The sequence below is a fragment of the Carassius auratus genome, unplaced genomic scaffold, assembly GCF_003368295.1.
Source record: "Carassius auratus strain Wakin unplaced genomic scaffold, ASM336829v1 scaf_tig00216038, whole genome shotgun sequence".
Classification (NCBI taxonomy): domain Eukaryota; kingdom Metazoa; phylum Chordata; class Actinopteri; order Cypriniformes; family Cyprinidae; genus Carassius; species Carassius auratus.
The window spans coordinates 72103-144191 of NW_020528373.1; the positions used below are offsets into that span (position 1 = coordinate 72103).

The 72089-nt window shown below is 39.1% G+C and overlaps 1 protein-coding gene across 1 annotated transcript; it reads left to right on the plus strand.

Annotated features, from left to right (window-relative positions):
* Positions 1 to 9384: 9384 nt before the first annotated feature.
* Positions 9385 to 59738, plus strand: LOC113096931 (neurexin-3b-like; the record flags this gene model as incomplete). The annotated part of the gene is made up of 7 exons (XM_026262142.1): positions 9385 to 9410; positions 10890 to 10999; positions 15721 to 16022; positions 29353 to 29376; positions 30562 to 30723; positions 57316 to 57754; positions 59355 to 59738. Coding segments are annotated over exons 1-7 (1447 nt in total), but the record flags the coding sequence as incomplete, so codon positions are not given.
* Positions 59739 to 72089: the final 12351 nt, after the last annotated feature.

A 72089-nucleotide genomic window follows, 5' to 3' on the forward strand; every position in this document is an offset into this window, starting at 1 on the left:
TTGTAGGCTACTCTCACAGGAAACAATCCTTTGTAAAATGTGCTACACACATCTGAATATTTGGGTTGAACTGTTCCAGAACAGTGTTGTAAATACAACTTAACTAGATTTCTAGTCGTGTCCACTTTTGGAAGGTCAAACAAAGTAGATTTGCTTTCACAATGAAACACATGATCTCCACGACATGGTGCTGGCGGCAACAGCAAGAATAAAAGTTACATCTTCTTTCTTTGCATGAACATTTGCACTGCGTTATGCTAGTTTTCCCACATTGTGACATAGACATGTGGGATGTGTTAGAATGAGCCATTTTAGGTAGGCGTGGTTGACTCTTAACTCTTATAAAGAATATCTCTTTGGATTTGAGACTTTAGTCTTTGCAACTTTACAGATCTTCTTCATGCACCAAGGGCATGCAGCAATCCAAAGAGAAAGTAAAAACTGAAATTGCATCATATGACCCCTTTAGATAACTTTTGCCGTGTTTCTTTTTTGAAGGCTGCCCCCTCTGTAGGTCTTATTTGTTGGCCACATACGTCACTGAGGCAGTCTTCCTTCAGAAAAGCCATACTCCCCGTGAGACATAAATTAACATAACTGATAATTCCTATTAATGAGACAGCCTTGATGATGTACAACAAGTACGACCTCAGGAAATACTTTGAAATGAGGCATTGCATTTCTGCCATTTAAGCTATAGGTCATCCACTGATTTCTCTAAAAAGCACCTCAAACACCCCAGCAGGGTGATGGCCAATGGCATTATCTTTGGACGAAATTGTTTTTTTTGTTTTTTTTTCTAACCACACCTTACTAAAAACATTGCTTCTAGTGATGCTGGCCACACAGAATTTTGTATTGGAAGACAATTTCAATGATTAAATGTTTCAAAATGCTTCTGGGACAACATATATAGAACACTTAGGTCAATACAAAAGTCTTGTAGGGTCCTTTTTTTATTCTTCTACATCTCCTGCACAGTATTGTTCAATTCTGTGTACTCTTCTAAATTTAGAAACCTGGCTGAGAGAGAGAGTAAAGCCCCACAATGCAGGGCTCTTCTGCCTTTACAGAGCCCGGAGGTCACATCGCCCTTTTCAGAAACATGGGGCAATTACAGCCCACTCCTTATCTGCCATTTGCCCCCTGGAAACCAGAGGAAGGAGTCACGTGTGAACAGCATGCCAGTACTCCAGCACACTGACCTTAGAACAGCTTTGCGTGTGTGCCTCCATATACATCAAATCATTGGTGCAATCGTTTGTGCATGTGAAATTAATATTATATGCTAATATTTCTGTGCAGAAATCACAAACACTGCACTTTGACTCTGTATATGCACAATGCAAGCAACAAAAATAGCAATCATATTTAAGTAGATCTATAAATAATACACAGTCAGTTGCCTAATATTGGTCATGTAGCACATAATGTATATTATATTAAATATTATGAAAATTTAATGTTTTTGGTGTCAGAGGCAAATAGAATGACAAATAGAATGACAGTGACAAGACAGGATACACAATATACACTTATACAATATACAAAGTAGTCAATAGATGCCAAATCTGTGTACATGTGTATTATGCACAAATCTGATCAAATGTAAAAAGATGTATGTGTGTAAATTAAATTAATGTATAGATGGTGTTGTGAATTACACGTTTATTTGCCAAGTTAACTGTTTATGAGATGGATTGCCCGAGGGAAGAAACTGTTCTTATGCCTGGCGGTTGTGGTGTTCAGTGCTCTGTAGCGTCAACCAGATGGCAGAGGATGCAGAGGATGGATTCAATGACTGCAGAGTATATAAGTATCAGCTAGGCATGTGCCCGAATAAGAATACGGTATTCAGAAAGGTAATGACGTGTACTAACGCACCCCTTAAGGGAATAAATACGATATGTATAAGATGCTTTCTCTCACAATTATGTCGTTGGGTAATTATCCTGTATATAAATTGTGGGCATCAGGAAACCGCTATCAATATGCAGGACATTGAAATCACTTATGAATGAGCCTTTGCTTTTTGATTTCACGATCACACATAGCCTACTTTACTATGGAGTGTCATTACTTACCATCCATTTCGAAAGATTAGATAAATCATTTGCCATCAACCTCTGCCATCTCTCCTTACCTCTCTCTGTTTGTGTTAAGTGAAATTGTATATACTAACCATGTCCATTTAGAGGCACGGTAGAATATATTATACATTTTCTGTGCCTTTATGAATACGGATTCCATATTCAGGCTCATCCCTAGTATCAGCAGCTCCTGTGGCAGGCTGAAATACAGCCTCTGGTGGGTGTTCTTGACAATGGAATCTATGTGGAACTCCCACTTCAGGTCCTGAGAGATGGTGGTGCCCAGAAACTTGATTGACTCCACTGTTGTTACAGTGCTGTCTATGATGGTGAGTGAGGAAAGAGCAGAGGGGTTCCTACTGAAGTCCACTGTCATCTCCACTGTTCAGCTCTAGGTTGTTAGAACTGCACCAGACAGCCGGCTCTTTAACTCTCTCTCTGTAAGCCGACTCGTCTCTGTCCTGGATGAGGCCAATAAGTGTGGTGTCATCTGCGAACTTCAGGAGCTTGACAGAGGGGTCTTTAGAGGTGCAGTCAGTCATTGGTGTACAGTGGGAAGAACAATGGGGAGAGCACACATCCCTGAGGGCTGCCTGTGCTGATGGTGCGGGTGCTGGATGAGAATTTTCCTAGACTTACTAGCTGCTGCCTGTCTGTCAGGAAGCTGGTCATCCACTGACAGATAAGCTGAGTTCATTTGGACAGGAGGAGGTTTGGGATGATAGTGTTGAAGGCCGAGCTGAAGTCCACAAAAAGGATCCTCACATAAGTCCATAGTCTGTCCAGACGTTCTAGTATATAATGCAGTCACACATTGACTGCATCATCCACAGATATGTTTGCCTGGTAAGCTTACTGCATGGGATCCAGCAAGGGTCCAGTGATGTCCTTCGTGTGGACCAGTCTTTCAAATGACTTCATGAACACATATGTTTAAGCCACAGATTTAAACATAGGTTCAAAACCACAGGTTTGGGTTTCTTTGGGACGGGGATGATAGTGGAGCATTTAAAACAGGAAAGGACTTTGCACAGCTCCAGTGATCTGTTGAATATCTATGTGAAGATGGGGGCCAGCTGGTCAGCACAGGTTTTTAGACATGCTGTTGTAACACTGCCTGGGCCCGGTTCTTTCTTTCTTTTCTGTTTCCGGAAGACCTCACACACACTTTTTCATAGACCTGAATTGCAGGAGGTGGAGAGTGTGTTGCTGAACGTGTTATTAGTTCTATGGAGAGAAGGTCAGAATGGGTGTGGTTTGTGATATAGATGAATAATTTTTTTTTGTTTTACTTTTTTTAGTTCCTCTTAGCCACTCTGAGTGTTTTTTTGGCTTGTTCAAACAAGGCTATGTTCCCATTCCTGTAGGCATCTTCATTGACCTGACGGAACTGTCTGAGTTTTGCAGTGAACCACAGTTTGTCGTTGTTGTAAGTAAAATGAGTCCTGGCAGCTATGCACATATGCTTACAGAAACTGACGTATGATGTTATAGAGCTCGATCAGATCAGTGGCAACAGCTTCAAAACACTTCAATCAGTGCAGTAGAAGCAGGCATATAAATCCTGCTCTGCTTCATTAGGCTATATTTTTATAGTCCTTATTACAGGTGTAGCTGATTTCAGTTTCTGTCTGTAACTCGGTATAAGATGAAACAGACAGTGACAGATTAACCTTGGGGCAAAAACAACAACAACAACAACAAAAAACACCTAGAAGTGTGGTGTGTACTGCCGAATGTTCAGAAGTTCATCCCTGGTAAAACGTATTTTGTTCGAAAAACAACATAGGAAAAACTAACAAAAACATTAAAACAAATGGAGAGCTCCTCACCAGGGCAGCCATAAACAGCATCATCTTAAACTTTTCTGAGGTCGACAGATACAGTATATCCAATATCAGTCAATACCAATAAATCCAAAAAATCTCTAATAATAGATGGTAGATAGCAAATATGGTAATATATATTGTGCATCTTGCAAAATTCAAAAAAAAAAAAAAAAAGTGACGTTTAAAATGTATCCAGTAAACAAACATATGCTGTAGTAGCCGTGCTGGTATAGAGTGATATCAAATGTCTACTTGATATTTTGTTTATACGACAGTTCAGTGGCTTAAGTGTGTCAATAGTTAAATATTAACCGAGCGTCTTAAAAACCCTTTTGTTTGTGGAACTTCTTCCTTCAAGTATCAGGTTGTCAGTTTAAAAAATGAGCCCAAGCCTCCATTACTAGTTTGAAAACATCATTTTAGAACTAGTATCGAAGAAACGTTGAGTTGCTTCATTGATTTTTATTTATATGAATTAAAAACTCTTTGTATTATGAGAGTTGAGTATTATGAGAGAGTGATGGACTGAGCGAGTGTGATTACCTGCAGTTCAGTCTTCTATTAACTGTTTGGGGATTTCCCATCTTAACACTAGTGTGACGAGTGGGGCGGGGCCGAGAGCCATGGGAATGGAGCGAGGCCGGTGGAGTGATTGGAAATAAGCGTTCCGTTCCCATGGCTCTTGGCCCCGCCCCACTTGTCACAACTGGTCAGTGCATTTCTTCTTAAAGGAACACTCCGACTTTTTGGGACTTTAGCTTATTCACAGTATCCCCCAGAGTTAGATAAGTCCATACATACCTTTTTCATTTCTGTGCGTTCTGTAAGTGTTATTTGACGCACCCACCGCTAGCCTAGCTTAGCACAAAGACTGGATTTAAATGGATACTGTTAGCATAGTAATCCCAATAAGTGACAAAATAATGCAAACATTTTCCTATTTATATGTTGTGATCTGTATAGTCACAGCGTGTACAAATAACAAGGCTATATGAGACAGAGACCATTTTTAATCGTATACATACTGGGAACTATATTCTCACTAGGCGTAGGAGCACAGCTAACGTTACTTGGGTGGAGTGGCTACTTGGGCGGAGTGATTAGCGGAGCACACGAGGCACCTTGTTGATGGTTCCGTAAACAAAACAAGTGACTAGCTAGACGTGACTTGTGATCATGGCTGACTTTGAGGAATTGTCCGACTCAGAAAAATTTTACTGTGTATCAAACCAAGATCCAGAACCATATAGTTTTGAGCCAGAATACACAGACGAGGAGTTACAAACTTTGGAAGCTGTAAGACAAGATGTCGAAGGGAGAATCAGAACGAACACAGACTGGTGCTGTAAATGTGGAACATGCCAACCTATGCCGACAGAACCGAGTCCCTTTTTTGCAATGAATGGGACCGGGTATTGCCATCACTGTCAAGGCTTGATGACAATCAAAATATTTGCGTCACTACCACGGAAGGTTTCTCTGCCCTAATACACCCGGAAGTTGTCTCTTTTTTCCCCATTATGACAAGATCAACTGGAAGAAACGGCCCATGCTGAGTGAACCTAATGGTCAGCAGTCCACCAAGTAAGTGATTTTGTTATAATGATCACGAGGCGTGTGTTCATGAGAACACAATAATAACAATAAAGGGGATACACGGAGCCCCTATTCACGTAATAGTGTCACTACTAAGGTTATATTACATTAGCATGGCACTGTTACAGTATGGCTAATGTTAGTCATCTCAAAACATAACGGAACACTTACCGCAGCAACAGGTGATCCAATTTGTCCTGTCTTTATTATCGATGAGATGGCTGTATCCTTTAGCACACGTTTCATGGTTCGTGTGGCAACTTGCATTTTTTCAAAATAGTCATCCACAGTAAAATGTTCAGAGCAAACAAAATACTTTGTGATGGTGTTTACAGGTGTGTTTGGATCTATTTTCAGAGCAAGTAGCCATCGATTCATGAGGTCAGCGTTTTGGGTTGGAATTCTATGAAACATCATAGTATTACCTGGTCTCCCCTGTTTATTGTCGCAGCTCTTTACAATACAGCAAACACCCATGATTGTACACTATAAATGTACTATCTAGTAATTGCTGACTCTATTACTCCAACTCTGAGCGAACTCTCTGCTCATCACCATGGCACGTCTCAGGTGCTGCGCTAATCACTCCGCCCAAGTAGCCACTCCACCCAAGTAACGTTAGCTGTGCTCCTACGCCTAGTGAGAATATAGTTCCCAGTATTTATACGATTAAAAATGGTCTCGGTCTCATATAGCCTTGTTATTTTTACACGCTGTGACTATACAGATCACAACATGTAATTAGGAAAATGTTTGCATTATTTTGTCACTTATTGGAATTAATATGCTAACAGTATCCATTTACATCCAGTCTTTGTGCTAAGCTAGGCTAGCGGTGGGTGCCTCAAATAACACTTACAGAACGCACAGAAATGAAAAAGGTATGTATGGACTTATCTAACTCTGGGGGATACTGTGAATAAGCTAAAGTCCCAAAAAGTCGGAGTGTTCCTTTAAAAGGTGTTGTTGAAAGTAAAAAAAAAAATGTCCTTGTTTACAACCTTGTTTCAGTCCATTTCAATATAAAACTATTTGCCTCTGACTGACTATAGAGACATAAGACCCAGCAGCAAATTCCAAAAGAATTTGCTGAGATAAAGAGGAAATTAAAACTGCATTCCATGACGCAACAGCAGTAGTATTTGTTAAATTATAGTGGGTTTGATCTTCCCCACGACACCAGGGGACAAGAAAGAACTGCTGTAATCTTAAATGATTGTTGTTTTATCCTGGTGCAACTCACAGATCCATTTTTGCTGGTTTTATGTTTTACTAGAAAATAATGCTGCAACCTGTGGATAGATTTCAAACCAATGGCAAATTTGTTGTAATGTCAAAAACATATGCTAGAATTAGTGACTGTGATGTATCCACACTGCGCATTAGCTAAGATATGGGGATTTGGTCACAGATTTAAAACAAAAAAAAAAGTGTGACAAGCTTCTGTGTTTGGCTTTAACTGCGTCCTTGTCAGTGGATGGAAGGGATTGGATGGAAAGAGACAGGACAAAAACAAAGAGACTGCTGGGATAGACAGCGCTCATGTCTCTGCCTAGCTGCTGACAGCAGAGATAATTTCCAATAAGGCAGTGTGCAGTTTTAGATGAGTGATTGGCTCTCAGTACTGTCAGTCATGCTCCAGGGAGCTCTGCTTCACCATCAAGGCTAGTAGTGGGAGGGGTGCGGGGTTGGTGAGGGATGTCTGGGGTCAGAGACAGAGAGAAGCTGTAGATATGGTTTGGTCTGATGCAGTGGCATTAGATAGACTTCTAAATTGAGTAAGAAAAGTCCCCTCTCTACATAATCCAGTGTAATTTCATGTTAGTTTGTTGTTTACATGGTTTCCGGTATAATGTGGAAGAGCCTTCAACATGTTAAACAATTAATACATGTCTTCGACCTGTGTACAAATACCATAAGATATTTTCTTAGCATCTGAGCAATGAAGGCTTGCATTTGCGGGTCATCCAGGCCTACTATAACTAGAGGCAATGAGCCAAATGACATTATCAAGAGCAGCGACACTGTAACAGTTTACATAAGATGCATTCTTGCATTCAAAAGCAGCTAAAGGAGCACAGCAGAGCTGAACAAAGCATGTGTGAAAAAAAATAAAAGACTCATCTGATGGATGCAATAAACTACTGAAGATGCTGTGCACATATATTTCAGTAAAGTCCTTCTTACATGGAATCACTACATTCTGTATATTTTAGGGATGTGATGATCCGACTGGACTCATGGTGATATCTGCGTAAAACAATTTGCAGTTCACATTAGAGCTGTGAAATTAATCTTTTAAAGATTGCGATCTCGATTCAAACATTCACACGATCTTACTCCTAAATTACAACAATTCAGCTATGTCTATTACGACTGTTTCACATCGTGAGTGTCAGTGTAGCATGAGAAGCATGTTTTGTTGCTGCCCATGTTAATGAATAATTCATGCTGCTGCTGATCCAGAAAAGATCAACACAAACCGTCTTGTCAACCAGACATCATTATTTCTGTGTTATAGATAATAGTCATTTAATCATTCACTCAGCAGATTCCAATTGTAAAACAGGTCTTTATGAAATGAGGCACTGACTCATTTTCTTTGTCTTTGAAACTTGATTTAATTTCATTTTTTTTTTTCTTTTCAAATAAATAGATTTTCTAAAGACTTATTCAATTAACATTTTGTCAGAACCACTAGTAAATTGTTATTTGGTTTAGATTTCTAATCTTGCTTTCTTCAGAATCAATAGAGAATCGTGATTTCCAATTTATTTATAACACACATGATTCTCAAATTATCCAGAATCGTGCAACTTATTTACATGTTGTTTATCTCTACATATAATTCATTAAAATAGAAGTTTAATTTAATTTCATGAAGCAAAAGTTGGTTTCAAAATTCACCTACAGTCTCGTTTTGTCTCATTGGATAAGTTCCTCATCGCACCCCTATTATATTTGATTTGGTTTTGCTTGGAGCTTTCCTTATATAGATTGTAAAATGTTATGTAGTTTTGTTTTATTGTTAATTGGTTTCATTTATTGGTTAAATATCTGTAATGTATAGCACTCATACATTCCTACGAAATACATTTGCCAGGTGGACATGATGCAGCTTATGCAGGTTAAGCTCAGTAAATGTGAACAAAAAATCTCTTATTGTTTTCTTAAGCTACTTTTATGTGCTTAATAATGTTATTTGTTTTAGTGATTTTCATTTGGGGGCTTTTAAGCAAATAATTAATAGATTTATTCACAAATAATATATTTTTGTGGACTCCAATGCTGGTAGAATTTTAATTTGACTTCAAAAAGTGTGCTAATATCATGAGATCACTTGATCTTATGTAATATTTTACATTGGCACTAAGTGAGCAGGCTATGATTTGGACTGAACATGGTAAATTATGTAAAAGTCACCACAGATAATTTTTCACATTATTTACTGCTACAACACATTCATGTTTCACCACTTTACAACTTAGACAATCTCGTTTGAGGTTTGGTCATTATTGTTAACGGACTGTAAATCTTAAACGCAGAGCTTGAACATCACTACATGGCACCTAGCACTGCCTTTTTTAATGGAATTTCAAGTGAACTGAAAATCACCCTCATGTTGTTCCAAGTAGTTTTTCTTTCATAGAGAGAAAAAAAAAAAAAAAAAAACCTTCCAAACTGTGCTTGTTGCTTATTTTCCATTAAATTACAATGAATGGGGGCTGAGTTTTCAAGCTTCAAAAAGAGAGGAAACAGCCAACAAAGTATCATAAAATGGAAATTTCACACTGAAATTGGTCCTTTTATGTAACTATGCATTGCTGCTTTCCTCAAGCAAGTTATCATGGTTTGATTCCAATGGAAATATGAACCGAGAAAATGTGGATGTGATGTAAGTCATTTTGGATAAAAGCATCTGCCAGATATGGTATTGGTGCAAAATAATAATTTAATAGAATTCTGATTATTAACTAGATTTGAAACTTGGTTTTTAAATAGATTACTATATACATTATGAAATATAACAACCTGAGCTAACTTTAACAAAGAACAGTTCTTACTTTTTTATGTAAAAAAATAAAAATAATAATAATAATAAACAACAACAAATGTACTGTACTGCTCACTGTTAATTAATGATAATACATAAATAGGATATTATCATAATGGGTTACCAAATAATGATATATACATATTTCTTTTCTAGCTATACATTGTTTCCCAGCCTTACTAGAGTGTGTAATTTTCAAATACAGACACCTAAGGCCCCGTTATAATGTATTCTCATACTAACTGGAACCCTCCACACATGAGTGCGTTGTCATCAGAGATGCTACCAGTTTGTTTACGGTTGAATTTAACACAACAAATCACAGCAGAATCATTGCTTCCTGCTTCTACACATCTTGTTTTCCACTAAGGCTGCATTCACTGGCAGGTTGGTGTACGGTCACCCTTGAGACCTGCCCACTCGCATTCGCAGCACACCATTTCTGCACACGACTGATTCTAAGCTCGCTCTTTCTGGTCCTGATTCATCAGTAAGTAGGAGGCTTCCTGAATCGCTTCCCACTCTTAAGTCATGCTCCGGCATTGTCATGCAGAAATTAGCCTTCTATTTTTAGCCTGATATCTGCAGTGCTTGTGTTAGAGGATGCTGGATGCAGTTTGGAGGCACAGTGGGGCACGTTACACCGCTGGCTGCTGCCACTGCGGATTCTTCACGCCACATTACCAAAGCCAGTAGCGGGCCTGCTTCCTAGATGACTAAATCTGTAGCAGCATTAACGGTGCGAAAACAACCTTCCGACAAGACTAAAAACATCCAGACAAAGAGCACATAGTGTTTACAGCTTCAAACAGTGACTTCTTTTAGACAGAACATAAGTCTTGTATAGATTGACGGTATTTGCGTCTGTTGAAGCCACAAGATTTGAACTAATAAGCATGTTTAAAGAACTACACAAACCATAATTCTAAAGATCCACCAATCAGATTATATGTCGGGGTTACCGTTGAAACAGTCTACCCACTCCCAAAAAGCGTTAAAAATGACATAAAGAGAAAAAAGTCTCGTTACAGTCTCAAACTATGTACGTACAGTATTAAGCTACATTTTTGTGCCTAATATTTTAGTGAAATACCTCTGGAACTAAGGCTGTTAAAAGGGATCACTGATATACTTTATAAGGACACATTTGTGTCAAGAGAGTGGCGGGATCACAACAAGAAGAAGGGAGTGTGGGATTGGGAAATGTTGCATGCCAGATTTAAACTTTCATTAGTCACAGGAGCACCACATCTTAAAAAGCAGGTGTGCTTTCTACGTGAATCAGAAACACAAGCAGATCATTTGACCTTATTTTTCCAGGGCTTTTCAGGGTGAAAGAGCTCTCCCTGGTGGCAGCAGGGTCATCCCTGTACAAGCAATGGCTTTGCTGCTGCAAAGCCAAATGTCAGAGCTGACGGGATCAGGGACATGTAAATGAGGTAGCTAATTGCCTCCCCTGGATTTTGAAATCAAAGCTCAGTACACAGAGCTGCAAACGGAGCAGTGGAGAAAATTAAACTCAATCAATGTAAAGTGAACAGAATGCAAAGCAAGCACTGTTTCTTTCTCTTCCAGTTTAGCAGATCATTATTCCATTTCAAAACTGCAGAAATGTGTTTTTCTGGCCCATGAGGAAATTCAACATTGATTTATGCATGCTTGCTGGTTCAAAAAACACATGATTTTTTACATAATTTATATTATTACAATACCTATCTCCACATCATGGAACAAATGGCTTGATAATTTCTGGGTTTGATGAAGGCCCACCTTCCAAAAAACGAAATGTGATATGATCGGTTAGCTATCCCTGTGTGTTGTGATTAGCAAACAGCTTAGACGATGTTTCATTAGGCTTACTGCCCTTGCCAAAGCAACAAGTTCCTCTGTCTGTTCCGGATGAAAATGCCCACACTCCATGTATGGGAACACTGTAGTCTCATAGTTAATGTGTGAATTCTGCAGATTACATCATTGTCCAGGATTGTATAATGTCAGTAATGTATTGTAACAAAAAATTTCATAATTGTAACAAACATATTTACATACATAATTATTCAGGTGCATATGTTATAACTAGCAAACCCTGAGGCTACAGCAGCACTTCTTCTTCGTCGTCTTGTCTGATGCACCCAACCAAACATTCTAACCATGACCTCGCCCCTCCCCACCCCCCAACCATTCCATTTCCATAGGTGGGAATTATTTTAATGATATTCTAATGGGCCACTTTGTGATGATAATAATAATAATAATAATAATGATGATGATGATGATGATGATGATGATGATGATGATGATGATGATGATAATAATAATAATAATAATAATAATAATAATTTTAATAATCATTTATAACAATTATTATTTTTTATAATTATTATTATCATACATTGTGTTTATATTTCGCTTTTCTTATACCCAAAGCACTACAACAAGTACAGAACAAAAGTAAATACGTAAAAAAAGAAAAGAAAAACAGAACACAAAACCAGGAAAACAAACGCTGTAGTCAAAACTAAATGAGCCATTTGTTGCAGGACATATCTCCCTTTGGAGTGGACTTTGAGATTTGTAAGTTTGAAGATCTTTTTAATGCTCAAACATACACAGTACAGGTTGACTAAAATTAAAATAGTGAAAAGGCATAATAGATACTAAATGCATTGCAGCTGAATGCATGAACGCACAAAGGGGAAACTACATTTTTTGCAAATTTAAACAGGTTACACAGTACCTAAAATTGTTTGTTAAAAATTACCACCGCTTCAGCTGGATGCGGACATGTCTCAGTGGAAATAACTTGTGTTACTGCTCTCTGAGTAAGTGACATTGGATCAGGCCCTCTGTAGATCACCCTGATAAAGCTGGGCTGAGATGTAACTGTGATACAGCATTGCTGGAGATACTCTGTCCCTCCTGGAGACCCTGTGAGATCAAATGAGATCAGACGTTAAGAAAGACTGCTGTGGAAAAACAACAAGTTACTACTACCTGTGTTGACCCATCAAAGCTATGGAGAAAGCTAACATCAAGTGTGGCCCTTATGAGAATATTCATGGTATTTCTTTTAGCAGCTTTGAATGCAGACTAATCAAATACGAGAGGATTCATTTCCCTCAACACCTCTGAATCAATGAGTTATATCTTTTAATATTTATTTTATACAATCTTGCTTTTCCAGCATGCAGTTATAATTTAGTAAAAGTAATATTGTGTTTCACATATATTGAAAATCCATATACATACAATATATGTTGCTGAAGCACATGCATATTGCTATAGTTTCTAAAATATTATATTTATATGCTTAATTCATTCATTCATTCATTCATTCATTCATTCATTCATTCATCTGTCATTTATTGTTCCTATTATTCTTAATGTAGTTTGCACCTTTGGTTCATGGACCTAACCAATTGACACTTTGACTGATTAATTTATTTTAGAACTCCTGACCCACAAAAAGGTCTGCCTATTCTGATAAATAAATACACAAACAAATTAACAAGTAGACATGGATACTCTTTGAATGGAGAATGATACCTTGGTTTTCTCATCAGACCATTTTAATTGGAACAGTCATGTTTATTAACCATAATAACCAAATTTCACTAGTATATTAATTTTTTCCCTTTGGGTAACAGGAAATTAAGTTGTGATAGCTGTGTTTACTGTTGACGTGTATGTTTTCACAAAGCTATTTAAATTCATAACCTAGGAAGGTTTTTTTTCTTTTTTTTATGACTCAGTAGGTAGGCTAGTAAACTGCTAATTGAAACTAATTATGCAAATAACCATGTCTGTTTAATGCCATAAGTGCTTGTGGTTGTGAAATGAATGGTAATTTGCGTTGCCTTTGTGAAACAGGTGAATTTATAATGCACATTTATCTGCATTACAGATAATCTTGTGAAAGCTTACATTCCCCAATTTGAAAATAATTTTATAATTATTTAATTATAAATGTGCACCACTATGGTACTAAATGGAATTGCTGATTAACGCTGCAATCCAAATTGTATAAATCTCTGAATGGCACTTTGAGAACAATCATGGCTGCCATACTGAAGGGTTGTTCCAAACTAAAGCCACTTCAAATGGCCCTTTGGAATGTAGGATTTCAAAGAGTATAACTAATTGACATTTAGCTCTAGTGATTCTTTGCTCAGATTTAACTGCATGGCAATGGCACCTCGTTAATTAGCTTAGCAAGATGATGAAAAAGTGCATTCAAAGGAATAGTTTTTTGGTCTCCTACACCCTTCATCATAAGGGCAATAGGATGTGCCCTTCATGATGAAATGATCAATAATTACCTCTTGTAATACACTGATTGGACAAACAGATTGCCCGCCCCAAACTCACACCATTGGTTGAGCTTATGCTGCCTTGTTGAGATGGGCAATATGACGATATAAAAGTCTATCGTTTGATATTATGCTCTATCGTTTATTTCGTAGTGCCACAAAATACATTGTTTATGGCAATACTTGTTCATAATTTGAATGACGGCAGTCTTATATGCCTTACACGTGGATATTAGGCAGAATCGTGAATAACACCATGCGTGTGCTGACATCACGTTGCAGTGCACATGCTCATGAAACTTAATGTTTGCATGCATTTTTAAGCACTACAGTTTAAAACCACTTATTTTAGGCCGTTGAAACACAAACAACAGATACAGGTGCTGTCTCTCAGCTGCTAATAGTGCTCGTGAGCATTGTTGCCACTTTCTTGGCTTTGATTGATTGCATAAAGTTATATGTCAAAATGCCCGGCTTCGCAAGTATCCTCATAAACACAGTCATTTAGGTCTTAAGGGAATGTAAACTGTTGTGAGAGAAAGCGCATATTTAACAATTTAGTGGATCCGGACTTCGGTCTTAAAGGGAAAGCTGTCCAATATTCATCCTGTCTGCTAACCTAGCTCTATATATATATAGAGCTAAACTCTGCAGGACAGTGACCCTCCAGGAGCGGGACAAGACCCCTCTGTCATTTGATGTAACAGCAGAAACTGGAAACACCACAAGCATCATGAAACTGCACTGGTCATTCACTATGAGACACAAAAGATACAGACTCCAATTATTATTATTTTTTAATTTGGTGGTAAATAATCACAGTAGTCCATATTGTAATTTGAATTCATTAACTGCATAACCTTGTTTTTTTTTTGTTTTTTTTTAATTAAAATTGTAGATTTTGAATTAATGATTGAATTCTCTCTGCGTTTTCCACATAATGGAAACCGTAGAGCCCTAGGTTGTACAGTACAATTTTTTTTTTTTTCACAGGTAAAAGGGTATTTTTAATAAAACATTTTATAATTGATCCTTGAGCTTGATTTGATTACCCAGGCCTTAATTGTATAATTTCTTATAAGCTTATTTCCCCTGTCTTCTCTTTTTCTTTATGTAATTTCTTTTACCATTTTTGCCCTTTCTCTCTGTCTCTATCTCAATCCCTCAAACCCCATCTTACTTCTCTCCTATCTTCCCATCCTGTTTTCACTTGTTCTCTCTCCAACCCCTTACTTTCTGTCCCTGCAATTTTCTCAGAGGGGAGCTGACAGTGAGTTCTGATACATCTTCTGGCAAGCCAAAATTCTAGGGGAAGAGAACAGTTAGCATGAAAGAAACAAGCTCTCACAGATTAATGAAGACATTTACCATTGTTCTTCTTTTACTGCAGGGTAATTTGCAAATAGCAATGTCACACTAAATGTTGGATACGGAAATAAGCTTTCTCTGCCAAGAGGCAATGGGATTCAACTTCCAGAAATGTTGTTTCTTAAGAAGTTGCATCATACACATCAGTGCAGCATTCTCTGATTCCACATTCAGACAGTGGAATTGAAAGGTCTGCGAATTTGTGGTCTGCTACTTCCCCTCAGTGCTCTAACAAAGCTCCCACAATCCCAATTTGTCTGCAACTAGCTCAGAAAGTCATTTCAGGGAAATCTTGGTTTTAATACTGACAGAAATTTATGTATCTGTCGCCTGTGTATTATGATTTTAATGTTCATTGTTCAATCTCCAGAAAACACAACAACATGAATGTTAATTTTTACAGATGTGTACAAGTACAGTTATGGAATCGATGCAACATTATAATTTTTTTTTTTTTTCTTGATTGTTTACAGCACGCGAGGACAATGTGGCAACATTCCGGGGTTCGGAATACTTCTGCTATGACTTGTCTCAGAATCCTATCCAGAGTAGCAGTGATGAGATCACTCTGTCCTTCAAAACTTGGCAACGGAATGGTCTCATTCTCCACACGGGCAAGTCGGCTGACTATGTTAACCTAGCGCTGAAGGACGGTGCTGTTTCATTGGTCATCAACCTGGGCTCAGGAGCCTTCGAGGCGATTGTTGAGCCTGTCAATGGAAAGTTCAATGACAACGCCTGGCATGACATCAAAGTGACGCGCAACCTGAGACAGGTAATTTCTAGACAATGGCCTCTCTTAAGACAACTCACAGCTAGTTCTACTTTAAATATGTTATATCTGGTTTATAATAAGATAATTATTTTTGGGACTGTCATTATTTAATTAAAACTGAGTTTAGTTACACTGTAATTTAACTAGTTTCCTAATAATGAAAGCGTATGTTCTTATGTCCTCCTGTATTTTCAAATCTTGAAGATTTTTATCTTTGTTACTTGACATGATTTAATACTCAAGGGCTTCAAAGAACTTAAAGCTTGACCTCAAATCCTTTCAGTCTATGCTCCAAAGCTCTACAAGTCTCAGAGAACTTCCAAGGTTTTAGCAAATCACCTTGCTATTTTTTTTTTTTTTTTTTTTTTGACACCAGTTGACATTTGGTCTACATTCTCCTTCAGCTTATGCATTTAAGCAAGGCACATAGAAGTTGACTAAGCCAGCAGTTTTTTTTATGATCAAATAGCTTTTCAATGAATCCTAAATACAGTTCTTTACTGAAGAGACTCATTTATAAAGATCCACATAATCATTTTAAATTAGCACACAATTCCAATATACTCTTTACTGTATGCATGAATACTTGTTCTTAAATCAATTCTGCTTTACTGCAAACACACACACACACACACACACACACATATTATATATATATATATATATATATATATATATATATATATATATTAGAGGTGGGCCATTATCGTCGTTAACGTGCTGCGTTAATGTGAGACTCTTATCGGGCGATAAAAAAAAATATCGCCGTTAATCTATTCTCAAAGTTGGGTTGGGAGCTGGGTCTATACTAAGCAAGCTATGATGACTTTCACCTTGATATTTTATATACATAAACAGAACTGCTTGCGTCTTGCGAAAGAACATCGTAGCCGGAACTACTTCTCTCTGTTTATGTCTATGAAGAATCACAAAGGTACTGGGTTACTCCCCGCTGTACCCCCAAAGCAATATAAAATAGTCAGAATATAAACACTTATTATAGGTGCACCCTAGTGATTCAGGACAAGCTAAAAACACGGTTTGGAAAATGGATTCATGGTGTACTCACTTATTATATAAATTTTTCTTCATTTTGAACACAAACAAAGTTACGGACCGCAGCTCTGATTGGTTGTTTCTTACCGGGAACGGATGACTTTCTGCAAATGGCAATAGGACCACTGGGAGGAGCCAGAGGAGCTCGATTTTTTCACAGATTATCTGTCTCATATTCTACTGTCAGGACATAATGACAGGTTTAACAAATATGTAAAATATATATTTTTACAAAAGTTACCTACTACAGCTTTAAGTGAAAGTAAACAGTTGAAGAAAAAAATGGGATTTGTATTATATTGGATACGTTCATCGTCTCTTAAAGTGACGGAGACTAATTTAGCTACTGGCTGCTAGCAATATATAGCAAAACTGTAATAATATGAGAAATGTTGAAGGTGTCTGAATAAATGTAGGATTGATTGTATATTTCATTTTTACATTGAAGACTACCCAGTGCTATTTTACATTTAATTATTTGGTTTCTGTACCTTGACATCTACAAACTTGAAAAAAAAAAAAAACTTAAACATTGTGTAAATAGCACAAATAAATAAAAATAAACGAACATACAAATTAAACAATTTCAAACAGGGCCCACTGGTACAACCTTCACCGGGGCCCCGCTGACCCCAGCTACGGCCCTGCTCACACATAATTCGTCTGCAGTGCGTATGCAATCCGTGTGCATTACGTATGTGGTGCAGCATGGACTCGATGTGCAAAAAATATGCAACACATACGCACTGCAGACGGAGTGAAACAGGCGTAAGGTTGTTTGCACCTTTTGCAATGTGGAATTAGTTTATACCTTCTTCAAGCACTTTGTGATGCATTTTGGAAACAGGAGATGAGCCCCTTTTCTAATGCACCATGTAGCTTGATAAACCCCTTCTCAAAGACTTACTGTTTGTCAATTTGATTTGGGTAACACGCATATTCTGAATGCCTTCGGCAGAATTCGAATGAGCCATTTTAATCTAGATTAATCTAGATTAATTTCAAGATCACAGTGAGATTAATCTAGATTAAAAAAATAATAATCTATGCCCACCTCTAATATTATATATATATATATATATATATATATATATATATATATATATATATATATATATATATATATATATATATATATATATATATATATACACACACACACACACTGTGCAGAAGAACAGTAATTCATATATACACTCACCTAAAGGATTATCAGGAACACCATACTAATACTGTGTTTGACCCCCTTTCACATTCAGAACTGCCTTAATGCTAGGTGGCATTGACTCAACAAGGTGCTGAAAGCCTTCTTTAGAAATGATGGCCCATATTGATAGGACAGCATCTTGCGGTTGATGGAGATTTGTGGGATGCACATCCAGTGCACGAAGCTCCAGTTCCACCACATCCCAAAGATGCTCTATTGGGTTGAGATCTGGTGACTGTGGGGGCTATTTAGTACAGTGAACTCATTGTCATGTTCAAGAAACCAATTTTAAATGATTCAAGCTTTGTGACATGGTCCATTATCCTGCTGGAATTAGCCATCAGAGGATGGGTACATGGTGGTAATAAAGGGATGGACATAGTCAAAAACAATGCTCAGGTAGGCCATGTCATTTAAACGATGGTCAATTAGCACTAAGGGGCCTAAAGTGTGCCAATAAAACATCCCCCACAACATTACATCACCACCAGCAGCCTGCACAGTGGTAACAAGGCATGATGGATCCATGTTCTCATTCTGTTAAGGCAAAATTCTGACTGAAAATTCTGAGCTTGTGCAAATTGTAGGCTCTTTTTCCTATTTTTAGTGGAGATGAGTGGTACCCTGTGGGGTCTTCTGCTGTTGTAGCCCTTCCGCCTCAAGGTTGTGCATGTTGTAGCTTCACAAATGCTTTGCTGCATACCTCGGATGTAACGAGTGGTTATTTCAGTCAAAGTTTCTCTTTTATCAGCTTGAATCAGTCGGCCCATTCTCCTCTGACCTCTAGCATCAACAAGGCATTTTAGCCCGCAGGACTGCCGCATATTGGATGTTTTTCCCTTTTCACACCAGTCTTTGTAAACCCTAGAAATGGTTGTTTGTGAAAATCCCAGTAACTGAGCAGATTGTGGAATACTATTACCGGCCTGTCTGGCACCAACAACCATGCCACGGTCAAAATTAAATCACCTTTCTTTCCCATTCTGACATTCAGTTTGAAGTTCAGGAGATTGCCTTGACCAGGACCACACCCCTAAATGCATTGAAGCAACTGCCATGTGATTGGTTGATTAGATAATGGCATTAATGAGAAATTTAACAGGTGTTCCTAATAATCCTTTAGGTGAGTGTATAATACCATCAGAAGTATTTATATGGTGAGATGTACGACAATAAAAAGCATTAAAGTCTAAAAAAAAAAAAAAAAAACAGTTACAGCCTAATTTTTTGGTTAACCCAAAAATGAAAATGATGTAATTAATAACTCACCCTCATGTCGTCCAAACCAGTAAGACCTCCATTTATCTTCAGAACACAGTTTAAGATATTTTAGATTTACTCCGAGAGCTCTCAGTCCCTCCAGTGAAACTGTGTGTACGGTATACTGTCCATGTCCAGAAAGGTAACAATAAACATCATCAAAGTAGTCCATGTGACATCAGAGAGTCAGTTAGAATATTTTGAAGCATTGAAAATACATTTTGGTCCAAAAATAGCAAAAATTAAGACTTTATTCAGCATTGTCTTCTCTTCCGTGTCTGTTGTGAGAGAGTTCAAAACAAAGCATGTTTGTCATATCCGGTTCGCGAACGAATCATTCGATGTAACCGGATCTTTTTGAACCTGTTCACCAAATCGAACAGAATCGTTTTAAATGGTTCGCGTCTCCAATATGCATTAATCCTCAAATTACTTAAGCTGTTAACTTTTTTAATGTGGCTGACACTACCTCTGCGTTCAAACAAACCAATATTCTGGAGTAATTAATTTACTCAAACAGTACACTGACTGAACTGCTGTGAAGAGAGAACTGAAGATGAACACCGAGCCGAGCCAGATAATGACACAGTGCCCAGTATGCATATAATAATACTAAAATTATTACACTCAACAATTTTACAACATTTTAAATTTGAATGAAATCTATAGAATTTAAGATGATATTGGTTAGTATGTGGGTTTTCTGACTGGGACGTGTCCCGTATGAACATTGCATATGGTCACCCTATCTAAATGAGGCCCAAAGGGTTCTCTTGTTCATTAAAGGAACACTCCGACTTTTTGGGACTTTAGCTTATTCACAGTATCCCCCAGAGTTAGATAAGTCCATACATACCTTTTTCATTTCTGTGCGTTCTGTAAGTGTTATTTGACGCACCCACCGCTAGCCTAGCTTAGCACAAAGACTGGATGTAAATGGATACTGTTAGCATAGTAATCCCAATAAGTGACAAAATAATGCAAACATTTTCCTATTTACATGTTGTGATCTGTATAGTCACAGCGTGTACAAATAACAAGGCTATATGAGACACAGCTCACTGTAATGGTGTGGATATTTAAGCCAGTGGAGCACAGACATTCTGGTTGTGGCGTCACTAAATAGTGGAGCCTTAGCCAATTAATATAATTTGGTTAATTTGGTTTTTTTAATTAATTTATTTATCAATTTGTTTATTTTAAAGATTCCAAGTACTCTATTATACTGCAAGTAATTAAATAGGGCAGTTTATGAACGTGTCTATATTGTAATAAATTAACAGTTTTTATTGTAAATGAAATCTGTTACACAGTTTGAATATGCTGCTAATGATATGTCACTGTGCAGTTATGACAACATTTACATATTCTTTCCTTCATGACTATAAAAATGAATTAAATGAATTAAAATGTACTAAATGTATCTACATATTTCACAAAAGTATTTTTACAAGTATAAACTGAAATATAAAAAATAACATTATGATTAGAAATGTTCCCTTATCAAAAGCTACTCTCGATGCTGCACTCAATAATGCTAATGAGAACATTCTTTGTTCGACCGGTTGTAAAGCACCACACCAAGAATTGGCTTAAATAACCTCGGTAGTTGGCGTCACATATTACAGGCACCTAAAGGTTATAAATAGACGTGACACAGAAACACCCTAAGGTTTCTTTGTCTTCAAGGACCGCATTTTGTGTGTGTTTGTGTGTGTGTTAGAATAAGCAAGTAAGAAAATAAACAGAATGAAAAAAAGGGGGTAAAATAAATAAAACACTGCATTGCAGTAAAAAAAAAAAAAAAAAAAAAAAAAAAAATATATATATATATATATATATATATATATATATATATAATTTTTTTTTTTTTTTTTTTTTTTCTAATTTAAAGAGCCGTAGTCTCTCTTCCTTGTACCTGACTGCCTGTGATGCATTACAGTCCTCCAACAAGAAAGTTATTCATGTTATTCCTCTCGTTATTCCAAGTCCAAGCTGAATCCACTCATTATTTCAGCTTCAAAAGTCCACTTGATGTCACGGTGAAGGATAACAAATGCTACTGTGCACATGTACATTCTGACTCGAGTTAATTCGCATAATAACTTAGACTGTTTGCCCTTTTCAACTATAATAACGAACGCTCATGCAATGCCATGGCCGCTGACATTATTTATTTACTATCATCTGATCTCTGTCTGTGCTCTCTGCTCTGCATCGAGTCTGAATCTGAACCACTAAAACTTTAAGATTAAACGGTTCATTTATAATATTATAAAAATGGGACAAAATGTAAAACGCGGTTTGGCAGTCTAAGTGTCCCTCACTGGTTGCCATAGAAACATGGAATGCGCTTGAGACTGCACATGCGTGCTAGCTGTATCAACCTAAAAGACGCTTTAACGGAATTTGAGTGTAATAGAAAACATTCACGTGACAGTTCACCTCAGATTGTGTTGCTGATTTGAAATATATTAAATATGAGTGTGTCAAGTCTGCAAGCATTAATACCGAGCGTGCACCTGTATATTAACTCTGAGTGTGCGAGCAAGAGAGAGAGAGAGAGAGATCACTTTTTTTGGCTCACTCTTTTCTTTTCCTAATTTTACAAGTTGCAAGTTACAAAACACACAAGCAGTCTTTGATCACGGCCGGATGTTCTCCGAGTCCGATGACTCCGATCGCACGGGTATTACACACAATGTGTTAAACAGACCCGGGACCCGAGGTAATAGATTCGGACCCGACCCGGACCCGGCTGATGATTTAAAATATAGACCCGAACCCGTACGGGTCCTGGGTCGGGTCCGGGGTCGACGGGTCTCGGGTGCACTGTGAAGACCTCTAATGTGTGACTCCGTATCAGAGGCCCATCTCGGAGGATGATCCTCACATATTCTGTTTTGAGTATTTGGGCGAAGAGCACGCTGCCCTCTGGCTCGAGGGAGAATGCGAGCACTGTGATCTGTTATCTATAAAAGTGCTTTGCACACAGCTCACGTTTTTCAAAATTTACGAGCCAGCAGATTCTCCCTCGTTAAAATCCTGGGGGTCGCATGTCGAACTGGCTGAGGCAAGTGGGATGACTCCGCCCCTTTTCTCGTGCTCTCGCCAGATCATGAAGTCCTTGTGTATGTTTCTCAAGCATGCCCAGGCACATCTTCTGAATGACCCGAGGAGACTTCATCTCTTGCTTCTGTGGAAATGGATAGTGCCACCTCAGAGCAGTCCTCCCGCAATGATAGAACATATGAGGAACGGTGGTAACTCGTGCAGTAGATTGCCTAAAGCTAGACTGGCCTCAGGAGCAAGAGACTCCAAAACACTCAAAATTAGACGACAGATTTCTGTCGGGTGGCCAATGGGAGGGACCTCAGCGACAGTCTCTCCCCCTTTTCGGTGATCTCCACGATGAGCTGGTACGGTTCAATTTATTCAACTACCATTGATGCAAAGGCACGGGGCTATATGATGATGCCCCAGGTGGAAGAGACGCTTGCGGGCTATCTCTCCCCTCGGACTTCATCGACCCTTAAAAAACCTACGCTCCCCACCAGGCTGTGCAGAATGACATCTTCGTTGGTCGGGAAAGCTTTTCAGGCTGCGGGTCAGTCTGGTGCACACCATGGCGGTTCTGCAAGAATACCAGGCTGACCTTTTAAAAGACTTAAGCACAGGCGGGTCCATCGATGAAGAGTCACAGATCTGTCTCTGTGTGCGACTAAGCAGATGGCCGTGCCATCAGCCGTTCTATGGCTGCTATGGTCTCCACAGAGAGACATCTGTGGCTGAACCTCACGGGCATGAGGGAGAGGGATCAAGCTTTCTTTCTTGATGCCCCTCTTTCACCTTCTGGCCTTTTTGGTGATGCTGTCAACACTGTCGCCACTAGGTTTCGGAAGGCGAAACGCTATGAGATGCGTTTGTGAGGTTCCTCCCCAGCTGTGCTCAAGCGTCAGGACCGTCGGCCACCCAGTCCTGACCAAGTTCGGTTTCTCTGAGGCGAGAAGCCCAGAAGGAGAGTGTGGCAAGTCGTCGTCCCCAACCAAGGTCTTTACAGGGGATCTGTATCTGGGGCTCTAGTTGCCCTGGTCTCTGCTGTCTTTCAGGGCTGTAGAAGTCCTTTCTAGGTGCTGAACCACCATCTGGTCTGGATACGTACTGGATCTGGGCGACTGCAGTGACCCTCTGATCGGGATACAGACTGGATCTGGTGGCTACGGTGACCTTGTAATAAGAGATAAATAGACAAATATTAGGGTATATGCCATTCTTCTAATGATGTAGCAAGTTCATCGGGTGTTATGGGAAGTGTTCCCGGTTCCGGCTTACCTAATTAATGCAGCCTAAAAATCCTTTAATGGATTTGGATATTAGAAGCATACTAGTTTGTTATGTGTAAGCCAGGTGATGGGTCTTGCAAGAGTGTGTCTGCCTCCCGAACAATGTTAGGTATGTTATTCCAGAGTTTAGGTGCCAAATAGGAAAAAGATCTGCTGCCTGCAGTTGATTTTGAAATTCTTGGTATTGTCCAATTGCCTGAGTTTTGAGAATGCAGCGGCCGTGGAGAATTATAATGTAACAAGAGCTCATTCAAATACTGAGGTGCTAAACCATTCAGGGCTTTATAAGTAATAAGCAATATTTTTTACATCTATTCGATGTTTGATAGGGAGCCATTGCAGTGTTGACAGGACCGGGCTAATATGGTCGAACTTCCTGGTTCTAGTAAGAACTATTGCTGCTGCATTTTGGAGTAGCTGTAGTTTGTTTACTAAGTATGCAGCTTAGCAAACACCCAATAAAGCATTACAATAATCTAACCTTGAGGTCATAAATGCATGGATTAACATCTCTGCATTTGACATTGAGAGCATAGGCCATAACTTTGGATATATTTTTTGAGATGGAAAAATGCCGTTTTACAAATGCTCAAAACATGGCTTTCTAAGGAAAGATTGCTATCAAATATCACACCTAGGTTCCTAACTGATGACAAAGAATTGACAGAGCAGCCATCAAGTCTTAGACAGTGTTCTAAGTTATTACATACAGTTATTTTGGTCATATAATTAACACGTGTGTTTTTTTGTTTTTTTTTCAGAATTTAGCAGTAAGAAATTACTCATCATCCAGTTTTTTTAAATCGGCTATGCATTCCATTAGTTTTTCAAATTGGTGTGTTTCACCGGGCTGAAATCCTGACAGATACCATTTTTCTCTAAGAAGGAATATAATTGAGAGGATCCTACATTTTCTAATATATTGGACAGAAAAGGGAGATTCGAGATTGGTCTATAATTAACTAGTTCTTTGGGATCAAGTTGTGATTTTTTGATTAGAGGCTTAATAACAGCTAGTTTGAAGGTTTTGGGGAAATATCCTAATGATAATGAGGAATTAATAATTGTTAGAAGAGGATCTATGACTTCTGGAAGCACCTCTTTTAGGAGCTTAGATGTAATAGGGTCTAAAATACATGTTGTTGGTTTAGATGATTTAAATTTTTTATACAATTCCTTCTATCCTATAGTAGAGAATGAGTGGAACTGTTCCTCAGGGGATCTATAGTCCACTGTATGATGTGACACTAGCTGATGGCTGAATTGTTACAATTTTATCTCTAATAGTATCGTTGGGAAATGTCAACACTTGTTGATGCTTTATTTTTCATTAATTTACCCACTATATTGAATAAATACCTGGGGTTATGTTTGTTTTCTTCTACAAGAGAAGAAAAGTAGTCAGATCTAGCAGTTTTTAATGCTTTTCTGTAGGATATGTTACTTTCCCGCTGAGCAACACGAAATACTTGTAGTTTTGTTTTCCTCCAGCTGCACTCCATTTTCTGGGCTGCTCTCTTTAAGGTGCGAGTATGCTCATTATACCATGGTGTCAGACTGTTTTCTTTAACCTTCATTAAGCGTAAAGGAGAAACTGTATTTATTTATGCTAGAAAAGAGAGAGTCCATAGTTTTTGTTACATCATCAAGTTTTTTCTGAGGTTTTGGATATGCTAAGGAATTTGGATACATCAGGAAGACTACTTACAAAGCAGTCTTTTGTGGTAGAAGTGAAGGTTCTACCATACACATAACAAGAAGTTGTCACAATGCTGGAGTCTCGAGATCCAAGTGTGAGGGCAAAACTTATTTATTTGCATAATTCAGCAAGAATGAGAAATTTAGGAAGACGATGGCATAACTCCAGATGAATCACGTCCAGACCACTCAAGCTGCAGTAACTCAAACCCAGCGCAGGAATCCCAGGTGGGCGAGGAATAAGGTCCAGATAGCTCAAGCTGCAGTAACTCAAACCCACCGCAGGAATCCCAAGTCATAGACCACGTCCATCGGGAGGCCATGCAAGCGATAAATGTGATCTATGACAGCACCTGCTGTTTCTCTGGCAGAAGTTTTTTTGGGCAGAGGAATAAAAAATGAGTTGCCTTTGAGAACCGATTGAACAAGTTAGCGCAGCAGGTTCTGCTTTGGGCACAGGACAAGTTCCTGTCCCTCAGGACAATTTACATTCCTGGGCATATGAATTTGGCAGCAGATTTGCTGTCGAGACAAGCTGTGACACACAGGGAATTGAAACTCCACCCCGAAGTAGTGAGTCAAATCTGGGAAAGATTTTACGAAGCAGAGGTGGACCTCTTTGCTACACAGGAGACGGCACCTCTACTTCTCTCTGACTCATCCAGCTCCCCTGGGTCTGAATGCGATGCCCCATGCATGGCATAAGTCTTTATGCCTTTCCTCTGATTGCTCTGCTGCCTGGAGTCCTAGCCAAGGTCCGTCGACAGGGGTCTCACCTCTTACTGATAGCACCCTGTTGGCCGACCAGAGTCTGGTTCTCAGATCTAATATCCCTCCTCGACGGCTCGTCATGGGCGATTCCGATCAGAAGAGATCTTCTCTCTAAGGCGCAGGGGACAGTATTTCATTCCGGCCCTGGCTCTGGAACCTTCACGTCTGAGGGGGACCAACTAAGAGATGTATGTTGGCCTTTCAGGAAATGTAATAGAAACTATTCTAAGTGCTAGAACTCCCTCCACAAAAAGAGCTTATGCCCTCAGAAGGCTGGTACATGACACACCATGTAGACCCAGCGCACTGCCGAATTGTTTCATTACTGGAATTCCTGAAAGATAAATTGTCCTCATGCACAGGCCCTAGTACTCTCAGAACTTACTTGGCCAACATTTAGGCTTGCCAAGCTTTGATTGACAGGGTTTCTGTGGGAAAGCATCCTCTAATAGCACGCTTCATTTGTGGGGCTAAGTGGTTGAGGCCACCCACTAGAGCTACGGTCCCTACATGGGATTTAGCCATAGTGCTCAAGGGTTGGCTGGCACTAGAATCAGGCATTAGAATCAGAGCATGACAGGCTTCTGACTCTAAAGATGTTTTTTCGTATGGCCATTAGCTCTCTTAAGAGAATTGGGGATTTACAGGCTCTGTCAGTCCTGCCATCCTGCTTAGATTTTGCCCCTGGCTGAGTCAAAGTTATTTTGCATCCTCACCATAATTATCTTCCAAAAGTTCCTTTCTCGACCATACATCCGGTCATTCTCAAAGCCTTCTGTCCACAAGTGTTGTGCGGCAGGCTGGTTCTCTCCACACACATTTGACAAATTCTATAGCTTGGATGTCCATGCTACTCTGGGCTTGCATGTCCTTGACTCAACATCCCAGAGTCATGTCTGAGACCTCTTTGATGTTTGTGCGCACACACTACACAACCCTGGGGGTCCAGACACTTACAGTGTGGCGGCGTTGGTATTCTCGTACCCATTAGCGCTATTGTGCGCAGCATCGAGAGTAGCTTTTGGTGAGGGAACGTCTTGGGTTACTTGACTGTAACCCTGTTCCCTGAAAAAGCGGGAATAATACGCTGTGCCTCAATGCCAAACTGTAAACGTTTCCGGAACGTCCTTTCAGACAAATATTAACCTGAGGTTGTTTCCTTGTCAAGTCTATTTATAACCTTCATGTGAGTGTAATATGTGACGTCACCTACCTAGGTTATTTAAGCCAATTCTTGGCATGTTTGACACATGTGCTTCACAACTGGTCAAACAAAGAATTATCTCATTAGTGCTATTGAGCGCAGCATCTCGTTCACACTTTTTCAGAGAACAGGGTTACAGACAAGTAACCCAAGAAGTTTTTTAAACAATTTCAAAAGTACACAAATTTTATTTGTTTTGAAGTTATCATAACAAAGAGATTTGAGGGAGCAGCCACTCTTCCCAATCCTTTTGTGGACTAAAATGTATTTGCAACATTCATATTAATAAACTGATATTCTGATATCTCTATTTTGATATCTCTACTTCAGATACTGTAGTTCCATTTTTAGCAAACAACAATATAACTATATATTTTCAAAACTGATAGCTAGCTAGTTTGGATACACATTTTTTACTTCACATACCATCTTAGAAAGGTAACAGTTATGATGTAATGGTCACAAACTACATGATGCAATTGCATGCAAGACTGAAAGTGCAGAGTTGTACTTTTAAGATGGTAAATTTAATGACACAACTGAAGAGGATCTGGACTACTGAATCTGAGTCTTTTACCCAGACAGCAAGCAGTCTCGGCCCAGGTCTGGCCCACATCTGGCCCACATGGATTTCATGTGGGCCAGATGTGGGCCGGATCTGGGCCAACACTATGTTGTTGTCTGGGTATCATGTTAGACATATAGCAAGTAAAGCTATGTTCACACTACAGGACTTTACATTTTGGCAGATTGCTGTGCTGTTCAGACTACATGACTTGATTGTCTGTCTTGAAGTCATTGTTGGTAAGTTCGCATCACGACGTAAATGATCCGTGACATGGAGTCACACGCAACATGAGCTGAAAACAACTCTGTCACCCAATGATTTTACCCTGTCCCCAAAACATGTTTTGTCCTGAAAACACATGTGAGAAGTTGAACCGGAATGACACGAAACAACAAGTGTAACAGGAGTTGTTTATTTTAAAATTAACATTGGGAAGAAATTAGTGCTGCAAGCTGTTTGTGTACTGAAAAATTTGCTACATTTTTTGTGTCCAAACTTGTCTTAAAGCAGTGTTGCTACTGCTGTTTTTCTTTCGCTGACCTCAACCCATGCCTTGCTCTCTCGTTGGTTTTAGCTCATCTTGACACCTGACACAACGTGATGTTGAGTTGCCCGACTAGTCCAGATATTTAGCATGCTAAATATGCCGCTTTGATGCGTCGTTGAGTTGTTCACATATAAAGACTGCCGAATGTTGATCACCTGCTGATTTTTCCCCAATCAAAGCCTGTCCTGTTGTTGAGCTTGTTAACGTTTAAAAGTTAGGCTTAAAATCCAGTAGTGTGAACTTGGCATTAAGGACAGCACACCATCAGCATACAAGTTAAAACACTACCGCTAAAATCTAAAGCTATTCAACAATCTTTCTCACTAATTGTCTAGTCAACTGTAGGATGACTAGTTAAATAGGCAACTGTCGTGAACCATCTCTATTGGTTATGTGTGTACTGTAAATAATGCCTATGCCCTCATTAAACTGTATGCTTCCTCTTTAATATCCTTTCCTTCCCGTTTTTCACATCTTGGGAGGAAACAGTTCTTGGAACTAACACTATTCATTCATGGGACCATTTTTATTACTAACCTGTTTCTAACAAAACTAATGTACTAACACCCTGAAGTTTCATCATTAATTTCTTTCTCTTTTAATTTCATCCATTTATTAACAACCGTTCTGTTCACTATTGTTTTGATTTCCTTTCTTCCCCCCTTCTTCCCGAAAGCACTCAGGCATTGGACACGCTATGGTAAACAAACTACATTGTCTGGTAGATATCATTCTTATTGTCCTTTTTTGGTTTGCCGTGTGTCCCCCTTCCTTTCTTTCTTTTTCTTTGAGTTTCATTCTAGACACTCTTATCAAAAAATGAGGAAATGGGTTTGTATTACAAGGAATTTTCACATTTCCACCCTTTACCCTCCTCTCAAACCTCCCTCCTTTCTTTTACATTTTTTTTTTTTTCGTCTTTTGGTTTATCGGACTGGCTTTTACGTCCTCACGTTACTGTTACATAGAGATTCACATCCTCACTGGGACTCTCACAGGAACAAGTAAAGTGTTTTTTTTTTTTTCCCCACACCAAGCCTCCACATTTTTTGCAAGGACTGTCGGCAATAACTGACAGAGGATTTCCAAGAATGTCCACAAGGAAAATGTTCACCTTGCAGAGCCTCCCAGAAATAAACAAACACACAAGACAAACTTAAGAACTCTGGGAACTCTGGCAGTTGATACCTCCACACCACTCATGGCATGTCCTCATCTCCAACATCTCATTCCGCCTCATATATCCCTGCCACTAACACTATATTCGATTTATCACTCCACTTCCCCCCAAATTTCTTGTGTGTGTCTACCAAATGCTGTTTTGTGTGTTGTGTATCTTGTTGCATGGCCTTTCTGCTTCTTTTTTTTCTGCATGGATACTTACTGATTGGGTGTTGTGACTTTGCTCCTCCCACTTTTCATTGAACCAATGAATCATTGATCCTTCTCATGTTTATTCAGTATGACATTATGATTTGGTATGTGTCTGAACGTCTGTTTATGTGTATGAGTGAGTGTGTGACAAAGTAGCGTAACCCCAAAACTAAAACAAGTACAAATAATTTGTCCTTGGTTTTAATATTTACTAACCCTAATTAGCAATATTCCAAACCAGATAACAATTCATTTTCTTAACCCATCAAAGATGAAGAAAATATTCATCAGCAATATTTTCTTTACCTCTCCCGTGAACCTATACTAAGATATCACCAAAGAATCTTATCTAGACCAATGGTCCAGAGTGTTAGCAGTAAGCGACCCGAAATAATGGCAAATCTGAACAAGACCATAACAAACAATACAATAAGGATATCGCTCAGGTTAAAAGCAAATCTTGAAATGAGTTACTAATTTGTTGTCTTTTTATACTGTCATCGTTTAACAGGTGACTATATTGGTGGATGGTATATTGACCACCACAGGATACACACAGGAGGATTACACAATGCTGGGCTCAGATGATTTCTTCTATGTGGGGGGAAGCCCAAGCACCGCCGACCTTCCTGGATCTCCCGTCAGCAATAATTTCATGGGCTGCCTGAAAGAGGTGGGTCCTATAAGATTTGCATAATCATGCGTGCATGCACGAATGCACACTGCACACTAATATGGCTAATAACTTCCTAGTTCTAGTTATTGCCTTCTCTGTATTTACCACTAAGGGCATATGTGTTAGATATAATTTATATATATATATATATATATATATATATATATATATATATATATATATTTTGAGATTAAAAATTTGGTTTTACAATGGTTAGAAATGTGTATTTTCAAATCGTTATCAAATAGCACACCCAGGTTTGTAACTTGACAATCAACACAGTCTTGACAGAGCAGCCATCAAGGGTTAGATAGAGTTCAAGGTTATTACATGCAGTGGTTTGGGGTATAATAATTAAAACCTCTGTTTGTTTGTTTGTTTTTTTCTGTGCATTCCCTTTTGTGAAATTGTATATATCATCAGGCTCTGAAGCTGAATATCATCAACATAACATGAAAATTAAAACCATGTGTCGAAGAGTATCCCCGAAGAGTAGCATTTCCTAGTACTGAGCCATGCAGTCTCCATACTGAAGGTGTGATCAATATGATACCTCTTCATTTACTGCTATAGATCTGTGACAGTCAGATAAATATGATTTGAACCATACAAGTGTAATTCCAATAATTCCAACATCAATATTAATCCTATTCAAAAGATTGTTGTGGTCAATACTATCAAATGCAACATTGAGATCCAGTAACACTAGTAGTGAGATGCAACCAGGATCAGATGGTAAGAGCAAGTCATTTGTATCTGATGAGAGTACTATGATACTGTGTGGACAGTGCCTTTTCTAGTATTTTTTTTAAAGAAAAGGGAGATTTGAAATCTGTCTGTAGTTAATTATTTCTCTAGGATCAAATAATGTATTTTTTATGAGAGGCTTAATAATAGTCAACTTGAAATGTTTTGAGACATTCTAGAGACAATGATGAATTAATAATATTAAGAAGAGGATTTACAACTTCTGGAAGTGTGTCTTTTAGTATCTTAGTTGGTATACAATCTAGCATACATTTTGATGGTATAGATGATGAACCAATACTATTCTTCCTCTCCAACAGCAAATAATTAATGGGATTGTTCCTCATGCAATCTGTAGTGTCTGATGCCATGGGGTAGCAGACGGCTGCATGGTTATAATTTTCTCTCTGATATTACTGATCATGTAATTTACAAAAATGTACACATTTACAAATATACAATATATATAAAAAATTAATTACTTATGTGTTGTAAAAATATTGTCCTTCCTTGCAGGCTGCTCACTTGATGGCGGGTTTGAGTTTGTTACACCATGGTTTAGGACTGTTCTCTTAAATTTTCTTTAAGTGTAAAGTTGTAACTTTATATAAAGTGCTAGAAAAGAAAGAGTCCATAGTTCACTTTCAGTCAGTCACATTCAACGTTATGTCAGAACGACTGACAAATTGGGATCTTGCCTTACAGCCCTACCACTTTTGAGTCTAGCAAAATGAGTCAATGCCCATTGGTTTTACTGACAAGTATGTCTCCGTGGGTCCCTTATTCCTCCTCCACATCGCAACCTGTGGAGTTCTAGTGTGGGACTGCTGGTACTTGTTTCAGTCAGGGCTCCAGCGGATGACAGGATGTCAATCAATGCAGCAAGGGATAAGCTAGGCTCTGGGGGTGAAGATTTGACTGCATTGTCTCCTTCAGGGGGAAAGTAGTGTTGCCCGAGTGGACAGTGGACAGTTGGTACCTGGGGGTGCCTCAGTCTGATCATCAGCACCCATGTCCAGTGCCTTTCTTCCTGGAGGGGCATGAAGAATTCACTAGATCTTGAGGGCACCTAATGATGTGTTTCCACTGAAATTACTTGGAACAATTGTACCAGGAACTTTTTTCCCCAGAAGCTATTTTGCCCCCAGACCTGTTGCTTTCTGTATTTCCCGCGCAGTGAAAAGTACCGGGAAGATTAGGCAAACAGACTGGTGATGTAGGTCTGCATGCAAAGTATGCTGATTTTGGACTTGCATCCTCCTAGTTCAGATTTTGTGCATTTGATTCGGGAGTGTGATGTTCATGATGGTGCACATCTGGTAATTCTGCAAACTGCATCGTACCCTGATTAACATCAGTCAGCTCACCTTGGCTACTGCAATTTTCCTCTCTGTATGTTTACAATAAAACAAAAAAAGGATATCAAATTCCACTGCCTCCTTTTGTTTTAATTTAAATATAATAGCCGCAGAAATGTATTACTTCAGGGAAATGTGTATATATACAGCCACCTGAATGAAACGAAATATTATATCGGTTGCCTCTGTAGCAAGAAATGAGTCGAACCAGGCAAATTAATTTGAGTCTATCAGAGCTGTGTGCATTGAAACATGAGCTGAATTCCTCAGGAAGTCATAAATCAGTTCTAGTGCCACAAGAACCAAGCAGATTACCAACCAACTTGTTCACACAACAGCTTTCAACATGAACACCACTAGAGCATTTATTTACAATTTCAATTCGAAGAAGAGATTGTCAAATTTGTTGTTCATAATTGAAATGCAACGCTGGACATTACATGAAAACCCATGAGAGTACTGCACAAGTCCCATTGACCCCCCACCTAGCAGAACCAGACTGAAATTCCTAAGGGGGAAGGGCTTTAAACCTCTGTCTTCACAGAACATCCCTTTGCCAGAGAATGGCAAATAAACTGCTTTTTGTACATATATATGGACCAGAATGAACTCAAAAAAGACTTATAAATGAATCATTCCATTGCTTAACTCCATATTCATTTATGTGTAACCCACACATTTGACTATCATGTATAATCACTTATTGTGTATGTCTTTTGATAACTATAGGATACATAGTCATGTCTAGTATTGATATAATCAAATTTTCTTGCTTGATATTGTCCTGACAATCATTTATTTGTAAAATATATCATAATCGTGTTATAGGAATCATGTCCAAAATTAGACCCTGCGAGGCAGGAACCACATGCTTGGTAAGATAAACAAATGATTTATGATACCCCCGAGCCAAGACCATATCTGATTGGTCAAGGCAACATTTTAGGTGGCCAACAGGGAAGTTTAAATACTTTGGACACCATGAAATTTTGCTTTTAGTCCCTAGCTGCTGCTATTAGCCATGTCTGTTTCTAGTCTCTAGCTATGCTTCTGCTAGCTTGTAGCTTCTAGCCATGCGGTTTAGTCATCACTGTTTGAGCGCGGTTCCTGCGTGCTTCGGCCTGCCTGCTGCTACTATGCCACGATGAGAAGGAACACAACCTAGTCTCGTCAAACTTTATTTATTTTCTTTTCCGTTTGAGAGTTTCGTGTTCTGAGTTAAGTTTTGTAACGTCGAGTCTCCGACGCCTGACCTCGGATGCCCGTTCAACTTCGACCAGCGCACACGACTCTGCACTTTCAGCCAACGCCTAACAACCACGGGCTTCCCAAGACGTCACTTCACTACTGAACTTCCAGCCAATCAGCGACACCGGGATACCCCTTTCAACGGGAGTCCCTTTCACAGGAAACGAAGGCAACGTATCCCCAGATATTTGTTGTGCTGGTGTATCTAATATAATTTTAGTCACATTGAGGAACTCAATGCAAGGGCTAATTACGTGATTGATGGTTGTTCATGTCTATGCAATTTAACGTATTGCTGTAAACTTGGAATTCCATATTTCCATTCTCTTAAACTCATCTTTTCCTAACTTTCGATCTTCCTGCAACTTGTGTGAATGTGTGAGTGCGTGCGTTTATGTGTTAGATTAGTTTATATGTCTTAGATTTATCTAATAAAGCCTTATTCATATTGAAAAGAGAAGTATCTTGTGTTTTGTGCTTACAAGTTAATGTCTTAAACTGCCGATCTTGTTACTGTGCTAATTGATAGTGTTTTCACTATAGTTTGGATATAAGTATCCAGCGCAGATTTGATGTTAAACGGCTCGTTCACTGAACCGCAGGCTCGTCTCCGTGAAACAGTGATTCTGTTCAAATTCCCTTTAAAATCTTAAATGATTCCCTTTGAGCTAAATTGACCTGTTTCCCTTACATTTATTATGGTGGAGAATGCGGGCAGTTTAATCTAAATTGTGAGCATAAACCAAGTTATTTAATCTTTGATTTTGCTAAAGGAATGAAAGATGAGAAGCTAGCGAGACGTGAGTGTGTTTGTGTGACCCGTGACGTAAGCAGTGCGCGCCCCCCTCAAATGATTGAAAGCAGCCAGAGGAGACTGTGTAACTCGGGTCCGTCTCTTTATTGTTAACAGCAGTAAGTGAACTTAAAAGTAAACATCTGAGATCGTACAATAAGGTAGAAATTGAGCGTGTTCCTCATTTGTGTAATGCCTTGTTTTATAGCTGATTTGATTTCACTGCGTGTTCCAGTGTCTCAAACGCTATCTCAGTCACTGTGTGCTGAACGTAGCTAAACTGTTTCAAAAGGGATATAAATCGGTGAATAAAGAATAGTTTTGAGCGTGTCCCTCAATCTATTTATCAGAGCCCCCGTATTCATATTTCATATTGTTTGATTGCCAGTGCGTGTTCCACTGCAGAATCAAATTTGATATTTGACTCCCCTAAGTTAACGTTAAACATTAGAGAATAATGTTTGCCCGTTTGTATCCGTTCACAAAGTGAATGCAATCTCGCTTAACACTGTGTGTGCCCGAGAGTAATTTGAATGGGAGTGTTTTAAAAGCTTGATCAAGTACATTTTAACTGTGTACCAACAGCGAAGGAAACCTTTTGTGTTTGTGTCCAGAAAAACTGGCACGGAGATTCAGATTGCTAAGATTGATAGCACTGTGTCCCCTTAACTACAACAGGAAGCTGCTATTTGAATTAAGATAAATTTAACTCCATAGAAACTGAGAGTTTAAGTGCCACATCGCAAAACCAACTAAAAGCGGTGTGGTTATTTGTACAGTGTTGAAATGAGCCGACAATTCATGTTACATGCTTAACTGCATTTGCAACAATGCAACGATTCATGTGCTAACGTTATCAACTAGTGTGTTTTGGTTGCCATAGTGATGACCGTGACCCGGAAGCCTTAACGCACTTCCGGAGCAATTCTGAACTGTGCACGCGCAGCGCACTTGTGTAAACAAACTCCGCGGTGTCGCTAAGCTAATGGAACTATTGCATTTACATTGAAGTCTATACTAAAGCCACTAGCCTCAAAGGTTAGCCGTTAGCATTACAATCCAGTGGATGAATAGTGTGTGTTTGGGCAACGCTGATGTGATTTAACCATCTTTAAACATCTTAACTAACACTTGTTAGTCTCTTTCTCTTTATTGCTCTCTTTTCTCACTAAACCACTTATTTTCATTTTACTAGAAAGGGAAATACTGACTCACAATTATTAATTGTCAAATTGAAATTTAATTGAAACATTAAATTTATTTTGAGGCATTTAAAATTTCCCTCTCAGATCATTTCACATGATCTTTTATTTCTAGTATTCTCTTTTGGGCCTAATTATGTTAGGAAGACTTAAGCCTTGAACTTTGGAAGTTTAAGTAAACTTATTCTTCCTAATTTATTTATTACCCATCTGAATATATGCTATTCAGACCTTTACTTATTTGAATGCGTTTTACCCCTCTTCCTATTTTGGTTATACACTTAACCACTATTGTTTTACTTATTGATTTCCTCTTTTTAATTTCATTTTTGCATATTTTGCCCATTTATTATTTTTTTTAATTTTACTTTTTCTTACCATTTCTTTACTTTGTGTATCCTAGCCTGGGAACGACACACCTGAGCCCTAAAAGGAGACATTTTTATCCCTCACTACGAATTCAAATAAATTAGAAAGACAACTCTCTTTCACTTAAAGTTTATTTTGTTTGATTAGTTGTGCAGCAACTAACACAACGCTATCCTTGTAGTTCAGATAACCGCTACTGAGACTTACCATCTCCGTCCTCTCTCTCCTTTATTTTCCTCTTCTCTTTTTACATTTGTAGGACATGTAAGAACCATCAATCAATTCTAAGTGAATTAAATACACAATCGTGCCAAAGACGACGAATCATCCTTATGAATTTTGATTGTAATCATCCTCTCCTTTGTTCTTCCTAACCTCCCTACATTTGGAAACGCGATCCAAGTTTTAGCATCTAATCCAACGTTGAGATCAATTTAATAGAGATACGTGTTGAACAACTGTCGCCTTCGCAGCCTCCCTGGTGAGCGGTCCAACTGAAAGGTGTACGGTGTCAATCCTGTCAGACTAAGAAAAGAGATATCAGAATTATTATTGTTTTCTTTTGTCCAAAGCAAGAAATATAATAATATTGTTTACGTTTTTGATAACATTTAATTGGAAAAAATAATTTCCCTCATTTGAAAAACAGAAATTTTGCTTGTCATTTGAATTAGTTTTTCACCTCTGTCTCTCTTTTCCTCTTCCTCATTAGAGTGACAAAGTCTTCGCATCTCTAGTCTACTTAGACACCCTGAGACCAACACAGTCATCACCACATTTCACTAGTGGTTCACAATCACTGATACAACACTTAGTTGTCCCACCACACATAGGATTTTACTCCACACAGATCTGTGTCAGTCTCTCTTCTCCCCAGCGTGCCAACATGCCGCAGACTGCAGACCCCATTTCCCATGGGGAAGATGTGAACATTTGGCTGAGAGGCATGACAGACAGCCTCACTCCAAAGACATTTGAACTGTTATTATTTTCAATAATAATCCTAATCCTGAGAAGATTCCTGACACAAGATTCAAGCCAGAACAACAACCACGAGGAGCTAGTCAAGATCACGAGCTCACTAAGCTATGCCTTCACAACCCAGCCGAAACTGAGCGACAAGCACATCACCCACCTTCAAGAGGAGCTGACACGTGCTCAACATCGCATAGACAAGCTGGAAGTGAAAGTTCAAGATCAACTCAAAGCACCCAGCGAGAGGGAGCAGGATACAACAGAACAAGTTATGAAGCTCCAAGCAGCCCTGGCAGCAGCTCAGCTCGACCAGCAACATGCAACGGCTGCTCAGAAAGACCTAGTAAACAGACTCCAGTATGCCAAACAGCTACTAGAGAAAGCCAAGATAGACAGAAACTGACTCAAGAAACGAAACAGAAAAAATAACTCCAAAATGCTTACAAGTACAAACAAGAGCCAAGGAAAGAGAAACCTCTCTTAGCCTCATCACTACTGAGCAGAGCAGAGTTCCACGTCCAAGAACTGGCATATGACGAAAGGAGCGAAGGGCCACAACCCAAAACCTCACCTGCCTTCGCCACACAACCCTTTCCTGCCAACGAAAGAAAACCTCCCGTCCAAGGCCTTGGAGCTGCCCACGGGATGACATTCAAAGACCTCAACAAGCTGTCTAAAAACATCAGCAGGTTCAACCCGAACTCCACAGAGAGCCCCGACATCCAAGCTTACCTGCGAGATATCGAATTTCACCTGGAAGTGAGACCTCATGTGACTGACAGAGACTGGTTATACCTCCTTAGAGCCACGTCCAGTCCCGAGGTACGAAACTTTCTAGATCGACAGCCCAGTCAAACTAAGTCAAACTACCAGCGACTTCGTGAGTTCCTGATTAAAGAGTTTACAGACCCAGAGTCTGAACATGGACTGTTAACTGCCTTGGAAACCAAACAAGGTCGTCAAGAGACTCCACAAATCCGTAAAATCTTAAATGATTCCCTTTGAGCTAAATTGACCTGTTTCCCTCACACCTCTTTTAATTTTCATGTTAACATATAGATAAATTGACTATAGACCAAAGATTACTTGTTAGATTTACCCAAAACAAATTATATTTTATGTTTAACCACTAAAGAGACATCAGAGCCAGTGGCACATATCAGAAGGTCTAGTTGAGGTGAGAGTGCTCTAGGTGGATACATTATCACTGAGCTCCCGGTTATCGCTTGGAGCTGAACATCTCCAAAATCTGTGAATTGGTGGTTAAAATTGCAGTGCTGCATGAACTCAACCAATCAGCATGTTTAGCACCCAAGTCCCGCCCTAAAAAGTTCCTGAACTTTGAAAAAGTACTACCTCACCAGCAGGGACTTTCTGAGGGGCATTTTTTTATCTGGAACTTTATTTAGTTCCTGGTTCCTGCTGTGGAAATACACAGAGATTACCAGCTCGAAGTCCCTAGTTCCTGCGGTGGAAACGCTGCTTAATTCTGTCTAAAACACAGTTAGTGCTACTTCAGTCCTCACTACCCTCGGTGGGGGTGGCCAACAAATCCCTCCAGTTGAGTGCACGATTGGGATGCAGCTGTGTCCACAGAGTGCTGCCATCTGGCAAAATAGTTGACTGTGGAAAAGTGGTTCAGCCCATCCCTGCCCCTTCTTTGCCTCTTAAATGTCAGAGCATTTGTGGCATTCCTGAGGTGGGTGACCCAGCGATTCAGGATCCTGCTGTTCAAGAGATGGTGAGTGCACCACTCCTTTCCGGGTGAAGAATAATTTATTGAGTCTTGTTCTGCCACTGGCTTCAAGGCCACTGAAAAATTTAAATAAAATAGCAGTTTTCTATATCTCTAAGTCCCAAGGATGGCAGTGTGTGATGCCCCCTGCACAATTGTGGAGCCAGGTAGGTCTTGCACTACATATTCAAACCCCACTCCAGGATGCTGTGCCTTTCCAGGTCGGGCAACTGTGCTCCACCTCACTGCCCCACTGCGGGTATGGCTGTGGTTCCTCTGTTCCTGCTTGCATAGTCTCGGGGGCCTGGCTAGCACTGCCCAGACTGTCTCACTTGCTCAATCAGACCATCAGATCTGGCTATGCGATTTAGTTCAACCAGCGTCCCTCAAAGTTCAGGTGCATTTGGTTCACCTCTGGGCTGGACTGGCCCGTACTTCAACATACCCAAGAAAGGCAGTGGGTTGTAACACGTTCTGAACCTGAGCATCCTGAATCGGGCCTTTCACAAGCTCCCATTCAAGATGTTAATGCACAAATGCATTTGTCAGTGCATTCATCCTCACAATTGTTTTGCAGCAATCGACCTGAAGAACACATTATTTCATGTCTTGATTCTCCTTCAGCAACACTGCAGCCGTTGCATACCTCAACTGTTGTCAAGGTGTTCCACACTCCCTTCACATTTCACAACTCACCCACCATCTCCTCCTTTGTAGTCAGAGGCATCTGAGGTCGCTTTGTGCCCTCAGATGCCTCTCAATCATGCAGCTCTCACAACAGCCCACACTTCCGGGGGAATGGTGACTCCAACCCAAGATGATCCATCTGATTTAGAGACAATATGGGTGTACTGAATTGTCCCATTGCCAGTTGATTTATTCCCTAACCAAGGGGATCCTCGGCACGGATGCGCTAGCACACAGCTGGCCTCAGGGCTTATGCAATATGCAATTCCAAGTGATGAGAACAGCAGGGATGAACACTTCTTGGTCTAAATCCTGTCCTGCCTTCTGCCCCAGCAGTTATGTGGGATACACAGGACACTGGAAGTGGCAGCAATGATGGGGTTTTGATAGTGATCCCAATTCTTCTGACATAACGTTGAACATGGCTGACTGAAGGGGAATGTCTAGGTTATGTATGCAACCCCCATTCCCTGAAGGAGGAATCTTCCTTATGTACCTGCAATGCGGGACATGGTGTGTGACTTTGGTTTGTTTTGTTACACTCGAAAGCAATATGGCTCTTAGGCGAAATCCCGATTTGTCAGTTGTTTTGACGTAACGTCTCTGTTCCCTCCTTCAGGGATTACATACATATTTTAGATTGAAATGGCTCATGGCTATAGCAGTATCATTGTGGGGTAGAATAATTTAAAGTGTTTTCATCTTCTGGTTTGAGGGAGGTTTGTGTCAAATAAAGTACATTTAGATAATAATCAGTGATCATATCATATACAAAAAGTGCTTTTGTAGAAAGGGATTTTATCTTCATCAAACACGTTTTCATTTGAACAATACCCACAGAAATTTACTTAGTTCAGGTATATATGTATATATACAGCCACCTGAATGAAACAAAATATTTATATAATATAATATATATAATATTTATTTTATACATTATCTCACATATCTCCTTTCGTCGCAGATTGGCATCCAAGGTTCACACAATTATTGAGAATGCACACAGAGCACCCAAAAAAAAAAAAAAAGAGAGGGGAAAAGAGGAGATGACAACATACCTTTTTTTTTTTTTAATCTAAAGAATTAGCATCAAATACAGTTTCGTAATAATCCAAGAAAGGTTGCCATACATTCTGAAACCTTTCTGCTGAGTTTTGGACTATAGTTCTTAACTTTTCAAGCCAGAGGAAGGACATAGTTGCGCACACCCAACGTGAGTGTTTTGGGGGTGAGGGAGATTTCCAATTTGTAAGAATTAGTCGACGAGCTAACAGTGTAGAAAATTCTATTAATTGAGATTGGCCTCTTGATACCCCAAATTTACCGTGTACCACCCCAAATATTGCAATTATAGGATTTGGATCCATATTCTTTTTACAGATGTAGGTGAATGTATTAAATATCTCAGACCAGAATGTGCCTATGCTTGGGCATGACCAAAACATGTGAGCCAGAGAGGCAGGGGCTTGGTGACAGCGCGTACAGTTGGGATCCACATTAGTATATATTTTGGCCAATTTGGTCCTAGAGAGATGCAGGCGATTAAATACTTTGAATTGTATCAACCTGTGCCTAACACAGATAGACGATGTGTATATTTTATGTATAGCTCTTTGCCAAATTTAATCCGTCAATTCTATGTTTAGATCCTCCTCCCACTGTACCTTAAGAGACAGAAGAGATGGGCATTTCATGGCCTGAATAGCAGTATACAGCTGGGAGACACCACACGAAAGATGAGGCTTGACCGTCAGACAATGATCTAGAGGGCCGATATTTGGTTTTAAGGGGAATGAATGAAACTGGGAGCGGACAAAATCACGGACCTGAAGGTACCTAAAAAATTTGTTTTTGGCAAACTTAATTCATTAACCAAATAGTCAAAAGAAACAAACGTGCCATCTACAAAAAGATCTCCCACACTGTTTATGCCTTTTCTAGCCCAGGTGAGAAAGGCTGCATCTATAAGCGATGGCTTAAAAAGAAAGTTTGAGGAAAGAGGCATAGACACCAAAGCTTGTATGTGACCAAAATGTTTCCGAAATTGGATCCATATGCGTAAGCTGCCTCTTACAATAGGATTGTCTGTGTGTGCACCCACCGCCACTGGCAGTGGAGCACACAGCATTGAGGCCAATGAAACGGACGAGCATGAATGTTGTTCCATTAGACACCAACTCGGACTACTCCCACCAATAGAAGCTCCATACCATATTACTAATTTGTGAATGTTTGCAGCCCAATAATAGTATAAAAAATTTGGTAGAGCTAGCCCAGCATTCTCCTTACGTCTCTCGAGAACTGTTTTCCGTATGCGAGGTATAGTTTTGTTCCATATTAATGTACTGATATGCCTGTCAAGCTATTTAAAGAATGATTTGGGTATGAAGATCGGGACTGTTTGGAATAAGTACAAGATTTTAGGTAGCGTTACCATCTTTATTGAATTAATGCGTCCAGCTAGGGACAGGGGCAGATTAGACCAGCGATTAAGGTTCTCCTTGATCTGTCCTAAAGCTGGTTTGAAGTTATTTTGGAATAGGTCCTTATATCTACTTGTGACACTTACTCCCAGGTATGTCATGGGGCCCTCTGTAGTCCTGAATGGGTATGAGTCGAAGGATTAATTTCGGGCCAAGACATTAATTTGGAAAACAAAACACTTTTGGTGAGGTTAATCTTGTACCCAGAGGATTTACCAAATTGAGAAATGATGTCTAGGCATTCTGGGATTGAAGTCTCCGGATCTGATATAAACATCAGCAAATCATCGGCATACAATGACACTTTATGAACCAGGCCACCCCTCGTGATACCCCGTATATTGTTATTACTTCGCAATGCCGCGGCAAGTGGCTCAATGACCAGATCAAAGAGAAGAGGGGACAACGGACAACCCTGTCGTGTCCATCCTTGGACAGTGAAATATTGCGAATTAAAGTTATTAGTCCTCACTCTAGCTTGGGGTGCTGCATACAACGTCTGAATCCAAGAAACAAAGACTGGGCCAAATCCGAATTTGCTCAGAGTTTTGAAAAGGTGTCCATACTCAATTCGATCGAAAGCTTTATGCGCGTCTAATGAGATGACTATTTCTGGCGAGTGAATCGAATGTTTAGAATATATTATGTTAAAGAGGCGACGTAAATTATGAAAAGACTGCCTGCCCTTTACAAAGCCTGTCTGGTCAGGATGCACAATTTTTGGTACTATAGGTTCCAATCTTAAGGAGAGAATCTTTGTAAGTATTTTATAATCACATGTGAGTAGGCTGATCGGGCAATAAGACTCGCATTTAGTGGGGTCTTTGTCCTTTTTGGGAAGCACAGATATTGTGGCTTGGGTCATAGATGTAGGCAGCTTTCCTTGTTTGAGTGATTCATTATAGACAAGGCACAGTAAAGGTATCAACTTAGAGGCAAAAGCCTTATAAAACTCAATTGGATACCCATCAGGGCCTTTCTATTTTTCATTAACCTAATTGCTTGACTCTTTTGGGTCAAGCTTAACTTCTCCATCCGCAGTTTGTATTTTTGTAATAAAATTGTTTGCGGAATATATAAAAGACCTGCTTTTATTTAGACGAGCAGTGTATTATATTATTTTACCTCTAATATATGCTTTAAGAGTTTCCCAAAGTATTAAAATATCGGTGTCTGGCAGCTGGTTAGTTTCAATAAAGAAATCAATCTGTGTTGAAATAAAGTCTGCAAATTTTTCATCAGACAACCAAGATGTATTAAATCGCCAATTACATTGAATTGGCCTTTTAGCCTGGAGCCAAAGTTCCATAGCGACCGGAGAGTGATCAGAAATAACTTCATAAATGCTTTCATAACTGCAAGACATAATTGATGAAAGCATTTTTTGATCCAGCAAAAAGAAATCTATTCTTGAGTATGTTTGATGAACAGCGGAGAAAAAGGAAAACTCCTTTAACGTAGAATTCTTAAATCTCCATGGATCTACTACACCACTAGAACCGCAAAAAGCATTTATAATAGTTGCAGATTTAGAGGGGGAAGGAGGGGCTGTAAATGCTTTGGAACGGTCTATAGTAGGTTTAAGAACCGTATTAAAGTCTCCTCCCAGAATCAGATGGCTGTACCGCGAAATTTAGAATTTAATTCAGAGTGGTAGACCTGTGATACGCATCCTCTCTTTAATTTAGGAATATCTGTTGTGCGAAGGTGTGTTTCCTGTAGGAATATTATCTCTGCTTTCAATTTGTTTAAATGTGAAAACACCTTTACAGGATGATTGAGTCCCCTCACGTTCCAGCTCACAAATTTAGTCGCAGGTCTATTCATTCCATCTGCAGAACCCATGGCTGATAAAGTCCAACTCAGTGCTATTATGAAAACTCATCTCCAACTCTAAGAAAAAGAAAGAAGGTAAAGGGGAAAGGAACAAAGACACAAAGACAGAAAAAAACAAACCGTGCAAAGTAAAAAGAAAACTTTTAAATCACCCATTAACAACACAAACCCCTGCTGGTCCCTCCCCAAATGAGAGACTGCACCCCCCCAACCTCCCAAGCCACTATGAAGTTTCATAGAAAGAAGAAAATAAGACTTACCAAGTGGAGCTGAGGCCCTACACAAACCTTATAATAACCATTTAGCCAAACATCTATAACATTAACAGGATTACTTAGAACCATTACTCAATAGCTCTGTGTACATGGAAAAAAGAAAGAAGAAAAAATAAATAAATAAATAAAAATAAATGAATAAATGACTGAATTTATGAGCGTTAAGTAAATAATAAAAAAGGGGTTATCAGTACTTTGTTAGAAAACGATTCTGAGTGAAACATGAAAAACCAAGCAGACAAATGAATTATTGTATATAAAGAAAAATAGAAAATAAGTACTTAAATGAATAGATATATAATAATAGGCCTACTTTAAAACAGTCAAATTATGCATACTTGTTGCTACATTAGAAGACAGTTCTGAATGAGACAAAAAAAAAAAAAAAAAACTCAATCCGCTTATGCAACTAGCCGTCAGTACACCCACTGCCCAATGTCACTGAACTGATCCAATGTCCCATGGCATTACATTGTAGCAATATTGATCCCCAACAATAATTGGTTCGTTCCAATACTCCCACCAAATATATTGAGGTGTGTAGCCGAACAGACACCCATATTAATCACTCATAAGTCCCCTGACGAAGGTAACTGCCTTCTCTGGGTCAGTAAAGCTCTTCTGCTGGCCGTCCCGAGTTGTAATCCTCAGTTTTGCAGGATACAACAGCCCATATTTTACTCCCTCGCATTGCCGTAATAACTGTCTCACCTGTCCGAAAGCCGCTCTCCGTCGCGCCACATTCTGCGTGTAATCAGGGAACACTCTGATAGTGTCGCCATTTTCAGATACAAGTTTTGGAGATGTAACAGCCTTTCGTAGAATGCTTTCCTTCTCTTGATAGTAATGGCACTTGACGACAAAGGCTCTCGGTGACTGCCTATGTCCCGGGGATTGCTGCAAAGTATGGTGAGCCCTGTCAATAACAGGCGGCTCGTCCAGGCCCATCACTTTTTGTAAAAGTTTTGCAACGAAGGTGCTCGCTGAAATGCCTGCCTCTCGTCCTTCTTTAATCCCAAAGATGCGTAAATTACATCTCCGTGATCTTGCTTCCAAATCCTCAGCCTTCGCCACCAAACTTACCACCTCTTTTTTCAGTTCAGCCACCTGCTGCTCCAGATTAGCGATAGCATCCGAGTGAGTGTTAGCTGCAGTTTCCAAGCCTGCGTTGCTCTCCTCTAGCGCGTTAGCTTTGGTGTTAGCCTGATCGATTGCACCCTTCAGCTCGTCTCTCAAACCACTGATTTGCTTGCGTATTTCTTCATTTTGCATTTCTGCTTTATCATCCATTTTCGCCAGCAGTTAATTTCTTAATGAATGTATTGCTTGCAACATAGCTGACTGCCCCGAGCTCGTGCTTTCTGCTGGTTCGCTAGCTTTAGCAGCCTTCCTCAGGTCCGGCATGTTTACAGGCGGCTCAACTCAATTAAAAGAATAAAAAACAAAAATTCTCAGTTTACCAGTGCACACAATGTCTGTATGGCTTCATACACTGGAAAAAGTGTCTTGTCAATGAATTTTAAGGTTCATGTGGGAGAGCTCAGTTAGACACGTCTACATCTCTCCGAGGCCCAACCGGAAGTCGCCAGTGCAAATTGATAAACAGAGTTGTGACGTGTATTCTTTTTGGCTCATTAAAAATTAAGCTTACTGTCACGTTCTAGATTAATTGTAAAGGTTTGATAGACATGGCTTGAAGACCTGCCAAGAGAACATTGTAATAGTCCAGCCTGGACAGAACAAGAGCTTGAACAAGGATGTTCAAGCATGTTCCAAAAGAAAGGGCCTGATCTTCTTGATGTTGAATAAAAGCAAATCTGCAGGACTGGACAGTTTTAGCAATGTGATCTGAGAAAGTTAGCTGATATATCACTGCAATTTGCTCAAAGACCCCCCCGATTCAGTGGCTGTTACCTGTTAACCAGCACCCCCCATTATGGGACTCACAGCTTAAAATGACCTACCTAACTGTAATAGTTCCTGATTTCAGTACGCTACACACACAATTTTGGTGTCTTTGGAAAGATGACCCTTTGGGCTTTACTGTCCATTATCCAAAGTAGATAATGCTTAAAAAGATACAAAGTTATAGACAGTGAAGTGCCTTGAAAAACTTTTTACCACACTGAATCTGGAGCAATGCAGAAAAGTAATTGGCTGTTATTGTCACATGTCTCATAAGTTTATATTTCAAATCTGAAAAAAAGATACCATGAAAAAAGTAGATTCCTGCAACCATTTTTCTGAGGCTGTCTAGCAGTTTTTTTTTTTTTTTTTAAGTGTAGTTTATTCCATAACAGATACGGAAAATACTATCCCAGAAGAAATGTGACATAAACAAAGGAATTACCACCAAATAACACAGTGTTATTGCTTCGTTGGACTAAAAGTGTAAATTCAGGATGATTATATTGAAACAGATCTTCTTGCAAGGGTCCCCATGGGACTGTTCTATCGTTGGATCTGAAAGATACCTACTTTCACATCCAGATAGCCCCCACCAAAGACGATTCTTGAAATTTGCCTTTGAGGCATTGGCGTATCAATACACGGTCCATCCCCTTGGATTGTCCCTAGCTCCTCGCACTTTAAGAAGTGCATGGAAGCTGTTCTTTTGCCGCTGAGACAGAAAGAAATAGGCATTCTGAATCACCTTGACGACTGGCTAATCTTGGACCAGTTGGAGGACAAGCTACTATTTCACAGATCCTTCCTCCTCAGCCACTTAGAATGCCTGGGGCTCAGGGTCAATTTTGCTAAGAGTGTACTGTCCCCCAGCCAAAGTTGGAGCACCTCACCCTCCCAAGGTGTTTCAGAAGATGCTGGGCCTCATGGCCTCTGCATCTCCGATGCTTCAGCTGGGCCTGGAACCAACAAAAGTTTGCTGAGCAAGCTCAGCTGCTCTCAGCAGCCCTGCTGTGGCCCATTCCCCTGATATGGGACCTTATCTCTTTGTTGAACAGAACGATATGGCACCCCCACCCAAGCTGTGGGCTCTGCACCTCTGGCCTCTCGATGAGATCCAGCGGACCTTCCCGAGAGTGTGCTAAATAGAATATCTTATGCTAGAGAACCCTCTACGAGATGGCTCTATGTCTTTTAAATGATCTGTCTTCTCTGCCTGGTGTACAGAAGTCTAGAGTTTTTGCTTCAAAATGGTGTGTAAATCATTGGTGCACTCATTCACAGAAAACAATATATTTATTTACATTTTCTAATACACTTTAGAAAAAGTATATGTGAGGGGGTGTGAATGGTCATGCATAATGCTGTGATTCACGCCTGATAAGACAAAGGTATGTGAGTGAGAATTGCTACAAGAAAGAATAAAAAAAAAAATGTTTATATATATATAATCAAGTGCCAGTGGATTAGATAAATTCTCCCGCAAGACCCGACGCAACAGAGTGCAACGCAAGGGACTTGATAGGTGAGTGCAGAGACTCGTGTGTGCGGGATTAGGGAGAATAAAATGATTCACGGGACTCCAGTAAAATAGAAATATCTAAACATAAAATATCTAAAAGAAATATGAAGTTGTTATTCATCTATTGCACAAAAGCAACATGAACAAATATAAAATATTAACGATTAGCAAGCACAAGTGTATGCAGAGTTTCTATTTAGGCTATAACGTGTTTGCAGCAATGAGTGCTCAATGCAGTGCTGGAATTTGCATGTTCACATTTCCTCTCATAATAACACATGAATTATAGACATTATGAAATATGAATTATGCATATATGTATTGTGTTATAACAGAGGTTTGTGAGACAGCATGAACTGAGATCATAGCCGGAGAGTGAACCACCTCCAGGGTAAGGCTAAAAGCAGCCAAATGTATTAACAGGGTGGCCACCACTAACAAACGCTTGGCCACCTCTTTTTGCCACCCCACTCAAAACTGCAGTTTTTGTCCATTTTTTTTTTTCTTGACAAGAAATTAATTTATTTAGATGCGGAGCCACCGTACCTCTTTAGGCTATGACCACATCAAACAGGAGATTTTTAAATACACACTTGAGCTTCACCTTCACAGCAGGAAGATGAGGCACTCTCTTCAACAGTACGTAGATATGTGGCGCACACTCTTTATCACTTCATCATAAATAACCCGCACAAGAATCTTTGAGCATAGGCTACATACCTCGTTCTGTCATCAGCTAAGTCATGAAATCACCAAAAAGGTGATTCAAACAGCAAACGAAAATGAAAATATTTAACTGTATAAAATAACTCATTTTATATTCTGGCATTTCTGACTTCTGCCTTTTTCAAATTTTTATCACTATGCATTCCTCATCCAGGAGTATGCAATGTTGGAAAGCAAGAATTTGGTAGTTTCTAGAAGCTGAGTAAACAATAAAGCTGGGGTGAGCCCCTTTATTAAAATACCTGGAGGTGAGGAATAATAAAAAAAAAAAATGTCATCTTCACCCAGTATTACTTGATCTAATTTACAAATATCTCAATTACAGTTAAGTAGAAATTAATTGTACTCAGTTGTGTTTTAGGCACTAAAACAGTCCAGTAGTCTACATTTATAATCAAACATATTTTTATATTGAAATATGGAAGATTTCTGTGCCACCCCAGACTGGTTGCTGGCCCCTCTCTCACCACATCCTGGCTCAGCTACTGTGTATTAAACATCATAAACAGGTCTTTTTGGCAGGAAAACCAGACATGGGTGTCATGAAGAGTAAATAATAATAATAATTATTATTTATTTTTAAATGGGACATAATTTGGATTTAACAAGATTACAATTTAATAATAACGTAAGAAATGTATAATTATATAATGTTTCATTTACACCATTATTCAAGCAGCGAATAAATTATGTAGAGAGTGACATTATCACTAACAGTGAAATATCGCAAGTTATCAAGATTCAAGTTTTTTTTTTATAGTTATTGTTTGATTTTCTTTGAAAAAAAAAATGTATAAGGTTACGTATGTAAATGGTAAATGGACTGCATTTATATAGCGCTTTCAACAGACCACATGGCCATCCAAAGCGCTTTACAATTTGCCTCACATTCACCCATTCACACACCGCCGGCGGTGTCTGCCATACAAGGCGCCATCCAGCTCGTCGGGAGCAGCTGGAGTTAGGTGTCTTGCTCAAGGACACCTCGACACTTGGTCAGGTGGAGCCGGGGATCGAACCACCAACCTTCCGGTTTGTAGACAACCTACATGAACCACTGAGCCACTGCCGTATGCAAACCTGGTTCCTCCTGGTTACTGTAGATGTTCCTCTTCAGGAACTCGAGCTGCGTTGAGGATGATTTGTAAACGAAATGCCCATGCCGCCAGACTTACAAATCTATGCCAGTGTGGGAAACTGCACAGCTAGGATGAGAGAACAGAGGGGCCTGGAGCGGCTTGTAAATCTAGGCCATAAAATCTTACAAAGGTCAAAGGCGTGGACCACCCCACAGCCTCGCAGATGTCACGCATAGAAACACCTGCTAGGAAGGCCTTGGAGGCCTCCACACTTCTAGTGGAGTGAGCCTTGACCCCCAGGGGAGAGGGGAGGTCAGAGAAATCATATGCAAAAGAAATGGCATCTACTATCCACCGGCTGAGGGTCTGTTTGGTAGCAGGAAGTCTAAGACACTTTTTGTTAGTAAAAGTCATATGCGAGTAGGCGTCAACTATCATGAATATCATTGTGATTTACACCTGAGAAGACAAAGGCCCACATAATGAGCTGCATAATGAGACTTTAAGTCAGTTGTGTGTCACTGGGAGGGAGGAGTTACAATAAATAATGTGAGGAAAAATTAAATGTATATAATATTATGTTTGTAGTTTATTTAGAATATATTTAATTATCCCACAACATAATTTAATTTCCATTTGGAGAGCAGTTAAACAGTTTATTAGAACAATCAAAGCTGACTTTAAAACTATTTTTTTTTGGCAGCATTACTCCAGTCACACAACCCTTCAGAAATCCTTTTAACAATCTTATTTTCTACAAAAAAAACATTTATTATTATTATTATTATTATTATTACTACTATTATTATTATTATTATTATTGTTAATGTTGAAAAGAGCTGAGAATACAGGTCCTTCTCAAAAAATTAGCATATTGTGATAAAAGTTCATTATTTTCCATAATGTAATGATAAAAATTAAACTTTCATATATTTTAGATTCATTGCACACCAACTGAAATATTTCAGGTCTTTTATTGTTTTAATACTGATGATTTTGGAATACAGCTCAGGAAAACCCAAAATTCCTATCTCAAAAAATTAGCATATCATGAAAAGGTTCTCTAAACGAGCTATTAACCTAATCATCTGAATCTGAATCAACTAATTAACTCTAAACACCTGCAAAAGATTCCTGATGCTTTTAAATATATTTAAATAGCACTTGTTTAGTTTAAAAGTAGACATGTCAAGCTTTCTATAGATATCTCTCTCATGTCTCTTCGTTGAGTTTTCACGGAGTTACAGTTCATTTTAATGACGTGTTTGTAAATGAAGATCAGCACAGACAAAGGCTGCAGACAGCACACCATGTTTGTTATCTTTATTTTATAAGTGCACAAAGTTTTTTTTGTTATTATGTCTGTATCCAAAAAAAAGTACCTTTTACAGATTTGATTAATGTATTGGTCTTATCTGTACGATTAAAACTGAAAGTGTAATTTAAGTTCTTTTCGGGGTTATCAGGAGAAAATGACTCACAACGTGTATCCGCGTTAATCGACACCAGAGTGTTAATGTGCCATGTCAGATGGCGACCAATCCATAGACCGTGGGCTGGGTGGCCACTCATGACTGCATCCCAGCCGGTGAGGGGCGCGTCCGTCGCTAGCATCACACGGCGACAAGGAGCTCCCAGCACCAGGCCCTGAGACAAGAAACAAGGCTTCCTCCACATATCCAAGGCACTCAGGCAGCGCTGCATGACCTTGATCATTCGAAGTGGGTTTCCCCTCGTGGAGAACCCCTTGGTCTTGAGCCACCACTGTAGGGATCTCATGTAAAGCAGGCCAATAGGTATCACGTTGGATGCAGCTGCCATCCGACCCAGCAGTTTTTGAAACTGCTTGACAGTGAGTGACTGGCGCAATTGCGGTGAGGATCGACATGCGTGCCTGCATCGTGGTCGAATCCCACACCACGTCCAGATAATTGGTTCTCTGCATTGGAGAAAGCACAGTTTTCTTGGTGTTCAGTCTTAACCCCAGCTCTCTCATGTGGGCGAGAATGACATCTCGGTGCAGAACTGCCATCAGCTCTGACTGAGCTAAAATCAACCAATCATCGATATAGTTCAGAATGTGGATGCCCTGGAGTCATAGCGGAGCCAGGGCTGCATACACACACTTAGTGAAAGTGCGGGGTGAAAGTGCAAGTCCAAAGGGAATTACTCAATACTGGTATGCTTCGCCCCCGAAAGCAAACCTCAGAAACTTCCTGTGTAGGGGAAGGATGTAGATATGGAAATATGCATCTTTTAGATCTCTTATGACAAACCAGTCCTCGGACCTGATCTGAGACACAACCTGTTTGAGTGTGAGCATCCTGAACTGAGCATCGCTTGACTGAGCGGTTCACTAGGCGCAGATCTAAAATGGGACACAACCACCAATCCTTCTTTGGAACAATGAAGTACCGGCTGTAGAACCTGGACTCTCTGTCGTGAGGAGGGACCACCTCGATGGCCTCTTTCCTCAGGAGAGCATGCACTCCCTGTTCCATAACCAGAGCCTGCTCAGGACCACCAGCGTGGGTGAAACCCCGTTGAATCGAGACGGAGGAGAACCAAACACACATGGTGACTTATTAGGTCTGGGAGAAAATAACAAAGTGCACGAAGCACAGGCAGTTGATGTGCCATGAACCGAACTGAATTGTGTAGCCTCTTTCTACAGTGTGCAGGACCCATTGAGAAACATTTGGCAGTAATTTCCACGCTGTTAAATTATCTACTAAGGGAGCCAGTCTCTCGAGACTGACCTCTGGTGTAATCAGAACAGCTAGCTCGGTGCCCTGTAACGGTGGACCAGCACGAGACAACTGAACTAACCTTTTTAGAGACCTCCGCGGAGGCGGTGAGCCACTTAATACCGCTACGTTTTCGGGGGGTAACTGGGCTTGGTGCTCGTGGGAGACCGCTGTGCCCTGTAACTCCGGCAGGGTTGGTAGAACGATCTCCTGAGGGCACTGAGGCGAGACGGAAAACATGTAATGCGGTGTAACCCGCTGCACCACAGAGGGGACTGCCCTCATAAGCCAGTGCTTTTTTGCATCCCTGTATGAGGAGCTGGTACTCGGTGGATGCCGCCCCCACCAGGCAGCCTCTGGATATAGGGAGCAATGCAGGAGGAACCGCTGGAACACCGCTGCCTGCTTGCGAGCCTCTTGGTACCTGTCAACAACAGAATTAACAGCGCTGCCGAACAGGCCCGAGGACACAAGCGGGGTGTCCATGAGACAAACCCGGTCCTTTTCTCTCATGTCGGACAGGGAGAGAAACAGATGTCTCTCTGCTGCTACCGTTGTTGCCATAGACCTCCCAATAGCACGAGCGGTCTCTTTGGTAGAGCGGAGAGACAAATCAGCCGTCCTCCTGAGCTCCGTGATATCCTCAGATCTCACATGCTCTTGCTCATCTAAATCTTTCAGCAGATTGGCTTGGTACACCTGTAGCGCCGCCATGTTATGCAGACACGCACCAGCCTGACCCGCTGCCGACTACCCCTTTTTTTTAGGGGCTTTTTTGTCCAATTATGTGGCATTTTTGCCCCAAGACCTCATACGTGGCCAGTGGAAGGCTAAGCCTTCCCCAGCCTTACACACACTCTGCCTATGACTGAGATGTATTTTAGAGATTATAAATGTAGTGATCTTTGCTTGCATTCTGCCAATCCATGCACGCAACAGCCGCTTGCTTTAGTTAAAAATAACAGTGTTCTGTGAATTTTGATGCTTTAAAGCTGCATTCGGTAACTTTTGAAGCTCTAGCGGTTAATAAACAGAACTGCTTGCGCCTTAAGGAAGAACATTGTAGCCGGATCCACTTCTCTCTGTTTATGTCTATGAAGAATCACAAAGGTACTGGGTTACTCCGCCGCGGTGCCCCCGAAGCAATCTAAAATAGTCTGAATATAAACACTTATTATAGGGGCACCCTAGTGATTCAGGACAGGCTAAAAACACGGTTTGGAAAATTTATTCATGGTGTACTCACTTATTAGGACCACTGGGAGGAGCCAGAGGAGCTTGATTTTTTTCACAGATTTTCCGTCTCATATTCTACTGTTAGGACATAATGACAGGTTTAACAAAAATGTAAAACATACATTTTTACAGAAGTTACCTACTGCAACTTTAATAAAAATTTTATTGGGAGCGTGTATGCTGGGATTTCATAAATTTAATAGAGAAAAGTACTGTAATTAGTAATGTAACTAATTAATTTTAAATAAAGTAATCAGAACAGTAATGTGATTACTTTTAAAAGAAGTAATCAGTAATCAGTAATTTGATTACATTTTCAAAGTAACTTGCCCAACACTGGACATGACAAGCTTTCTATAGATATATTTCTTGTGTCTGTGTGTAGTAGGGATACAATGATACCACTTTTTCAGAATGAATCCAACACCATTGCTTTCATTTTTGGTATTCACTGATACTGATGCCAAAACCTGTATTTTCACAACATGAGTACAGAGACAGAATTATAATAATAATAATAATAATAATAATAATAATAAGAAGAAGAAGAAGAAGAAGAAGAAGAAGAAGAAGAAGAAGAAGAAAAACAATCATGCTAGTTGGCTTCAGTTAGCAAAAAGATATTTCCTTCAGTTATTTCCACAGTTAATTATACCTGATAAAATGAATTGAATAAGCTTTTGTTACTTTCAATGTTCATTTTAATGGCACATTAGAGCTAATCCATTGCTGCAGCTCAATACTGCAATCATAAAATATTTTTCTAAAGCAATGCAGGGAACAACTCGTTATACGTTATATGAGTACGCCGTACTATTTTGGTGATGTAATTTTCAGCACATGCACTGTACGTGGACCATCGCATAAATGTAGAGCTAGCTAAACATGCGCAGCGCTCACACGTTTGCATTGGTGTAGAAGACACTTTCAGCTAGTGTAGGGCGATATGGTCATTTTTCAAATTATCATATCCTCAACCCGTGAGATCGACAATACACGATTTTATCGTGCATGGGTGGAGCGAGAGATGAGAGAGACTCTTTGTTCTTATCATAACATAACTATTTGGTGTTTTAAACCACGCAGGTGTGCGAGAGAGAGATTATGGAATCAACAATAATAAAAAATATATACTTTCAAACCTACTGATAAACTGATGTTAAATATAAAAGTACTGTATTTTTGATATAAATATATCATCACGTATTTTTGGACTGATGCGACTTATAGTTAGGTGCGACTTATAGTCCGAAAAATACGGTACTGTATTTAAGGCGTGCAACTGTCATATTGCGCGTCCTGTGACAAATTTGCCACATCTGCGCATGGAGGTTGTCAGTCTAAATGTTCTGCAAAATCACACAATGGTGAAAATCTATAGTAGATTTAATTTAAAGTTCAATAGTTTAACACTAATATTGGACATAAATGAACACGTAATATATGAAGTATTCAAAACAGATAAGTTCATATATATGGAGTAAAGATGAATTGAACTGATGCATCAGTCATACAGCTCTCTGGACCTTACGCCCCTTGATGAGCCCGACGTACCGTCACAGAAACAAGAATGAGATGCATTTTAACATAACTGTGACATTAAACTCAGTTAGCGAGGTCTCGTTTAAAATATTGCCCATATATAGGCCATTCAGATTACTTGTCAAAGTGCAATGAAATACCTTATATCTTCAAACGATGTATGTCTGTGTGTGGATGGAGACTTCTTCACTGACTACAGGCTCTAATCCTCATTTGCACATGCGTGTGTGTGTGTATGTGTGTAAAATGCGGTGCTTAATTGAAATATCTGGGCAGTTTGATAAGCAAGTTATAATAGGCCGCCTAATAAAAATTATAATAATAATAGTTCATTAATAGTATCATATATCATATATTAATATGAGCTTGACTATCGTTGGTATGATATGTTGGTATCGTCGATATCTCTGACTATCGTCGATACACAATACAGTCCGCACAACCCTACTTCCAGCCTAGAGCATTTCACACAGTCTGCTGGTTTCACTTTTGCTGTAATCATGTATGCTTGATGTTTAAAATAAATGTTGCTTATAGTGAATGCCCATATAATTTTATTTATCTTATATTTACGATTTAGTTTTAATCCAAATCCATGCACTAATGGAGCGAACAGCAATCAAGATTATTGAGTGCATGCTCTCTGACTCTCTCTCATTCTTGGTGAAAATCAGAGCGCATCATTCTCTTATTTCCCGCTGTGATGTAACCCTTGATCTCAGTTCGTTCAGGTTGTTTTCCAGAGATCGCACCTTAGCTAACAACAGGCTGGGTAGTGTTGGTGGGCTAGCATGAGCTTTTATCCTAGCATGAAGCCCTCCCCTTTTGCCTCGCTTGCATCACCTTCTTCAGGGTGCTGTTCTCGGGTCAGCTACCTTGCTCAAGCTCGGTGCTTCGGAGCCTTCCTGTTAGTGGTTGCAGTGACTGTGGGAGCGTCTAATGTGTTGTAGCTTCAGAAGTATAAGATGGTTGGCTGAATTGGGGATGTCCAGTAATGCCTGTATGTTGTACGTTAGCAAATAGAAAGACCAAACACGTCTGCCTCGGGGGGCGCCATCTTGCATCTTATATGATTAATGATAGTCGAATAGACTATTAATAATAGTAGAATAGACTGTCTGAATAATAGTCGACTAGACAAATTAATAATAGTCAGAGGAGGATCTATGACTTCTGGAAGCACCTCTTTTAGGAGCTTAGGTGGAATAGGGTCTAACATATATATTGTTGTTGGTTTAGGTTATTTGACAAGTTTATATAATTATTCCTCTCCTATAGTAGAGAATGAGTGGAACTATCTATAGTGCACTGTCTGATGCTATACTGTAGCTTACGGCTGCATGGTTACAATTTTATCTCTAATAGTATCAATCTTTGATGTAAAGTAGTTCATAAAATCATTACTGCTGTGCTGTTAGGAAATGTCAGCACCTGTTAACACTTTATTTTTTTGTTGATTTAGCCACTGTACTGAATAAATACCTGGGGTTATGTTTGTTTTTTTGGACTATGGTGTCTGGTGTCTCTATTTTCACGTCCTATATAATATAATTTGCAATAAAGAGCGTTTTCATCAGGTTTATCAGTGGGTGTGTCACTGAGTGGAGAGAACCTGTTTAATGTTTTGATCGGAATGAAATAGCGGCTTTTTGACCCACTACTATGTCGCCTCACAATCACCCAGTTGCCCTGCTGCAGAGGCACTTTAACCGGAACCAAACAATGTTCAGGACTCCCTGAACTAATCAAATCCAAAGCTGTATCTACAGCCCTAATATTCTTACTGTCCTCAATTAAAGTTTGGATGCGTGTCTCTAATTCTAAAACCTTCTCTGTCAGACTAACTATTTTCATTTGCATTTATCACATGTGAATCCCTCTTTGACGACAGTGAGAGCTAAACTGTACATGTGGCAAGTGGTGCAAACAACAATAGCAGGGGAAATAGCCATTACTCACCATGACATTTTTTCCTAATGATATACCACTTATTTTGATATTTTGTTACGGTTTGGTTTGCTGTGTTTCTCAATATTTGTAGTATGATTAATAACATTTTTATTTTAGTATAGTCAAGTGGAAAAAAAAAATAAAGATGGCAAAGACTTGTTTCTCCAATTCTAGGTGGTGTACAAAAACAACGACATACGTCTGGAACTCTCTCGGCTGGCCCGCATCGCAGACCCCAAGATGAAGCTACAAGGGGATGTGGTGTTTAAATGTGAGAATGTCCCCACACTAGACCCTATCTCTTTTGAGACACCAGAATCCTTCCTCAGCCTGCCCAAGTGGAACACCAAGCGTGTGGGCTCCATTTCCTTTGACCTCCGCACCTCAGAGCCCAATGGACTAATTCTTTTTACACAAGGTAAGCCCCAGGAGAAGAAAGATGCTCATAGCCAGAAGAGCAACAAAGTGGACTTCTTCGCTGTGGAACTTCTAGATGGAAATATCTATCTTCTGCTGGACATGGGATCAGGAACAATTAAAGTCAAAGCCACACAGAGTAAGGTCAATGACGGAGCATGGCACCATGTGGACATCCAGAGAGATGGAAGATCAGGTGAGCGGATTAATTTTCTCCAGAACATCATGTATCTTATAAGTAAAGTGTTGTTTTGTATGGAGCTCACACATGACATGCAAGAAAAATAAATAAATAAATAATGCGCATAATTTACTAATTTGTTCCCTTGATGTACTAAAACGTGCACACGATTACTATTTTGTTCCCTCACATTGCTAATTCATTCCCTCAATTTGCTAAATTGTGCTCACAATTTACTAATTTGTTCTCTTGCTTTATAAATTGTGTGCATATCGAGGGAAAGCATAAGCTAATTGTTGTGCACAATTTATAAATTGAGGGAACAAAATAGTAAATTGTGCACACAATTTATTTTCTTCCCGCGTGCCATGTGTGGTGCTCTGTAGTTTTGCACCAAACTTGGCAAAGAACTTGAATCCTTCAAATCTTCATGACATTTGTATGAGTTTGTTTGATAAATTATTATTATTATTATTATTATTATTATTATTATTATTATTATTATTATATATAATTTTTCCAAAGCACTAAATTGTTTGTAAAAGGAAGTCAATAATATAGCGCTTTCATCCACGAAAATAATCTATTCTCAATTGTAACTTAATGACATCATTCCTTTCTAAACTTCTCTGTATTAAGCACTCTTATTAGGGTTGATTCTAAATCATTTTCACAGCAGATGACAAAGTTAACAAAGTGACTTCAATAAAAAGTCATAAATTCAATAATCACATAATAAATGTCTGGATTTTTCTTTCTTTCTTTTTTTTTCTAGTCATACTACATTATCTAAAAAGAGTCATCTAAATTACATAACTGGCTACAGTTTTCATCATAAAATAATTTGTAATCAATAACAGACTACAAATCAGCATCAACAAATAATGCTTGTTTTTCACATTTCATTCAGTCTGAATTGTTTTGGTGAATAGGTTGTTTATCTGTTCAGGGATGGGGATTGGCTCCTTGTCTGATTAATAGTCATCATACAACTTGTATTTCTCATTAACAATGTGCAGTGACAAATATATAGACAAGAGACCAAGAATACTCATATAATAAAGACCAGTAGAGGAACTCAGAGTGCCCCCTCAATCTGCCAGTGCCCCTCCACACTAAACTATTGATGTTTCTATTCTGAAACTCCTGCCTGCCTGTATCCTTTAGTACATTGTGTCATAACACTCACACACACACACACACTGCATTTTTACATTCTCAAAAAACAAAACAAAACAAACAAACAAACAAATAACAAACAAAACAAAACAAAAACATTATGAATGATTTATAAGCGTGTTTCCCCATTGGTCCCAACTGTGATACCAGTCACCATGAGTCAGTGTATATTCAGGTTAAAGTCCCCACTGGAGTAGGAAAACATGTTAACACACACAAATGTGCATATATGTATATTTCTATATTTATTACACTGTTTTATATTTATTCTCACTGGTTAGCACCCTTCTGTGGTCAATTTTCTTTTTTATAATGGCTACTTTTATAATAACGGAGTACTTATTTCTGTGTGTATTTTTTTTCAGCATGTCATTATTATCTTCTTTTGGCTGAGCTTATCTTTTCTTTCTTGACGGCCTGTTTTTGTTTTGAACAGGTATCATCTCTGTGAATAGCCGCCGGACTCCATTCACTGCCAGTGGAGAGAATGAGATTCTAGACCTGGAGGGTGACCTATATCTTGGAGGTCTCCCAGATAACCGAGTTGGCCTGGTCCTTCCCACCGAACTGTGGACCGCTATGTTGAACTATGGCTATGTGGGTTGCATCCGTGATCTTTTCATAGATGGTCGCAGTAAAGACATTCGCCAAATCGCAGAGGCACAGAATGCAGTTGGAATAAAGTCATCCTGCAGCAAAGTAACAGGAAAACAGTGCGATAGCAACCCCTGCAAAAACAACGGCATCTGCAAAGAGGGCTGGAATCGCTTCATCTGTGACTGCACCGCTACCGGATACTGGGGTCGTACCTGTGAGAGAGGTGAGTGATGCTATTGTTAGTGTTGTGTAACCTGACTTACTTCCTGTTTTTTGTCTGTGGATGGAACAGGATTTAATATAAGATGATTTAAAATATCTGAACTTATACCAATATGATTCCTTTGCAAATGCCTTCTGACAAGATGCAGGAATTCATTCAACCCGATCCCCAAAGTGCATTATAGGTATTCTCTAGCCATATACACCAGTTGTACAGTAATTATTGCAGTGCATCATTGGATTTAATAGATAATATCCACTATGGTTCCAGCCACCACCAAAATGGCTGTCCCCTGAAATAACACACTATATAAGGGTATAGCAAGCAGTTTCAACAAAGACTCTGATTAATGACTTGGTGGTTATGTTTGAACATGTGTATACAATATTTATATGGTATTTAGTATAAAAACTGCTCTGTCTGCACTGACCCCAAAAACTTTTTTCATGCTCACTTAAATATGTATGAATGTTTTTGTATTTTATATATATATATATATATATATATATATATATATATATATATATATATATATATATATATATATATATATATATATATATATATATAAAATACAAAAACATTTAAACAATGTGGGTTTAAATATGTATGAATGTTTTTGTATTTTATATATATATATATATATATATATATATATATATATATATATATATATATATATATATATATATATATATATATATAAAATACAAAAACATTCATACATATTTAAGTGAGCATGAAAAAAGTTTTTGGGGTCAGTGCAGACAGAGCAGTTTTTATACTAAATACCATATAAATATTGTATACACATGTTCAAACATAACCACCAAGTCATTAATCAGAGTCTTTGTTGAAACTGCTTGCTATACCCTTATATAGTGTGTTATTTCAGGGGACAGCCATTTTGGTGGTGGCTATATATATATATATTTATTTGCAATAGCACAAGAACACTTCAATCAATATGTCTTTGGTGAATATGTCAATTCTGTTACAGACAAACTGTATGTCAAGTCAGGTCAAATATACAATAGGGTTTCATACAATGCAGACTGTTTCAAAGCTGCTTCACGTTAATAAAACAGGGAAATAGCACTGTTAGTGTGGTAAAATTAATAAATGATGATGTCACTACAAACTCTGATTAAGTGCTACACTTAAAGTAACACAAGTATTTAATAGTCTGTTATGCATGTAATGTACATATATAAAGTGATTAAATGAGTCATTAGGTTCACTTACAATGTTGGTATGAATTTTACATCAAAACCTTTCATAAATTAGAAATAAAAGGACATTTCCTACCCTGGTTTTAGCCCGCTCTGTTTGAAGGGGCATGTTTGCTGTGAGATTTCAGTGGAATAGCTATGATTGGGTAATATTTTTGCATATGAAATAAGTATTACATATCAAGCTCGCTCATTATAGATCTACTCCCATCGCTTGAAATGTTGCACTGATGATACTGTAGCCGATGACAGACTGTTATGCACAATGCAGTTATCTCTTCTTTGCAACTCGAGTTTTGCACTTTCACAAATGCTTACATCATAACTAACTGTGCAAACACAATGTAAATGTGTGCATGTAGACTGTGTCATTGAATATAAACTTGTGCTGTGTAATGACAGCTCCAGCTATTATAAAAGAAGCATTCTTTAATAGCTTACTGTATATAATTTAATCACAATTTAAATAACTGATTATTTTCAGGCTACTAAGAAAAACAATGTGTAGGTCAGGTCAAGTCACCTTTATTTATATAGCGCTTTTAAGAATATTGATTGTAACAGAGCAACTGAACAGCATTAAATAGGAAAGTAGTGTGTCAGTAAAGCAAAAAGGCAGTTCATCATCGAATTCAATAATGTCATCATCCAGCTCAATTCAGTTTAAATAGTATCTGTGCTTCAAGTCAACAAAATCGCTGTAAATGAAGTGTCCCCAACTAAGCAAGCCAGAGGTGACAGCGGCAAGGAACCAAAACTCCATCGCTGACAGAATGGAGAAAAAACTTTGGGAGAAACCAGCCTCAGACGGGTGGCCAGTAGGGGTGTAACGATTCACTCATTTTCTCGATGCATCGATTACAAACGCTGTCGATTCATATGCATCAATCTTGAAACATGTGTCTAAATCATACGCACAGTTCCATTGAATGATAAATGTGTTTAAACAATGTGGGTGAACCGAATATATGAAGGAAACTGTTAAAATTAACCACAGCATTAACAACGACCTTGAAATAAGAGCGCGATATTTATCTGATAATCAGATGCATGAAAGTAGCGTTTGTTTTATTAGCAAACAGACATCTGGCGCGTTTTCTCTCAGAATCATTCGCTGACGGAGAGCAAAGTCGTGGTTAGTGTCGGACTCCCAATCGAAGGGTTGTGAGTTCGAGTCTCGGGCCGGACGGAATTGTGGGTGGGGGTAGTGCATGTACAGTTCTCTCTCCACCTTCAATACCACGACTTAGGTGCCCTTGAGCAAGGCATCGAACCCCCAACTGCTCCCCGGGCGCCGCAGCATAAATGGCTGCCCACTGCTCCGGGTGTGTGTGTGTTCACTGCTCTGTGTGTGTGCATTTCGGATGGGTTAAATGCAGAGCACAAATTCTGAGTATGGGTCACCATACTTGGCTGAATGTCACTTTCACTTTCACTTCACTTTCACTTTCAAGTTAAATAGAGATGAAGACGTTTTCACACTGAAAGAGAAGCGATCTCGCTCTCTTAGACGTGCCAGGCTATGTCTGCAGCTAAACTGAATAAAAGCAGAATGAACTGATGAAACTAAAAAAAAAAAAAAAAACCACAAAAAATTTATGAATGATGCAGTGCTAGTTGACATTTATTACAGTACAGAAACTATAAAGTATATTTTCTACCTTATTCTGTGCAGAAATTTTAAATAATTGCCTAGTATATAAAACAATCATAAAATTGCCATTAGGAAAAAAATATCGATTACAAATGATTGATTATTGTCCAGCAGTGTATATGATTTATTACAGCTAATTAAAAGTAATTTAAAAAGAAGATAATTCCTTGTAAAAAAATAAATACAAATAAAATAATAATAATAATAATAATAATAATAATAATAATAATAATAATAATAATAATAATAATAATAATAATAATTATTATTATTATTATTATTATATAGGCTATATACATAAAAAGATTGTATTTGACATTTCTGTCACTTCTGAAATTATGGCAACGCCACTGGTGTGACAAAATGTTAGCTTATACATAATACTCTTAAAGCTCTTTTTATAAAACTTGGCTTACATACATTTTTATGTATGCCATGTCGCATCATTAAAATAGCATTTAACAATGGACAAATTTTTTCTAACCTATGGTTCTCTAACCATAAATGCTACTGTAATTTGCCCCCTGACTAAGCATTTAAAGAATTTAGTAGAAGCATTTAAATAATCTCGTGAATGCACTTAAAGAATGCAGAATTGAATCGTTATAATCGAATAGAATCGAATTTAATTGTGAATCGAATCGAAAACCTATTAATTGTAATCGAATCGAATCGCTGCCTTCCCAAAGATTCACAGACCTAGTGGCCAGTTTTCTCTGACCAGATGAAACCAGCAGTTCAATTCCAGACTGCAGCAAAGTCTCATTGTGCAGAATAATCATCTGTTTCCTGTGGTCTTGTCCCAGTGGCAATCTAGGAGACAAGGTCTTGACTATGGAACTGTCTATGGGGATAATGGAGTTGTCTCCACTGACATTCAGGGCTGTAGAGGTCCTCTCTAGGTGCTGATCCACCATCTGGTCTGGATACATACTGGATTAACTAAAAGACTGCAATAACTATCTGATCTGTAAACAGACTGGATCTGGTGGCTACGGTAACCTCGGAATAAGAGAGAAACAGACTGATATTAGCATAGATGCTATTCTTCTAATGATGCAGCAAGTACATCGGGTGTTATGGGAAGTGTTCCTGCTTCCGGTTTTCCTAATTAATGCAGCCTAAAAAATCCTTAAAAGTTTTGAATATTAGAAATGTGTTAGTTATTTTAATTTAGCTGACGCTTTTATCCAAAGAAACTTACAATTGCTATGTCAGAGGTCGCACACCTCTGGAGCAACTAGTGGTTCAGTGTCTTGCTCAGGGACACATTGGTGTCTCAAAGTGGATTCGAACCCGGTTCTCTCACACCAAAGACATGTGTCTTATCCACTGCGCCAACACCACCCAAGAGCAGCTCAAACCTGGTCTAAAGTCTGGCGCAATGTTTTTTCTTTGTTATTTAATGAACATAGAAGCTACTTATTAAACACAGGGATGCACAGCAGCACACAAACATGCCAAATATGAAAAATTAAAGGATTGCAATGCATAAGAATTTTTTTGTATCCATGACCCCTTTAATTGGATTTTAAGAATCATATGTTTTGCAGATCCATATGAAAATCTTAGCAAAGTCCCTAATGACAAGTTTTATTTTTTATTTTTATTTATTAGGGGCCAAGCACCGAAGGTGCGTAGGCACCTATTGTTTTCGTTGGCGTTATTATTAGGGGCCAAGCACCGAAGGTGCGAGGCACCTATTGTTTTTGTTGGCGTTCTTATTAGGGGCCAAGCACCGAAGGTGCGTAGGCACCTATTGTTTTCGTTGGCGTTATTATTATTCTTCTTCTTCTTCTTCTTCCGCCGCAAGTCTATGGCAGCCCATAGAACCGTTTGCGGGAAAGTTGTATAATTTGGCACACTGATAGAGGACAGTCCCAACATTAACTATAGCAAATTTGAAGCCTCTAACTCCTACTCTCTAGCGCCACCACTTGTCCAAACTTTCAATGTTTGTATGCTAATAACTTTTGAACCGTAAGCCAGAAAATGGAAATTCTTTTTTCCTCTGAATCCTTGGCTCAGGCCAAGTCGAATGAACCCTAAAATTCAAAAATCGCAAGGTTTAGTTTTTTCGCTATTTTCAATTATTCGAAAAACCTACTTTTTCGAACTCGTCCTAGACGGTTAGTCCGATTGCCACGAAAATTGGCTCAGATCATCTTCAGACCATGCTGGCAAAAAGTTATGGAATTCAAGTTGATTCGTCCAACTGTTGTCGAATGACACGTAAACAAATTTGACGAAAAGCACGCAAACATGCACGTGAGGCTATATCCCGGCAACGGTTTGTCATATTGAGACCAAACTTGGCGTGTGTTATAACAAGCATGAACTGAGACTACCTGCTGTGTTTCGACACAGCGCCACCTAGTGGTCAGGAGATATGAAAAATGCATATTTTGGCTTATAACTACTGAATGGTTTGGCCAAAAATCACACAACTGGTCTCTTTAGATTCAGTGAGTCATGTCGAGTCGAATGATATCCAATTTTCCTGTGTCGGCCATTTTAGGCGTCGGCCATTTTGAATTATGTTTCAAAATGCTGTATTTTTTGAACGCAACATCGTATCGTTTCGCAAATAATTACAAAAATATTCGGCTCCATGCCCTGAAGGTACTCAAAAAGTTTGGTGGCAGCGCCACCTTGTGGCCAATAGTTATAATGAAATATCACATAAACGCTAATAACTTTTGAATAAATTAGTCTATTAAAATTAAAATGGTCTCGCTATATTCTGTGGGTCATGCCGAGAGTATTGATACCAATAATGTGAAAATTGGCCTTACTTCCTGTCCGCCATTTTGCTTAATGTTGAAAACCTACTTTTTCGAACTCCTCCTAGACCGTTAGCCCAATTTTCACCAAATTTGACGTGAATCATCTTCAGACCATGCTGGCAAAAAGTTATGGATTTTGTGTCGATATACGTAACGGTTCTCATTTAGCGCATCAACAAATTTGCTGGAAGGGTGCCAAAATGCATTTGAGGCTGTATCTCTGCAACACTTTGACATATTTGCACCAAACTTTGTATGTGTCATCGCCACCTCACACTGACCATGCCACATAAATTTGGTAACAGCGCCACCTATTGGTCAAGAGTAATAAACCATTCATTAACCATGAGTAATTACACTTTTTAAAATGCTAATAACTTTTTAGTCCATTAGCCTATTGCAAAGAAACTGGGCTCAAAATATTCCCTGGCTTATGCCGATAACATAGATACCAAATATGCCAGTGTTTACTGAAGTTCCGGTCCACCATTTTGATTTATGTGGAAAACCTACTTTTTCGAACTCCTCATGAACCGTATGTCCAATTTTCACCAAATTCGAATCAGATGATCTTCAGACTATGTTGACACAAAGTTATGGATTTTGTGTCGATAGACAAAACCGTTTTTGCATACCAAAGCGACGAAGTTGAAACACAATGACAAAATGACACTTGAGGCTGCATCTCTGGAATGCTGTGGCATATTAACACCAAACTTTGTGTGTGTCATTGAAAAGTCAGACAGAGTACACCAAATTGATTTCATAACAGTGCCACCTATTGGTCAAACTTTATAAGCCAAGTAATCATGCTACTAGAGGTGGTATTATGATTTTTTTTTTGCCATTTCAATTACAATAATTCCAAAATTACTGTTATTGCTCATTAATGTATTTGGTGTGATGCTTCATGCCATGCTTAGCTCCTACATTTGCCGTTGGAGTGCTTGGCCCCGTAATTGCTGCTTGCAGCTATATTTAGGGGCCAAGCACCGAAGGTGCGAGGCACCTATTGTTTTTGTTCCGGTTCTTCTTATTATTATTAGGGGCCAAGCACCGAAGGTGCGTAGGCACCTATTGTTTTCGTTGGCGTTATTAGGGGCCAAGCACCGAAGGTGCGTAGGCACCTATTGTTTTCGTTGGCGTTATTATTATTATTCTTCTTCTTCTTCCGCCGCAAGTCTATGGCAGCCCATAGAACCGATTGCGGGAAAGTTGTATAATTTGGCACACTGATAGAGGACAGTCCCAACATTAACTATAGCAAATTTGAAGCCTCTAACTCCTACTCTCTAGCGCCACCACTTGTCCAAACTTTCAATGTTTGTATGCTAATAACTTTTGAACCGTAAGCCAGAAAATGGAAATTCTTTTTTCCTCTGAATCCTTGGCTCAGGCCAAGTCGAATGAACCCTAAAATTCAAAAATCGCAAGGTTTAGTTTTTTCGCTATTTTCAATTATTCGAAAAACCTACTTTTTCGAACTCGTCCTAGACGGTTAGTCCGATTGCCACGAAAATTGGCTCAGATCATCTTCAGACCATGCTGGCAAAAAGTTATGGAATTCAAGTTGATTCGTCCAACCGTTGTCGAATGACACGTAAACTAATTTGACGAAATGCACGGAAAAATGCACGTGAGGCTATATCTCGGCAACAGTTTGTCATATTGAGACCAAACTTGGTGTGTGTTTTAACAAGCATGAACTGAGACTACCTGCAGTGTTTCGACACAGCGCCACCTAGTGGTCAGGAGATATGAAAAATGCATATTTTGGCTTATAACTTCTGAATGGTTTGGCCAAAAATCACACAACTGGTCTCTTTAGATTCAGTGAGTCATCTCGAGTCGAATGATATCCAATTTTCCTGTGTCGGCCATTTTAGGCGTCGGCCATTTTGAATTATGTTTCAAAATGCTGTATTTTTTGAACGCAGCATCGTATCGTTTCGCAAATAATTACAAAAATATTCGGCTCCATGCCCTGAAGGTACTCAAAAAGTTTGGTGGCAGCGCCACCTTGTGGCCAATAGTTATAATGAAATATCACATAAACGCTAATAACTTTTGAATAAATTAGTCTATTAAAATTAAAATGGTCTCGCTATATTCTGTGGGTCATGCCGAGAGTATTGATACCAATAATGTGAAAATTGGCCTTACTTCCTGTCCGCCATTTTGCTTAATGTTGAAAACCTACTTTTTCGAACTCCTCCTAGACCGTTAGCCCAATTTTCACCAAATTTGACGTGAATCATCTTCAGACCATGCTGGCAAAAAGTTATGGATTTTGTGTCGATATACGTAACGGTTCTCATTTAGCGCATCAACGAATTTGCTGGAAGGGTGCCAAAATGCATTTGAGGCTGTATCTCTGCAACACTTTGACATATTTGCACCAAACTTTGTATGTGTCATCGCCACCTCACACTGACCATGCCACATAAATTTGGTAACAGCGCCACCTATTGGTCAAGAGTAATAAACCATTCATTAACCATGAGTAATTACACTTTTTAAAATGCTAATAACTTTTTAGTCCATTAGCCTATTGCAACGAAACTGGGCTCAAAATATTCCCTGGCTTATGCCGATAACATAGATACCAAATATGCCAGTGTTTACTGAAGTTCCGGTCCACCATTTTGATTTATGTGGAAAACCTACTTTTTCGAACTCCTCATGAACCGTATGTCCAATTTTCACCAAATTCGAATCAGATGATCTTCAGACTATGTTGACACAAAGTTATGGATTTTGTGTCGATAGACAAAACCGTTTTCGCATACCAAAGCGACGAAGTTGAAACACAATGACAAAATGACACTTGAGGCTGCATCTCTGGAATGCTGTGGCATATTAACACCAAACTTTGTGTGTGTCATTGAAAAGTCAAACAGAGTACACCAAATTGATTTCATAACAGGGCCACCTATTGGTCAAACTTTATAAGCCAAGTAATCATGCTACTAGAGGTGGTATTATGATTTTTTTTTTTGCCATTTCAATTACAATAATTCCAAAATTACTGTTATTGCTCATTAATGTATTTGGTGTGATGCTTCATGCCATGCTTAGCTCCTACATTTGCCGTTGGAGTGCTTGGCCCCGTAATTGCTGCTTGCAGCTATATTTATTATTCTTCTTCTTCTTCTTCTTCTTCCGCCGCAAGTCTATGGCAGCCCATAGAACCGTTTGCGGGAAAGTTGTATAATTTGGCACACTGATAGAGGACAGTCCCAACATTAACTATAGCAAATTTGAAGCCTCTAACTCCTACTCTCTAGCGCCACCACTTGTCCAAACTTTCAATGTTTGTATGCTAATCACTTTTGAACCGTAAGCCAGAAAATGGAAATTCTTTTTTCCTCTGAATCCTTGGCTCAGGCCAAGTCGAATGAACCCTAAAATTCAAAAATCGCAAGGTTTAGTTTTTTCGCTATTTTCAATTATTCGAAAAACCTACTTTTTCGAACTCGTCCTAGACGGTTAGTCCGATTGCCACGAAAATTGGCTCAGATCATCTTCAGACCATGCTGGCAAAAAGTTATGGAATTCAAGTTGATTCGTCCAACTGTTGTCGAATGACACGTAAACAAATTTGACGAAAAGCACGCAAACATGCACGTGAGGCTATATCCCGGCAACGGTTTGTCATATTGAGACCAAACTTGGCGTGTGTTATAACAAGCATGAACTGAGACTACCTGCTGTGTTTCGACACAGCGCCACCTAGTGGTCAGGAGATATGAAAAATGCATATTTTGGCTTATAACTACTGAATGGTTTGGTCAAAAATCACACAACTGGTCTCTTTAGATTCAGTGAGTCATGTCGAGTCGAATGATATCCAATTTTCCTGTGTCGGCCATTTTAGGCGTCGGCCATTTTGAATTATGTTTCAAAATGCTGTATTTTTTGAACGCAGCATCGTATCGTTTCGCAAATAATTACAAAAATATTCGGCTCCATGCCCTGAAGGTACTCAAAAAGTTTGGTGGCAGCGCCACCTTGTGGCCAATAGTTATAATGAAATATCACATAAACGCTAATAACTTTTGAATAAATTAGTCTATTAAAATTAAAATGGTCTTGCTATATTCTGTGGGTCATGCCGAGAGTATTGATACCAATAATGTGAAAATTGGCCTTACTTCCTGTCCGCCATTTTGCTTAATGTTGAAAACCTACTTTTTCGAACTCCTCCTAGACCGTTAGCCCAATTTTCACCAAATTTGACGTGAATCATCTTCAGACCATGCTGGCAAAAAGTTATGGATTTTGTGTGGATATATACGTAACGGTTCTCATTTAGCGCATCAACGACTTTGCTGGAAGGGTGCCAAAATGCATTTGAGGCTGTATCTCTGCAACACTTTGACATATTTGCACCAAACTTTGTATGTGTCATCGCCACCTCACACTGACCATGCCACATAAATTTGGTAACAGCGCCACCTATTGGTCAAGAGTAATAAACCATTCATTAACCATGAGTAATTACACTTTTTAAAATGCTAATAACTTTTTAGTCCATTAGCCTATTGCAACGAAACTGGGCTCAAAATATTCCCTGGCTTATGCCGATAACATAGATACCAAATATGCCAGTGTTTAATGAAGTTCCGGTCCACCATTTTGATTTATGTGGAAAACCTACTTTTTAGAACTCCTCATGAACCGTATGTCCAATTTTCACCAAATTCGAATCAGATGATCTTCAGACTATGTTGACACAAAGTTATGGATTTTGTGTCGATAGACAAAACCGTTTTCGCATACCAAAGCGACGAAGTTGAAACACAATGACAAAATGACACTTGAGGCTGCATCTCTGGTATGCTGTGGCATATTAACACCAAACTTTGTGTGTGTCATTGAAAAGTCAAACAGAGTACACCAAATTGATTTCATAACAGTGCCACCTATTGGTCAAACTTTATAAGCCAAGTAATCATGCTACTAGAGGTGGTATTATGATTTTTTTTTTGCCATTTCAATTACAATAATTCCAAAATTACTGTTATTGCTCATTAATGTATTTGGTGTGATGCTTCATGCCATGCTTAGCTCCTACATTTGCCGTTGGAGTGCTTGGCCCCGTAATTGCTGCTTGCAGCTATATTTATTATTATTATTATTCTTCCGACTGGGAGTCTATGGCAGCCCATAGAACCGAATGCGGGAAAGTTGTAATGGTTTGACATTCTGATAGAGGACAGTGCCAACATTAAGTACACCAATTTTGGTGTGTCTAAGTCAATCCCTCTAGCGCCACCAACTGTCCAAAATTTCACTTTAATTTTGTTAATAACTTTTTAACCCTAAGGCCAATCAACGAAATTCTTTTTTCCTCTAATTTCTGAGCTCATGTCGATTCGACTAAACCCTACAAAGTCATTGTGCGTCATAGAAATATGGCCGCCAATTTGAATTTTTTGAAAAACCTACTTTTTCGAACTCTTCCTAGACGGTTTGTCCGATTCACACGAAAATTTAACCATATAATCCTCAGGCAGTGCTGACTAAAAGTTATGCAAATCAAATTGATTCGTCAAACCGTTTTCTATAAACGCTCTAACAAATTTTACGTAGTGCTTACAAAAACAGTCGTAAGGCTGTATCTCGGCAACGACTTATCCTATTCAGACCAAACTTGGTACATGTCATAACAAGCATGACCTGAGGCAACATGCTGTGTTTGGGCGCAGCGCCACCTACTGGTCCAGAGATATGAAAAAGTACTATTTTTGATTATAACTTCTGAACAGTTTGTCCAAAAATCATAACATTGGTCTTGTTAGATTCAGGGCAACATGCCGAGTCGACTGATATCCAATTTGACCATTTCGGCCATTTTGACTGTCGGCCATTTTGAATTTTGTGCTAAAATGCTGTATTTTAAGAACGCATCAACTGATTGTTACGAAACTTGGTATGGGTCATCAGCACATTGTCCCGAAGGAGTGTGAGAAGTTTCGAAACAGCGCCACCTAGTGGTGATCTTATTTTTTTAAATGCTTATAACTTTGGGTGTGGTCGACTTATTTTCACGAGACTCATCAAATTGGACTCCTGAAACCTTACCGAGTCCTACGATACCAAACATGCTAGGTTTTGCCTTACGGTTTGTGTATCGTTGTGATTTAGCGCTTAAAAAACATTTGGCTATATCTTCGAAACCGCTTGTCTGATCGAGACGAAACCACCATCAGAAGAAGGAAACATAGGTCGATAGCTATACACCAATGCCCAAATGCCAAAATATTGATAGTAAGGGGTAGTAATATTCAATCAAAGTCAAGAGTCAGTCGTTTTTTACGTGATTTTTCATATAAATGTCTATAACTCTGAAGTGAATTGAGATATTTTCACCAAAATTGACACACATATGTATGGGCTCACTCTGAGCACACATAAAAAAAATGGTGGGATTGAGCCTCTTGGTGGCGCTATAATAGAATGAAACATGAAATTCTCATTGACTTCAATACAGTTTTGTTAAATAAAATTCTATACTAAACAAATGCATTGGTGTAATATTCCGAAACTCAGAATATGCCAACCACACCATCCCCTGAAGGTACTCAAAATATTTTGAAACAGCGCCACCTAGTGGTCAAAAGTTATAACTCAATTTACATAAAGGCTAATAACTTTTGAATTAATCTGGCTATTG